This window comes from Camellia sinensis, chromosome 4, assembly GCF_055761805.1.
Source record: "Camellia sinensis isolate YWXY chromosome 4, ASM5576180v1, whole genome shotgun sequence".
Lineage (NCBI taxonomy): Eukaryota > Viridiplantae > Streptophyta > Magnoliopsida > Ericales > Theaceae > Camellia > Camellia sinensis.
In genome coordinates, this window is record NC_138964.1 from 221270766 (window position 1) to 221339167 (window position 68402).

Sequence of the window (68402 nt, forward strand, 5' to 3'; positions counted from 1 at the left end):
ATTTGAAATTCTTTTCCCATAGTTTTCGGGATTTTGAAATTTTGCCGAAAGGTTAATCTATCTTTTTTATTTCTTTCTAATTAATTCTAATTAAAAAATGTTAATTATTAATACTAATTTTTTTAAAAATTTCAACAGATACGGTTCATCCACAACTAGTCTCATCATGGCAGACTCCGGCGATGAACCTTGTCTCCGGCGAGTCTCCGGCGATATCTGTTAAAGAAACGGTTATCTTTCCAGACCAGGCTCTAATTTTCCTAAAATACCCTCCTTCTACTCCACTATTCACCAAAGACGCCATCGACTGTGTTTACTTCTCTCCCAACTCATCCACACCACAAACAAAACTCTCGCCGATGTCCATCGACGGTGATTATCTCGGTCAGCAGATCGTACGGTGTCCGCTTCATCCACGTGGCTTCACTGTCTCCGTTGATGTGAGATCCAACGGCCACCTTTCGGTTGGGCCCACTCACCGCTGGGACTGGCTGGCTTATGAGGCAATCATCGACCGCGACAACACCACCATAGTTTTCGTGAAGGGCCTCAATCTACGGAGCGGACGAGCCTCGGACCCATCAAAGTTCGAGTGCGTGTTCGGCTGGGATTTCACGAGACCAAAGTTTTTGTTCCGATCAGAGGTTATATCCGTAGCTCAAGAGATCGTACGGTGCAAAACCCCTTTGAGTATATTGAGTGGGTCACAGATGGTTAATGACTCAATTAAGGTCTCGGTTCGGGTTACCCGGAGAGGCATATTGGATTCAGTGGCCTGGCCTGATAATCGGGTGCCCCACCCACCAGCTAGGAAACAACATGAGGTGTGTGTATGTACGATGTTACGAAATCAAGCTCGATTCTTGCGTGAATGGGTCATGTACCATGCCCGACTTGGCGTCCAACGTTGGTTCATTTATGACAACAATAGTGATGATGATATCAGTAATTTGATCGAGTCATTAGAGGATGTTGATTTCAATATTACCCGACATGTGTGGCCTTGGATGAAAACCCAAGAGGCTGGGTTCGCCCATTGTGCGCTACGGGCTAGGGATTCGTGTGAGTGGGTCGCGTTTATTGATGTCGATGAGTTCTTACACTTGCCTTCAGGCTTGTCATTGCATAATGTCCTTGAAAATCAATCTAGGCCTAGTGAAGTAGCTGAATTGCGGGTCCAGTGCCATAGTTTTGGTCCATCCGGCCTCAAACAGGTCCCGGTAAAAGGGGTGATGGTCGGGTATACATGCCGGTTGCTTGCCCCGGAAAGGCACAAGAGTATAGTCAAGCCAGAAGCACTAAATTCCACACTAATCAATTTGGTTCACCATTTTCACTTGAAGAGTGGGTTTAGGTACTCAAATATGGATAGAAATGTGATGGTGATCAATCACTACAAATATCAAGTGTGGGAAGTGTTCAAGGAGAAGTTTTATAGAAGGGTGGCAACTTATGTGACTGATTGGCAACAAGAAGAGAATGTTGGGTCCAAGGATCGAGTCCCGGGTTTGGGGACTAAAGCCGTTGAACCACCCGATTGGTCTAGACAATTTTGTGAGCTTGCTGATACGAGTCTAAAGCATCGGGTTCTAGAAATGTTTAGTGACCCGCAAACCCAGATGTTACCTTGGCAAGAGAAGCAACAAGATGAGGAAGAAGAGCAACAAGTTTCAATTTTGGTTGAGCAGAACAAGAAAAGGAGAGTAAAGAGACTTGCAACAGTGCTCTTGTGACCCATGAGAGACTTTCTTTTTTTAATTTAAATTGTTTTTTTTTTATCAAGAAAAAAAGATGTTCGGAAGTGGTATCACTGTATCCGTGAGCCTAGGTTTCAGGGTAATCGGTTATCGATCTGATTTAATTCAATCCATAAAAAGAGACCCACCACCCGGTAACAATGGGCCTAATTTAAATTGTTTGATGCTGTGATATAGCATGCAGAGAGACGCAGGGATTAGTTGATCATTCTTTTGTAGGTAAGATTAAGAACACAAAAATGAAATGGTTGCGGTGTGCATTTTATGATTAATGTCTCTATCTAGACAAAAATGTTGCTACAATCATTTGATTATTTTAATATTAATATTGTGAGGGGCACCTGCTACATGTTTTGACAAAGGACACAACAACAACCTGTGCAACAATGGATATGGTTTTTTTTTTTCTGTTTTTTTTGCTATATGGGCTTGTCCAGTACTAACAACCCAAAGAAGCCCACTAATATCCTTATCCTAGTAAAAGCCAGTTTTGGAAAGTATTTTTTTTATAGTGATTTTTTAATTAAAATATGGAGTGGAAAAAAAAAAATTTGAAGAATTTTTCATTTTTTACAACAAGAAAAAAGAAAGTGTAAAGAGTAGAGTGAATAAAAGAAATTTTTATTTTTTTTTGTATAAATTAAAATTTATTTTAAAAATATTTTTAATAACTTTTTAATTAAAATATGATATGATCAACGGTCAGTAAGTGGGTGCAATTCTAGGGATCACGGGAAAAATTCACAAAATTTGTTATGAAGCCATGTCTCAACCAGCACAACGTAGGATAGACCAGTTCCTTGACTAACACGACTTTGAGGCTGATTTCGTGGAATAATTTTCATCAAGCCTAATATTATTGAAACAAATAAGTTATTAGAAATCAATTCATATAAAATTTATTTTAAGATTAATTTCAAATATAAATAAGTCAAATTTAAAATAATTTTTCAACTAAAAAAAATTTAACTTGAATTAATTTGATAAAGTAAATTGCCCAATAAAAGTTAAAAATATAACTAAGCAAACCTATCAAATTTGGCAAATAATAGACTCAATTAAGAGAAATTTTAATATACATGTTTTCAAAAATGATGTACTATATGCACTCTTAATTATGTCATTTTTTTTAGTTATGATTAATTTTCTTCTTTAGTTATAACATTATTTTAATTTTGATTTATGAATTCTTTGATTATATCTCATCTTGTGTTTAGTTATGAATTTTTTTTTTATAGTTATAACTCAAAAAATTGAAATTTATATATATTTTAATTATAAGGTGTATATGAAGGTCTGCAACCATAGTGTTTCCCATCAATTAAAACTTATGGAGAATTCTATTATACATATCCTAATATCATATGCACCCTTAATTAAGTCATTTGCTTCTTTAGTTATGATTATTTTATTTTATTTTTTAAATTATGACATTATTTTGAAATTTTAGTTAAGGTTTTTTTGTAGTTGGTTATGACTTTTTTAATTTTTTTAGTTATGACTTAAAAGGTATGAAATTATATTATTTTCTTTTATAATTATAAGGTGCATATGGTATATATCCTTTGAAAGATACCTACCATATTCAGGCCTATTATGGCAATTAAAAAAAAAAAGTCAACTTATTAACTTATTGACTTATTTAGGTCCCATCACATACTCTTTTATACATTTTTTTGAAGAAAAAAAAAAAAAAAAAACCTAAAAAAGGTCCCAAAAAAATTATTTTCTTACTTACCAAAAAGTAAAAAAGTTAATTTTTTTTCTTACTTTCCAAACGAAACATAAGTTATTATTTGATCATCATCATCACCACCGCGACAAATCACAATCATTATTTGATCGACGGTTATGCAAACTAGGACCCAACCTAAAGTTGTTTGCCTAGTACACAACCACTTCTTTACAATCCCCGAAATCATAGCCGTTGTATCCGAAACATTCAAAAAATTCGACCGTTGTAACCATAACCATTTTACAGAAAAAGAAGGCCTTTTCTTCAAAGAAAAACCTAAACAGAACAGAACTCAAAAATGGTGAGTGAAGAACCAAAACAAACCCCCCAAAACCCAAAACATATACTTTCAAAAGAACCAGAGGGAGTCGAAAATTGCGAGAAAGCTGAGAGTATGTTGAGCCCTGGATTTAGATCAGTGGTTGCAATGGCCGGTTGGGACGAGGAGGCGCTTGTGATCGCAAGTCTCGTCGTCGAAGACACGCCCGATAGGGATTCGAAACACCAGAAGCGATCCGATCCCCTGTTTAAGTCTCCACTCACAAATTCAAGAAGGTAAAATCATTACTCTGTACATTTAAATCCAATTCAAATTCAGTTCTTGTTTTTGTTTGTACAAGTTTTTATTTGGGTGTTTCAGGAAACGGAGGGCTCAGAGGAGGAGTCCAATTTCAATGGCCGTGCCTGTTCTTGACCTTGATGAAGAACAAACATCAAGAGAAGGTATTGGGGTTTTTGGGTTTGATTTGATTTGTTTTATTGGATGCTCTGTTTCTTGAATTCATATTGGACTAACAATGGACAGAGGCAGAGAGCGAGAAGAATAAGGCGAGATCGAAAACTAAATCAAAAGAAGAGAAGAAGAAAATGGGAGAGGATGAATTGCCTGAAAAGGGCATTGGTGTTTCTTGCTCAAGCTCGAGTCTGCCGTGTATGGATCGACTTAGGGAAGAGCTTTCTTGTGCGGTATATAAGTGTTCTAGCTACTCTGTATCTCACAATTTTAAAGTTTTACACTATGTTTGGTAATCTAGAACAGAAAAGAAAAGAAATGATTAGGTTTGGTAATCAAAACCTACTGGGTTTGCTATAATTTTGATTGGGTCTGGTTGATTTGACAGATCTGTTTGGAGATCTGCTTCGAACCCAGCACCACTCCTTGTGGACACAGGTAAAAGACAATTTCAGACACCTTTTTTTTTTAGTCAAATATATGTTGTTTTAAAACAAATTCTCAAACCTAACTAGTTTTTAACTTATTTCCTAAGCTCAAGTTGTTTTATGAAGGCGTTTTTTTATGACACAAAAACGATTTAGGATAAAAAAAAAACACTTAATGAAACAACTGGACTTGGGAAATAAGTTTAAAAACTGACTTGGGTTTAAGAATTTTGTTTTAATACAATCTGTACTTCATAATAAAAACTTGATCTTTTTCAATCTTACGTCTTTTAAAATTGAGTACTTGTCCTCTATTCTGTAGTTTTTGTAAGAAATGTTTGCGATCAGCCGCTGACAAATGCGGGAAACGATGCCCAAAGTGCAGGCAGCTAATCGGGTATGTTATATATAGCTGTAATTTTAATCTAACTATCTGATGATCCAATAAAAAAAGGCTTATTATATGTACTTTTTCAGCAATGGAAGATCGTGCACGGTGAACACAGTCCTTTGGAACACTATACAGCTTCTGTTTCCACAAGAAGTCGAAGCAAGGAAGGCAGCAGGAGGCCTCAATCACCGAGAATCTGAGCATCAAAGCTCTGAAAGACGAAGCTATTATAATGTGAGGAACCGGAGTATTCAAGCCTTAAATAGTCCAGAACCCGAAAATTCACATGGTTTGAGGATTCAAAGTGTTCGATCTTTGGGGACATCAAGCAGAGGAAATGACAGAGGGAGACGGATAAGGGGAGGGCCGAGCCAAGATGAGGATGCTGCATTGGCTCTGAGGTTGCAGAGAGAAGAGTTCATGGAGGCTTTTAGGGGATCTGATGAGCAATTTAGTAGAAGCTCTTTTAACTCAGCTAGAGCAAACTTGAGGGCCATGGCATCTAGGGCTGTTGACATTAGGATTAGACGAGGCCGGCCAACATAGATAGACTCTTCTTGTCTTGCTTATTATGTTTTGAATCTTTATTTGACTGGATATTGTTTTACATTCACCCGTGATGGTGACGATACATGAGAGAAATATTTGTAGCTTATAAGAAGTTAAGTTACACATTAGGTTTCCCATTTCATGATTTTGTTGTGTCTTTCTGGTTCTAGTTGATTCTTTTACCCTTGCGTTTGAATTTCTTATTGCCTTAGTTGATTCTTATTGTATTGGGATACGTATCAATATTGATGAATAATATCGGCAATGGAAGACCAAAATTTTGATTTGTAAGTATTGGCCGATATTTAAAACACTAGATTTATCTTTACTAACGCTTTTTGTGCCGACTTGAACTAATTATAGAGGCATCTTTGAGCTTGGGGCAATGACTCAGCTAGTGAGGGTTCTAACTGAGGCGAGTTAATTTTCTAAATGGAAACTTCCTAGTGATTTACAGAGTTGCATGATGGGGTTCTAACTGAGGCGCTTCTTGTCAGTCTTGTAACCTATTGATTCAAACAACTGATTACAGAGTTGATCATTCGGGCCTTTCAATTCATAGTTCTCAGACCTATGAATGGGGATATTCCCAAAATTCACAAAGAAGAAAGGAAAGGAATTAGACAAAAAGAAAAACAGCTTGGACAAAAAAAAGAAGTGCATATGTGAAAATTCATAATATTTGACATATCATATGCTTTAAAAAGATTGGACAATTACAGATTTTGATCCATTTAAAATTTGAGCATTTTGATCTTGTCAAAACAGGCTAGCACAGTTATTATAAATATGGATTGTCACTATCAGCAGAAATCAATGTTCATTGCACATCACATTGGACATGGTGAGGGCTTAACTTCATCAGCATGTCTCCTTTCCACTTCAAGCGACTTTCTTGTCCTTTTGTGTGTAATTTGCTTGGCAGTTTTCATATGATCACACCTATGTCACTTTAGCAGTCTTAGACACGCCTGGTCTCAAGATTGAGAGTGTTGAATTCGCGTGAATTCGCCCTATGTTTCATTTCTTAGACCTTATTGTGGACGCAGAGGTGGTGTTAATGAAGTTTCTGCACTAATAAACTAGTGATATATCAATTTTTAAGTGAGCGGTACATACATATGCACAATGCATAATGCAAACAGAATCAATTCAATCAATTATAAAATAATGAGTGTGCTGTTGAATTAAAGTCTGTTCTCATGTGAATTCTTAGTTTACAGGTTGGTCCTTTGATTAATTTATGTTTCAAAAAATGATAAGCCATTCTCAGCTTTACCTAACATGTTCTAGACAACATGTTCCCAATCTCACTTGCCAAAACCCAAAAAACAAAAAAAAAATGCAGATAATATATTTACAGAAAATCCATTAAGATTACAGTTCTAAAAAGAGTGTAGGTGAAATTTTCTGATGGATTATAATTACTCATTAACGCGTCTTGACTCCTTTAGTGTTCTTTCAATTGGAAAAAATTTCATGGAAATAAAAAATCTGTGTGGGGTTAACTGCTCAGTTGACTTGATCAGCCGCTCTCACCCATTGCCATGTGTAGTAAGTAAAGTGTATAATTAACAGAGATTTGGCCAGTTCACATCCATGATCACTACTACCTGGGTTCTTCACCTTCCTCCTCAATGAAATGCTTGCTATAAATCCAACAGTTCTCCACACACAATGCACCAGTTGCTCTCTCTACTACTTTATTTTTATTGGCTGCTTTCTCTCCTCTTGAAAATGGCAACTGCAAGGCCCTTGGCTCCATTTGCTGCTGTTTGTGTGATTTTCGCAATGTTGGTATTGGCGGGCTTATCCGATGGGACCCACTCGCCCACAGCGGCCCCAGCTCCCTCTCCTCATATTAGCCCCTCTGGTGGGACCACCCATTCTTCTGCCACTGCTGGCTTCCCCCCTCATTTGTTCGTGTCTACACTATTCGCTTCCTTCTGTATCTGTTTGTTCTACTAGTTTTTGGTTTTTTTTTTTTTGGAATTGTTTGCTCGGATTCTGTTGTGTTTATGCCTTTGTCGCTGTGCTCTCTGTGGGTGATGGCTGTGATTTGATTTTCTTGGTCTGATTCTGATATTGTTTTGTTTCATAAAAAATTTGATATATTGTGGAATTGATCGAGTTTATTTTGATTTTTTTTGTTCTCATCAATTCTTATTTCTTCTGAATTTCCTAGAATCCATACCATAAACTTGCTTTCAAAAACTAAAAAATGAAATACTGTTTCATCTAAACTGGAAAAACACTTCATAGATTCAAAAGAAGCAAATACACATCAGTTCATAAACCATTCATTAGGAATCGAGTCGATTCAAATTCAAAGAAATGTAAAATAAAAATAAAATAAAATAAAAATTGCATGATGGTACGATGGAACATGAAAATATTATTTACTCTTCTTAACTGTAAATCCAACTACCGGTTACATGGCCTCGTCGAGTTGTGGAATTTCAGAGTAATGCATTGCTTTTTCGGTACCCATAATGAAACAAAGTTCCATACTCACAAATTCTGATACATCAGAACTATCAAGAACCATCTTTATCTATACCTTGAGCTTTATGTTGCAATCTTTATGGTCTTGAGAAGAAGAAGCTCGTTGAAGGAATATGGTACTTTCAAAAATTTCAGCTTTGAATTTTGCTTACTACAAATAGGTTCAAAGCAGAGCACACCTTGATGCCAAGATGACAAGGCAGTTGAACATTCTTGAGTCATTTTAGTGGCCAAGTTGGAGCTCCACAAACCCCCTCAAGATCACTACAAGAAAAAACTCACTCCCTCAAAGTGCTTCCAATATTGAGGTGTACTAGCCAATCCAATGCATTCAAGAGACAAAGGTCTCTTTTCCTCTCTTCAGAAACAACCCCTCAATATAATTCGGTCAAAGATCCCTTGTTTCCAAAACCCTTATCTCATGTCTTCAATGCACTCTTAATTGTACGATGTGTTACAATCATACGACTAAAACTACAGTAAAGACAGGAAAATAGTAATTTTGGGACAAAGGATCCCCGTGCTACACAATTCATGAATCATGATGAGGGCTCAAAATTGGCTTTCCATCCTCATGACAAGGTCCTTCCAAGTGCTCTTTATATAAGGAGAAGGAACCAAGTGTGAGGATCATTCTTTTGACAAAAATAAAATAAAAAGGGTTTTTTTGAGACACATTTCACACATGACATGACGTGTTCAAGTGTCTCTCTTTGGTGTTGAAATTTACGAAGAAAACTAAAAAATGTTTTTGATTGTTGCATCCATGAGAAAAACGTAGGGGAATTTGACGAAGCCTATGAAATGGAGAATATATCTACAAAAAAAAAAAGGGTTTTTTTTTTTTTTTTTCTTTGCCAAACAAGATTATAAAGAGAAGTTAGTGCTGGTGTTGTTTTCATAAGAAGGTCATAAGTGACTCATCATCATCTTCCCTCACAACTCTTTGTATCATACGGCCACTAATTTTATGCCATTTGATAAAAAAAAAAAACTCCATCTGCTTTGGACGGTGCAAGGCTTGCCTGCCTCGTCGATGTTTTTTGGTCTTTTGTTACTTGTTTTCTTTCTCTATCTCTTTCTTCCTATGGAATAGATATGGATTTCGAGAATGGATTTGAGAGTTTTAGATTAGTGGATTTGAAATAATTAGTTCAACATTGTTGTTTGAAATTCTTGTAAATTATAGGCTCTGTTTGATTACTATTAATCATAGTGAGAGGATTAATAATTAAGTTGGATTAGTGAGATAAAAAATTATCTTGTCAATGTTTGTTTTTCAATGAATATGAAAATATATTATTGCAAACATATGTCTGTTTTACTTTATTAGTGTAGAGGGATAACGCATAGGCCCGAAATCCAAGTCCAGCAAGCAGGATAGCCCAAGGAAAAAGTCAGGACCATCAAAAGATCCGTCAGATAAAGGGAAAACATCACATGACCATAGCCTGAGTAGAATCGCCTTCTAAAAGGAGATCTGCAGAATACATGGAAACCCTTAGATCCATCCTTAATCGACGGTAAGGACAATGGTCCTAGCCTACCCAAACAACACAACCATCCAATGATCTAAATCCAACATATGAAACATTTGGCAAGTTGACCACAGACATCTGAACTAATCTAAGCCACCAACAGCAAGGTGATCCGACGGTAAAGGATCAAAACAACCTGGCCACTTGCCCAACCAAAGTCTAGTAGCAAGCAGAGCCCTTAGATTAATATGCTAATCCAACGGCCGAGGCCAAAGACGATAGCACTATATAAGGAGGAACAAGGAAAAGCAAAGGAGGTAACAAAAAACAAGTCTAACTTCTTTACATTCTAACTTGACCGTCAGAGGATCCTCCTGATCAGGTGATCACTAACGAGTTGTTTTCTCTTTGTAGAGTAAAGGAATGAGCACTTTATCTCGCTTTCCCAGTGAAGAAAATCTCTACCTTCCACAATTAGTCGCAGAACTCAAAAATTCATTAATTTTGTTAGATGGAATGTTCATCATAATCTAATTTTGTTAACAAAAATTGTGACCAAACAATAAAATATTAGTTCTATAGATTAATAATTTCAATCATATACTATAATCGCCTAATCAAACAAGTTCTATGACAGTGGTATAAATTATGTCGACAATGATGGGACCTTTGGTTTTAAATGGAAGGATCACAATTAGTCATAAATTTATATAATATTTCGGTATATATAAATAGGAAACATTATGGTGCACATCCTTTAAAAGGTATATACCATATATATCTTATAACTAAAAAAAAAATGACATAACTTCAATTTTCTAGATTATAACTAAAAAATATATATATATAACTAAACATAACATGAGACATAACTAAATAACTCATGAGTCATAACTAAAATATGTTATAATTAAAGAAGAAAATAACATAAGTAGGTGTATGGGTGTATATTAAAATTCTCTATATAAATAACACTACCCATAATAAATTTCTTATATTGGCCTATTTTGACAATTTAGTTAAAAACCAGCTTTTTGACTTTTTTTTAGTGCTGAGTAAGGAATCCATGAAATTCGTAATCCAATCCAGTCTAGTCCAATCCGATAGGTTTCGATTGGTTTTTTGAATCCGTGGTTCGGTTCCGGATTGAAGAATAAAAATTCGTAGTCCATGGATTGGTTCCGGATTGAACCTCACAATTCTGGATTGGAACCGATCCGAACTGTATACAAATAGTCTATATTTTTATTACACATCCTCCCCCATAATATCTTCTCTTATTCCATATAAAACATAAACTCAAACCTAAACCCGCATCATATCTTCTTTTATTACTTTTGTTTGTTAGTTTTTAGTTTTAATTTGTAATTGAAAATTCTAAGTGATTCGTGATTAGATCAAGATTAAAATATTCCAAATCCCAATTATTCAAAACACGCAATCTAAATCGTCAAGCACTTACGAAAGTGATTTAGATTGTTATTTTTCTGAATAAATAATAAATCAACACAAACGATTTTTACGTGGAAAGACCACAATTGAAGAACCTTCAATTGCAATTAAAAACCACGGGCGAAACGCCACTAATCAATCCACTACTGAAGAAAGAAAGATTACAAGGATAATACACAAATTACTCAACTCGGTCAATTTGTCTTCACACCTTCTGTAATTCTTTCACCAAGCCTTCATCTCGGAACTGATCAACCTAAAGTTGAATCCACAACTTCGCTTGTCGAATCAACGACTACGTACAGAATCAAACTCCTTTGAAACTCCACATTTGAATCCTCGAAATCCACCGAGGAATAACACTCTCTTGAATATAAAGTAACAACCTCCTTGATGTATGTATCTTCGATCATAGGTTACAAACCCTCTCAAATATATCAAGGAAAACTCACCAAAAACTTCAGATAAACACCTCAAACAAAACCCTAAAATCCTTAAACAAGATCTAGGAGAAGAAATCCTAAAATTGACCCAACATGCGAATATATAGAACCTGAGATCGCGTGGTCCGCTCGAGCGTGGGAATTTCCGCACGAGTGAAGACTGCATAATTCGTGATTCATACAAGGTCCACGCTCGAGCGTAGAATCACAACATCCATTATTTTTGCAGGCGTGGCAGAGATGCTGTGAGATGGCAAACCCCGCTCGAGTGTCACTTTCCCCGCTCGAGCGGGAAGACAAAAACCTAGAAAAAAATAGGAAACTTACAAGTTGATTACAACCTTGGTTTTTCCATGGAATTTGACAACAAAGGGTCCTAACAGTAATGATCTAAATACTTATGATGAAACCAATTTTCTTATGGTTGTTTAAATTTTAGATCAGTATGTTGCTATTATAGAAAGACATGTTGCTATTGTAGAACTAATATAACGCTATGTTTATGTTTTTATAAAATTAAAGTGTTATATATATATATATATATATTTATTATTTAATTATGTGAATTCGTGGTTCTAAACCGATTCAATCCGTGTTTAAATTGGTTGGTTCGGATTGATTCCATGATTTAAACGGATTGAATTGGTTCTAATTTTTCAAAAACCGTAGATAACGGATTGGTCTTGGTTTTACTCCAATCCGGTCCAATCCGGACCATGCTCACCCCTACTTTTTTTGGTCACATCATCTCTCTATTTTTTTACATATTTTTTTTTCAAAAAAGTTCGACAAAAAAAAAAGGGTCAAATTTTAATCTACTTCTCAAAATAGGCCATTACTATAGTAGGGATTACATGGATGGGTTAGTAGAAAATAAAAAGGTTCTACCTGATACTATTTCTGGTATTTAGTTGGTCAATAACAATACATAGATTGGTGTCACTATTACACTCAATATTTATTATTCTGTAAGATAAATTAACCCAACCGTCAAATGAAGAAAAAAAGAAATCAAAAATAAAAAGAGAATTGGATTTCATCTTGCTTTTTTTTAATATTGTGACAGTGTTCTTAGGATAAATTACAAATAGTTTAAAATAATTATACTTTTATGAAAATATAAATATATACAAATTAAAATTGTGTATCACGTCACAATTTTCATTTACACCAAACACAAATTCACTCATTACACTTCCATGAATTGCCCTACTAAAATTTAATTTCCCTTGTTTTTTAAGCAAAGTGGTGAAAGGGGGAGTAGAAGAGTTGGATTTCATGATCAATCCAGTATAAGTACCACAGAACATCAGAGGTTGGCTGTAACAGTGATCATCATCATCTAGCTTGTGTTTCTCAATAATCATCCATCACATCATATGCATATGCAACTTCACAACTCACAACCACCTAGCTGGAACCAAACAATAATCTCTCAGCCAAAGCATATTTGGGGATCTTCCATCAGAAAGCGTAGTTTTGTTTGATAAAAAAAATTAATTAATTAATGACCAATATTTCCAAACTATTACACCATCATACATATTACAACAATAAAATACACATAATAAAAAGAATTTTCTATTTTTTTTCTAGAAAATTTCTTTGAGAAACAAATAAGAAGTCAACCTGTTGTTCTCTCTCACACTCTCAGCCTTTTCTTCAATTGATTTTACCTGTAAAATAAGAGATATGATTAAAACATGAAAGCAAAGGAAATATATTCCTTCTCTCTATAATAAGAGGTTCTCTCTATCTCTCTCTCTCTCCAGATTCCTTCTCTCTATAATCCTGAAAGCAAAGGAAATAACCCCAATCGCAGATTCGCAGCCATGGCATAAAATGCTCTGCAAGGAGCCAAAGCCAACACAGAAAAATCGGAACTAGCATCCAGCAAAGCATATATGCGGAGCTCAATTTCACTTCCCAAACAGGGATCCCCAGCAAGAAGAAATTAGATTCAGGCTTGGAATCACAGATACCATGGAGGATGACACCGATACAAAGAGCTGAATCCACAAACCATGGAAACCTGCGATCCATACCTACTCTCTGTAAGCACGAAGAATTCAATACATGATGCCTGTCGGATACTACGGCAGACTGAACAATGCCACTAAAAATTAAAACCCCCTCTGTGCAAATGTTTAAAACCATTTAAGATGGTTTCCATCCCAGAGATCACTTGCTTTCTTGACTCAGGCCTTTCTTATTTAAAAAACAAAAAACAAAAAACAAAAATGGAGCAAGAAGAAGAAGAAGAAGAAAGACAAACATTCATTTCAATTCAACTCTATTAACGGGAAATAGTACATCTTGAATCGATACACTGGATAAAAATGTTAACGTGGATTGCATTACTCGAAACAGGATGTAGGTTCATCTCACAATTCAACTAAATCCTACTCTCTCAGACAAGTTCTCTATCTTACAAAGAGGGACATCGACACTAAATGGGGAAATGTTTGAACAACCCAGAAGCCGAATCAGCCAGATACAGACAACTACTAACTTGGATCCCCAACCCAAGTAACGGTTAAGAACAAGATGTTCCCTTGCTCATCCTTCAATAGATTAGATGTGCTGGTGTGTTTTTTATTAAGGCATTTCTGCATTTGTTCTCCAATTCAATAAGAGAACTCGTGCCCCCGAAGTGAGATGTACTTCTTAACCCAGATGGCAATGTCCTCAGCACAGGCCTGGGCCTGAGGGGTTGTGAGGAGCATGTCAAGGGTTGCAAATTCATGAACCGCATCCTTGTACTCCAGAACAGGTGCATCAACATTTACTTTCCGGAGTTCCTCAGAGTAAGCAATGCCTCTGTCTCTCATCCAGTCATGTTCTGCTACGATTGTGAGTGTTGGAGGCATGAGCTTTAGAGGTGGTCCTCTACCAGGTATGAGGGGGTTGGCAGCAGGGTGGTCCAGGTTGAACTCTTCCTCAGGTAAGAAGAGTTTCCACGCTAGTAAGCACATGGCCTTGTCATAAAAGTATGAGTTTGCCAGTTTTATCTCAGAATGCGTTGGAACACTTCCAATCAAGAATGGATACATCAAAACCTGTGCCACCACCTTGACTGGATCCAGACGTTTGCCTGCCTCAACAGCTTTTTGTGCCACATAGTTTGCAATGTTTGCACCACAGCTAACCCCAAGAAGAACACATCTGTTTCAACAAATATCAATAATATCAGAGGCTTGACAACATAGTACCACATAATAATAGCTTATGCCTTGTAATGTAACCAACTGTCATGTAACACAAGCCTCCAATACAACCGTCTTAGAACATTGTTATTGTTTTTTTCGTCAGATCACACTACAGGTCTCCAATGATTTCCTCAAAATGTCTACCAGAGAACGAACTCATCTGTGTAATTAAAAAGCAACATAGTGGACAATACAGAAACAACTTTACAACAGAAATCCTAGAGAATGTACCCTGGTCAATGGGATCTCTTCACAAAAGAAATCAATGAACACTAGGAATTGTATGCTAATCCAAAACTTCCTCAAAATATCTATTAGATAATGAACTTGTCTGTAAAACTACAAGGTGACAGAGGACATTACAGAACAACTTTACCAGAGGAACCCTAAAGAATGTTCCCCGGCAATTGTCAATGGACCATTATCTCTTCACAAATGATATCAATGAACGCTCAAAACAATTTATCTGCTAATCCAACCCCTTAATATAAGATTTTGGTTGCAATGAAGAGTGCCTTTAAACAAATATCTCAAGTATCAATATCACATTCCATGGCAGAAAACCAAATTCAATTAGAAAAGCTTCTCCATAAAAACAAATATATTAAAGATGGTAGGTTGTTTTTCAAAATATGATTCCAAAATTTCCATAAGATAAAAATGTCCCCAACCAAGACCCGGAAGGATCAGTTCAATCAGTGTCATATCTTGAAGTAGCTGTACTTTATCCTGAAGTTCAGATGGGCTATAAAGGAATGCAATTTTACTAAATACTATTCGAATAAAAGCACAAAGAGGAAGCAGGTGGAGAAAACAGTACTCCAAAAGGTTGAGCGTGAAACAACCATTGAGTGCTAGGAAAAAGCAGCATGAGAACTTAAGGCTCAGGATGTTTGAACCAAAAATATTCTTCCCAAAAATATTTTCCTAATTTTTTGATGTTTGGTTGCACATAACTCAAGGAAAACATTTTACATGTAAAATCTTTTCCACCAAATCAAGAAAAATGACTTACAGAGTTAATTTCTAAGTCATTTTACGAGTCACCGCATGCTATGACATTCACATTGGTATTGGTGTTGTGTGTGCAGAGGTCGTGAGAGTTGAGTTAGGGACTGGCGGGGTTTGACACTTTTACACTCTGTTAGCACAACTTTGAGTCAAAAGTTTAATTGTTCTTTGAAAAAAATATTTTACATGCCAAACACCGAAAAATGATAAAAGCATGATTTTCTTGTAAAATGTTTTACATGAAAAATACTTTTAGAAGGTAAAACATTTTACAACGAAATTAATGGAGCATATAAGCTCCGTTTGGAAAGTTGGTTTAGAGGCTTTTTTGGCTAAAATAACCACAAAAAACAAAATAGGCTTTTTAGCCCAATAAGACAAAACATCACATTCAACCCATAATCATTAAATTATTTCTCTCACAAAAAAGTCAAAAAAGCCAAAAGCCCTTTCCAAACCAGGCTTTTTAACCCCAGGCTAAAATAGTCAAAAAAGTCAAAAAACCAACCCACTTCTCAAACGGAGCTATAGATTCTAAAATATTAAAGAGTAATACAAAGGGATTAGGAAACTACAGTACAAGGAATGTAGACCTTCCTTCTATATTTCATTTTCTAGAACTTGAGCAACCTACAACTATTTCCATTTCTAGAATTTCATGGTAATTTGTCTTTTATAACGTTTCTTTCTGTTGTCCCTTTTCCTACAGATAAACTATTTTGTATACAAAAAATTCAAGTTCTTGAGAAACAAAATTTGCCTTGATCTAATCTGAGAGACCATGAAAAATAGGGTTCCAAAGTGGAAATATCAACCAACATAGACGATTTCATACATGTTGTAAATCACAGAATGTAGTAAACCCTTAATATAGATCAATGTTAAAACATAATACAATATATAATTTTAAAACATATATAATAAATCATACTCCTTGCACTTTTGTGAAAGAACATTACCATTGTGTTTAGTTGAGAGATTTAGAAAGGAAAAACGAAATCGTGTGTAAAATTAAGAGAAATGTATATATATATATATATATATATTATTCATATCAAATCTCAACCAAATCCAGCCTATGCCTTTTGGCAACATCATATTCATTCTACCCATTTGAACATACCAATAACTTGTAATTCAGGCAAATTCAAGTCATGAAGAATATTAAACTAAAATGCAAAATTTATCAAATTCAGAGTGGGATAAAAAAGTAACCTTGATGGATCTCCATGAGCTGCCAACCAAGGCTCCACCATGGAAGCCCCAAATGCATCTGCAACATTCCGGTTGATATCCGATTTCCTCAAATCGGCTCCACCGCCACCACGCGCATTCACCAACGACTTACTACATTCAGCCAAATTCACCTGTTTGGCCAACCAATGCAACACCTTCAAACCATCCTCAAACGCAGCCGGGTACTGATTCTCCGGCGCAAGCCTATACCCAACCGCAAGCACAATCACATCGCACAGCTTCGCAATCCGCCGACAAAAGAAATCGTTCGCCACCGAATCGTTGCTCCCACTCACAAACCCTCCGCCGTGAAACTGCAACATCACGGGCAGTCTCCGGCAGTTTCCAATCGCCGGCGAATAACCTCTGTAATTCAAATCAAGAGTATTGCAACCATAACTATTCCTTCTGCGATTCTCCATAGGAGTAGTAGCCACATTGCCTGTACCGGACGAAGCATAGCTGTTGCGACGGAGAACATCGAGATCTGACGTAACCCTAGCTCTCAATTGGGACTTAAAATCGGAATCGAGCGAGACTAAGCAGGTCTCGGGAATGAAGATTCGGAGGGAGAGAGAGGTGAGGGGGTCGATGTGAATGTCTTTGGTGGCGACGCCGTCGGAGAAGGAAGGGTTGGCGGCGGCGACGGACTCTTCTGGCCGAGATGTGATGCCGAAGGAGGAGGAGTTGTTGGTTTCATGGCGAGGGGTTTGAATGTGGTTGTGTAAACGGTGTTTGAGAAGGAATTTGAAGAACAAGCTGTAGAGCTTGACTGTAACGCTTGGCATTTGTGTTGTTCCTCTCTCTCTCTCTCTCTCTCTCTCTCTCTCTCTCTCTGTACCAGTTACTCTTTGAAAAATTGTGTGAATTTGTATGGTGTTGGTGTTTATAATGATGATAATAAGTTCATGGTGTGTTACGTTTTAGATTTGGTTTTGAAGATTGAGATTAGGGCTTTGTAATGGAGACGAATTGAGATTACTTCGACTCGGTGCTTCAATGGCGTGTTCAGATAGAAAGAGACCCAAAAAAGTGAGTGAGAGCGAGAGAGAGAGATACACGCCCATACAAATACAATGCGCAGTTCGCACTGTGTGTTTTTTTGGCTTTTCGGTACCGTGTCGGTATTCTTTTCGTCTCCAACATCAGTGCAGTACAAAAACTCAAAGTGGGTGCTGCTTCATGCACCCAGTGCGGTCGCGCCCAGTGACGTGGCGCGTCCCACCGGTCGAAAATAAAAAGAATAAAAGAAAAAAAAAATTGTTTTTTTCAGACTAATTCTCATCTGACATCTCACTGGGTGTCACTCTCAACTGCGAGCGGATCCTCTAGAGTAACCCTCTAGAGTGATCTCCTAAAGTGAGCGGATCGGACGGCTCAGAATACTCCTCACCAAAACGACGTCGTTTTGGTGAGGAATATTATAAAAAAAAAAAAAAAAAAAAGAGAGATTTAGGATTTCAAACTTCCCCCCATATGAACAACTATACAGACGGCGGGAAGAAGCGAGCGAAACGAGAGCGAAGAAGAGTTTGTTTGAGGCCGATACCTGCATCCCCGTCGTCGTGTCGATCCCCTGCTCTGCTCCAACCGATTGAAACGTATATAGGTATAGTTCGATTTTGTTTTTTTTGGTCTCTGCTGAATCGAAGTTTCTGAATCTGTGGGTTTGTGTCTGAATCGAAGTTTCTCTTATACATACATGAACAAGCATTGTTTTTAAATTTACAGATTCATGTTTTAGAAGAGACCAAACCCACAGATTCATGTATGAAGCTCTAAATTTTAGTCTGAATCAGAAATTTACATGAAACAGAAATTTACAGATTCATGTTTTAGTATAAAGCAAACCCACAGATTCATGTATGAAGCTCTAAATTTTAGTCTGAATCAGAAATTTACACGAATCAGAAAGTTACAGATTCATGTTTTAGAAGAGACCAAACCCACAAATTTTAGTATTCAGAAATTTCTGAATACACGAATCAGAAATTTACAGATTGAGACAGCAATTTTAGTATCTGAAGCTGAAGATGGTAATATATTTTTAATTGTAATAAATATCTACCAAAATTAATAATTGAACCCTGAAAGAATGATTAGTGTGTGAAATTTAAACTTTGAAGCCCAAAACAAACACAACTGAACTCTCAAACTTATTTTAATTGTAATAAATATCAGAATTTTATTGAAAGTATTAGTGAAGTACTTATCAAAAAAAAAAAAAAAAAAGGGAACCAAACTACAAAAGAATTTAAACTGTAAGTTAAAATTGAATCCATTAGTAGAATTTAAACTGTAAGTCAAAAATGAATCCACCAGGAGTATGCAGCACTGCTTATTGACTGAAGCAACATACATAGTTTAGGTAACACACACACACACACACATATATATATATATATATATATTTAAATTCGATTCTCTTTCTGCTTCATTATTATTGAATTAATTGAAGTATGATTTTGTGCTTATCATTTACGGTGTCACATTAGTATGTTTACTGGAAGTAGGTATCTGGTTGATTGTAATGTATGTGTGCGCACATGTAGGTATCCAGTACAGACCAATATGGTTAGAATTGGATGCTTCAAATTATTTTGAAAAATACTTGCTTCAAAAATAATTATTTCATACCCTAATTTTTCTTTTACAGTTCCTTGTTTGATATGGAACCTAACAATCATGAGAATGAGGGGGGTGAGTGTGATTGGAAGCCTAGAGTTCGCATGACATTTGATACAGAACAAGAAGCATATGATTTCTATAATACTTATGGAGGAAGGTTGGGCTTTAGTATTAGAAGGGGTTATATAAACAAGAGCAAAGACGGGCAAATCACTTCAAGGCAATTTGTCTGTAATAAGGAAGGATTTCGGGTTGTCGACAAGCGAGATCCATTAACAAAAAATCCTAGGCAGGAAGTGAGGACTGGTTGTCAAGCCCGACTTGTCATTAAGTGGGATAGGAATATTCAGAAATTTTTTGTTAGTGATTTTCTTGAACAACATAATCATATCTTCGTACCAACAGAATGTACGCATATGTTACCATCCCAAAGGAAGATATCTTCATCACAGGCAACCGAAATAGATTTAGCCGAAAAATCTGGAATCCGTCTTAATACTGCATTTGAGCTCATGGGTAATGAAGTTGGTGGAAGGGAGTCGCTTGGGTTTACAAAACTTGACCAAAAAAATTATTTGAGAACGAAGAGGCAAAACAGTTTAGCATATGGGGAGGCAGGTAGCATTTTGCAATATTTTCGTGACAAATCATTGGAGAATCCATCTTTTTTTTACTCCGTCCAATTAGATAACGAGGAGCAGATTACGAACATTTTTTGGGCCGATGCTCAGATGATCATGGATTATGGGCAATTTGGTGATGTTGTCACTTTCGACACTACTTACAAGTTAAATAGTGCACATAGACCCTTTGCGTCTTTTGTTGGATTGAACCATCATAGGGAAACTGTGGTATTTGGTGCAGCTTTGATGTATGATGAGACCGCCGATTCTTTCGTATGGCTTTTTAGAAGATTCTTGGAGGCAATGTCAAGTAAGGCTCCAAAAACAATTTTTACGGATCAGGATGCTGCAATGGCTAAGGCCATACCTATTGTCATGCCTAACACAACCCACCGCCTTTGCACTTGGCATTTGATGCAAAATGCATTAAGGCATGCAAATTCTATCTTCAAGGATAAGTCGATGAAGGATAAGGGGGTGAAGAGTGTTTTGTACACGTTTATGTACGACATTGAGGATGAGGAAGAGTTTATGTTAAAATGGGAGGAAATGCTTGACAAGTATGAAGTAAGAGATAATTATTGGTTGAAGTTAACATTTGGGGTCAAGGAAAAATGGGGTTGGCCATATGTTAGAAATGCATGGGGTGCGGGCATGAGTAGCACCCAACTTAGTGAATCCTTTAATGCTTTCTTGAAGGATTTCATTCAGTCTGATCATAACTTAATGCAATTTTTCATGCATTTTGATCGAGTTCTGTCTGAGAAAAGGTACAAAGAGTTACAAGCCGAATATGCTCTATGCCAAAAGTTGCCCAGGGTGAATATTAAAGTGAAGATTATAGAGCAAGCTGCAGATGTTTACACAAATAAAATTTTTGAAGAATTTCAGGATGAGTATGTCAAGTCCCTTGAAGTCAACATTGAAGAAATTGAAAATGATGGTGAGAGTACCGTTTATACGGTTCTTGATAGTGATGGTATAAGGGTGAGGAAGGTGAGGCAGGAGTGTGATGATTCGGTCACTTGCAATTGTAGGAAGTTTGAAATGAAGGGCATTTTGTGTAGTCATTGTTTGAAGATCCTTAGAGAAAGACTCAAATTGAAAGAGATTCCTTCACAGTATATTCTGAAGAGATGGACTAAAAAAGCAAGATCTGAAAATGTGAAAGATAGGTGTGGGCATGATATTTAGGTTGATGTAAGATTGCATCAAACTTCACGTTATAGGTCATTGATGGCAATATTCAGATCAGTAGCGTGTAGAGCTTCTGAAAGTGAGGAAACATATAATTTGACGGTCGAGAAAGCGGATGAATTAATTGCAGACATTGAAACCATGTTAAGCGCAAAATTCAATATGCCTTGTTCAGATACTATTCAACAAGAAAGCCCTCCCAACACATGCCCCGAAAGCTTTGAAGTGGATGGTGTAGCGGATAAAAATGTAGTCCAAGCAAAAGGACTGAAGAGAAAAGAGTGCACTAGCAAGGGACGAAGGCGGACAAAAGGTGGTTTGGAGCTTGCGTTGGCAAAGAAAAATAAAACAAGTTCACATAATGCTTCTCAAACTTCCATATCTGTTACTCCTCAAACTCCTCCCTTATTTTCGGCAAGTGCACCTGAAGCACCTCTCTTAATTCCTCAGTCTGCACCTTTATTTTCAAGTGTTCCTCAACTTCCTCCATTCTCGCCGAGTGTTCCTCAAGTTAGAGCTTCTTCGTCTCAATTTATGTATTCCGCCTATGATGTAAGTTAGTTTAATAAAAAGTTTTAGTACGAATTTGTAGCTGACTATTATCATTTTAGATTGATATGTGTTTGTTATTGTTGCAGCCAAGTTTTCTTCATCACAATATGCATTTTTCAATGCCATCGATGTATTCCGGCCATGGAACCTATCAAGCATTGCTTAACAATGCACGTAGTTATCACTCGCAAGCTTCAAATAGTCCCGCATGTAGTGAAGTAATTTTTTTTTCACCTTTTCTCTTTTATTTTGTCATTCATTCATTTAAAGTTCCATTTTATTTTATGGTTTCTTTGATGTAATATATATATTTTTTTTGTAGGTACTATATGGTCGTGGGCGCGGCCGTGGGCATGGGGATGTGGATCACACTTAGCGTTATTTTGTTTTGGGAATTTGTGTAAATTTTTTGTTGGATATGTAATATTCAAAACCTTTCATCAAACTGTTGCTAACAATTTTCTGTTCAAATTACTCAGTAAATGTTGTTGAAACTAATGTTAAAATTTTGATTAATTTTTGAAATGTTGAAATGTTGAAATTTTCTGTTCAAATGTTCAAATGTTCCTGCTGACAGCATTCCTTGGGTTCTTCTGCTGAAATGTTCAAAATTTTCTGTTGAAATGAAAAAATTTTCTGTTGAAATGTTCAAATTTTCTGTTAAAATGTTCAAATTTTCTGTTCTTCTGCTGTGGGCAGTCTATCTGCTGGGGTTCTTGTTGCTGTCACTCATTGTTGTTGATGGATGTATATTAAAGGTGTAAAAAGGTTGCTGCTGGATTTAGTAGTCTGTAGAATTCTTGTAGTCTGTAAAAATGTTCAAAGATTTCTATCTGCTGGAATTCTTGTCCTGATATACATATAGTGTGGGAGTTCTTCTTGACCCTATGTGTTTTTTTTCCCCATCCTGCTCCAAATAGCTCCCATCATTTATTTTTATATGCTGAAGTTTAATGTGCAAGTGCCTAGAGTTAGATTTAAACTTTGTATTTAGAGCTCATCAATTTGGCAGCATACCTGTTCAAGGTGTATTTGTTCATCAATTAAACATATTTGGCAGCATACTTGGCAGCATACATCAATTTGGCAGCATACCTGTTCAAGGTGTATTTGTACATCAATTAAACATATTTGGCAGCATACTTGGCAGCATACCTGTTCATGGAACACATTGAACCTGTCCATTACAAATACACCTTGAACCTGTTCTTGATGAAATCTTTGGCAGCATACATCAATTAAACATATTTGGCATCATACATCAATTTGGCAGCAAACACCTTGAACCTGTTCATTGAACACATTGAACCTATCCATTACAAATACACCTTGAACCTGTTCTTGATGAAATATTTGGCAGCATACATCAATAGATTTCAGAAACCTGTTATACAACATTCAACATTTTCAACAGTTCAACATGCAACATTATTCAACATTTCAGAAACCTATTATACACATTGTTAAGCAACCAACATAATTCAATAGATTTAACAAACTGTTCATTCAACATTTCATCTGAAATAAACCTGTTACACACTTGTTTTTGCAAACCTTCAGAATTTGAAGCACCAAAAAAAAATTACAAAACAAGTAGAAAAGTAGATTACATTCATAGGATGTTCGAAAACCTAAGAACTGAGTCATTTACATGAAAAAGTACAAAAACACACAAAATACAATGACATAAGTCACTGCCTTCAAGATGTTCTCAATCCTTTGAAGCCTTCTATCATGCTTACCAAGCCTTGAAGTAATGTCGTCGTCGTCAGCATTGGCACGGATTGATGAGGTAATGTCGTCGTCGTCATCATCTGCGAACCACCTGAAGTAATTGCAGTGGTCGTTCGAATCCTACAATGGACAAGAATCAATTAATCAATAAAGGACAAATGAAATTTGTAAAAAGTAACAGATTCATTTATATAACAGGTACTTACATATTTTCTTGGGCAAACAAAATAGACACGTCCTTTATTTCCATTTGCATTGGTTCGTACAATACGCATGGAAGCAATTCTTCCACAAGTACAAAACCTTTGCTTTAATCTTAAGTTCGTATTATCAATAGAAGATGAAGCCATTTTTTTTTCCTGCATAAAAAACAAGTTATTAACAAGTGTGTTAGGAAAGTCAAGTTATCACAGTATAACAGCTCAATCCTAATGAAGTTTATATTTTTATTCAACAAAATTATCATAAATTATATATTGTTCCCCATTTATATAGCATCATATCAATCCCTCCATTCCGTATAGTCACTGTTACCTATGTTATGATCCTCTATGATTGAGGCTTTCTTTGAGCTAACAAGTCAATTTATTAATTTCAAATAAGTCTATGCACCCAGAAAATATGAGACACATAATGCTTAGATGTGTGACAATATTGGCAACTACAAATGAGAACATTTTATTCACAACTATTTTGAAGTCAAGTTATTTGAAAATGCTTTCCAAAATTTTCCTCTACAATTTTACTTTTTAAAAATTTTCAGTGGAACCGTATTAAATTCGGATTCAGCTTTTTGTATTCAGAACTACCACTTATTTTGATCTGTTTTGCTTGAAGCTTTGTTATTGTTGACTGATTTGTATGGCTGATATATAGTGGTGACTGATCTGTTTGCTTGAAGCTTTGTTGTTAGAGGTGTTGCTATGGGTTGATTATGCTACTCTACTGAGTCAGATCAGTCCAGTTGATATACTTCTATGTGTTGATTACTATAAACTGAATCAGAACATAGATGGTGTTTTCTGTTCTGTTTTTTAAACCATTTCACATCCAATGGTTAAATTTTGTGAAAAACTTGAGAGTTGAGATCAATTAACAACTTGTCTAATCATAAGCATGCCATCCCTCCATGATGCATGAACATGAAGGACTACACCCAGAAAAAGTATTGGAATAGGATTTACAAGTAGATCAAATTACACAATTTTGTTTGGCCAGAAAGTATTTTTCAGCATTTATTTACGCTCCATCGGGTTGGTTTTTGCATTTTCTTACATTTGGTACAATGAAAAATGATAGTCAACAAAAGAGATTTTTCGTGATCATTAGAATACAAGATAAATGGAAAATATTTTTTAGACTGACGTCATACCAATGCCACTACCGCTACGAACTGCTACTATCACCTGTACCACCCCTCCACCACCGATTCAACAACCATGTGACATGGTTTCTCGAGGTTCAATAATTTTAGGAATGCATAATCAACTACAAAATTGTCATACATGTGAATTATTATGGTCTATTCATTCAGCAATACAAGGCTCATTACAAGCCTACAACAGCCATATCATTCTAGAAGTAAATTTTGCATACAAATTCTGATGAAATAGTTTTTTTTTTTTTCCACAGAATTGATCATATAACAAATGTAGTTGGATTGGAACAACTTAAGTGAAACAATAAAAGGCGGTTTCATTGATTGATATGTATATTTTAAATTATTTTTTGTGATTATTTTTGTGTCGGCAGAATTATTGTTCAGAATTTAGGACCATCAAATGATGCATCTCGCACCAAATGCTGGCGAAGGACTACTGCAAACAAACTTAGCAGTAAAATGTCCTTGTTACATTAAATAAGAACAACAACTTTTCTTTTCCATTTCTAGTATTGCTGTCAATGCTATGTTTCAATTTTGATTTATTAGCTCATCCACTAAAATGTCCTTGTTACATCAAATTGTGTAATTTGATCTACTTTCAGGTCAATTACCTTTTAACAACCTCTGGTATCACACTTATGTCATTACAAATTTATCTCTTCATCACCGAATTGATTCCACAAATGTTCCATTAGATCAATTCTAAGCATTGCATTTGTTCATCTATTTCGAATTCTTTTAAGACAAGGTGAGATGTGTGCCACCAAAAGTGTGTATAAGTGCTTGATAGCATCACATTCAAAAATCAACCATGAAGATAAGCCAGCATACTCAAACATGTAGGACCTAGCACATGATCCTTACAAGATAAAATAATTTTTCATATCATATCATATCATGGCCAAATATGCATTCATTTATGTCAATATTTCACATCAATTTGACATTTAGGCCACATACCAACAATTAACAAAGGCTTTGTTTGAGTATACATCACCTTGACATTTAGGAACAACCATCTACGTACTTATCTTCTACTACATAGGCTTTCATGTTAATCAATATGTAAATAAGTCCATCTGCAGGTTTAAACTTTGGTAAAGTTCGAAGGAGCAAATTATCAAACACTTGGTGTGTGAGCATTCCAACTGAGTGAGTACTGGAACAAATGCTCATAACAATGGATCAGATCAAGAAAAAACTGATTCATTAGATAAGATGAAGATTGATTTGGAATGCAGGGTCTGTTTTTTTTTTTTTTTTTTTTAGATCATTGTTTAGATATTCACAAAATATGCACTTTAATTTTAAAAAAGCCTAACTTGCATTGTTAAGCAAAGGTTAGGCTTCAGCAATACATGAAATAAAAAAATGCAAGTCAAGCATTGCGTGTAATGCACTTTGCTGAAATAAAAAAGCCTAACAGATTAGTGCAGGCTTCAGCAAAGTGCATTTTTTAGATCATTTTTTTTTAGTGCAGACTTGGAAAGGTTAGGCTTCAGCAATACATGAAATAAAAAAGCCTAACTTGTTGGTAGACAAGAATAGAACAGAGAGAGAGAGAGAGGGAGGGGGAGAGAGAGGGAGGGGGAGGAATAGGGAATGAGATGAGAGACCGAAGCTTACGGCAGGACAGTGGCGACTGCGACGGTGGGGCGACGGGGCGACTGCGACGGTGGGCCGACGGGATGCACGACGGAGCAGACGGAGCAGCCTCTCTAACTCTTCTTCCCTCTCTCCTTCTTTCGCAGCTTTGGTTCTTCCCGCTCATCTGATAAACCTCTTCAGCCTGGGGGAATTTTGAAATCGGAAAAAATGGTTTTTTTTTTTTTTTTTTTTTTTTTTGAAAATCCTCACCAAAACGACGTCGTTTTGGTGAGGATTATTCTGAGCCGTCCGATCATCCACTTTAGGAGATCACTCTAGAGAGTTACTCTAGAGGATTCGGATTCCCCTCAACTGGGGTAAAATGCATTTTTCAAACTGAAAAAGCCTTGTGCATTAAATTTTTAATGTTTAGTTGTTTTAATTTGGGATTAAAAAATCACGTTTGAAATAATTTTTTTAATTTTTATGGAAAAAAAATAAAATAATAATAAGTTGAATATGATATTTTATCCTTTTTAATTAAAATATCTAATATTATCTTATAAAATTATTTTAGTCAAAATAATATCCCCAACATAGGGTTGTTTTGGGAAGTTGGTAAAAAGCTAGTTTTTGGCTTTTTACTAAGCTTTTTAACTTTTTTGGAAGTGATTTAGGAAGTTGGTAAAAAGTTGACTTTTTGCTTTTTAGTTGAATATTTATTTATGGTGTCAAATCAAATTAAAATGATCAAAATACCTTTACCAACATATTGTAATTTTACGGCTGCGTTTTTGGCACTTGCCAAAATGACTTTTCTGGCGTTTTTGGCAGCCATGTTTTTAGACAAATGTCCAAAAACGTGACTTTTTACCATGTTCCCAAAATGGCACATACTCAAAATATAATTTTGTCATTAGTTTATTGGTAAATAATAAAAGTGTAAAATAAAATATCACCAATGCTTGATAAGTAACACACTGAATTTTTATCAAAAAATTTATTAAATATTCACATGGACAATTTGATAGATTTATTGATAATTTTATTGGTATAATTAACATTTTTCATTAAATATTTTTAAATGTTGATTTTATTGATAAACATGAAACATAATTCTCTTGAACAATTGAATTCGCCGTCCAGTCCAAACTTTAATGCTGTGTTTGGTTGGGGGATTTGAGAAAGGATTTGAAAAGAGAAAGAGAAAAAGGTGTGTGAAACTAAGGCCAAGTTTGGCAATTGCAAAATAATTCATCTTTTTATCTTTTTTCCATCACATCACCTCTCTATTTTTCTGCACATCTTTTCGTAAAAAGATAAAAAGTACACTTATTTAGGTCATCCCAAACAACCCCTAAGTGAAATGTAGGTATATTTTATTCACATTTCACCTAATTTTTCTCTTTTCCTTTCCAAATCTCTCCTCAAATTCTCCAATCAAATACAACGCAAGGGTTATTAAATTTATAAAGGGTTGAGTTTTTGTGGGCCTACTATGGGTTTAGTTTTGGGAATCTAAATCATCCATTTGGTTCAACATTGTGTGTATGACATTTATAAAAAGAATTAGATCAATTTGATATTTGTATTCTTTTATTTTATTGAATTTGTCTTTAAAAAAATTAACAGTCCATATATTTTTAAAAAAAGTCATCCATTATTTTTAGATGCAAAAAGCAATAAAATGAATAAATTACAAATATTATATTGATCTAATTTTTTTTATAAATGATATATACACACAAAAATTAACAAAATAAGCCATTCAGATTAAAGAACTAATACCAATGATAGATTTCACGGAGCCACCCTTCAATCTAAATGATAAACGAGAGAGAAACTGTGAACAAAATCTAAATTACTAATTTAAAAAATAATATCTATATATCAAATCCGCAATTGGTGATTTTTTTATTTTTATTTTTATTTTTTTAGAGAAAATAACAACAGAATGGCAGCAGGAAAAAAAAGTCCCACAATCAAGAAAAATATATAATATTTTAATTATTAAAGTGTATAAATTTTAATATTCATTTATATTTCTTCCATCTCAAAATAGTAGTTCTTCTTGGAGAATTTAACTTTTTTTTTAATAGTACAATTATTACATTTTAAAAATATTAGCTTTTCAAAATTATCCTTTAATAATATATATTTTTTTGAAATATTAATTATCATAATTGTACTTTTATATTATTAATGAATTTAAAAGAATGATAAAATAATAAATTTATATTATTTTTGTGTGGGTAATTTTCTGACCACACTGCCCGCCTAGTAATCAGCTAGAGAGCACCGGCAGAATAGATGGCTTCAGTGAACCTGTAACAGAAAGAAAAGGCTCCGGCGGTGGCTCTTCCACCCGGGGCACTCCGACGATCAAGTCAGTATATCTCTCAAAGATAATCAAGTGCTAAACTCACAAGCTTGAGTATAAAACTGTGTACCTTACACCCACGGAGGTGCCTCTCTTTTATAGTTTACTCAATCCAAGTCCCACTATAAGCCTGACTTCTATGGACTCCAATTTACTACTTACTTTGGATTCCTCAAGAGATAAAGATAAATTCCCTAAGAGCTTTATCCTTATCTTAGCAGAAGTCTTCTCTTTTCTCTAGGACTCTTGTCCATATCCAAGTTGACTTCCCTCTTCATTCTAGGACTCTTATCCCTTATCCACTTATCTCGGATTCCAATATCTTCGGAGTCAACCTCGGCCTATCCATGATAATCTCGGCATAACTACCACGACACGTGGCACGTCGGCTGACACGTCGGCGTCACCATGCCATGTGTTGATACTCAGAAAATATATCCCCACAATTTTATTTCTTAATTAAAAAAAACTAATATTTTAAAATAATAAAAATAAAATAAAATATTAATATTAATATTTTGAACACAGGAATAATTTTTTCTCCCATACCACTTTTGTAGTTATTTCCTATTTTTTTAAGGATAAATTACAAATACACCCTTGAGGTCTATTTAAAATACGAATTACCCTTTGTGGTTTAGAAAATTACAAATATCTCATTGTCAAAATTTTTTATTTAACAGAATTAATTGACAAGATGAAATTTCTAACTGTTTACCTGTACAATAATAAAATTATCTGAATTATTAATTGAAATAAAATTTTAACATTATTAAATACCGTTAATTAACTTAATGATTTATTAATAAAATGACCCATTTATTATGAAATTAAAAACGTTAAGAGACATAATGTAATTTTTAAAATCACAAATGATAATATCTGTAGTTTTTTTTTCCGGCAGTGCTACGTCGCTCGAATTCACGCCCCCCCGAATCCACCGAATCAAAAACGACGTCGTTTCGTCGTTTTTGGATTTTTTTTTTTTTTTTCGTTTAATCAGAGATGAAGCAGAGGCAGAAATGAAGAAAGAAAAAGGGAAGAAAGAAAGAAGAGAAGAAGAAGGGAAGAAGAAGAGAAGAAGAAGCAGAGGCAGACGACGGCGGCACGGCGGACGAGCTGCGATGATCGGCGATCTGCGACGATGGCGGAGCTGCAACGATGGCGGAGCTGCGACGATCGGCCGATCGGCCGGAATGCAGGGGCCCATGTATGTGTGTGTCTCCCTCTCTTTCCCTCTCTCCTCTCCGCTCTCCCTCTCTCTCTCCCTCTCCCTCTTCCCCTGTGTGTTTGAGCTCGAAAATGGAAGAAAATGGAAGAAAAAAAAAAAAAAAAAAAAGCCTAATACTCAAAACGACGTCATTTTGAGTATTAAGAAAATTAGGGAGGGACAAATTTTTGAGTTCTGAAACATTATTTTTTTTTTTTTTATTTGTTTTATAGTAGTAGTATTTGGTGCCAGTGAACGTGTGATTGGCCGTAAAGGGGGTGGGTTATTTTCTTCTACGGCTGCAGGCTCTGTGTTCCTTCAAAGCTATGCTTTATTAGTTGTACCTTTTTCATGGAAGAATGACCGATGAAACCATAATGCAGTCTCATTGTACAATCTAGAACTGCATTGATTTTTTATATTTGCATAGGAGATTGTAGTACTAATGAAACACACGCTAATACACATGTCGGTCGGGGGTACAGTCTGATTGAAATGAAATGCGTAAAGCGAGAAACCAATGTCTGTGTTGGGATCATGGAAAGTACTCTTCCAGTAGTGGTAGGAAAATTATTTGGGAAGTATCAAATCAGTGATTTTTATAAATAAAAAAAAATGATAAATTGAATAAATATTAATAAATATAAGTAATTATTTTTTAAAAAAGTAAATTGATTTGTATTTTTTTCAAATTATAATACAATTAGTATTTATATTTAAATTGCTTGCAAAATTGCATTTCAATAATACAGTGAAAAAATATTTTTATTTTCACGATGATATAAGTTTTTTGTGTATGTGATGTGAGTCTATCTTGTGTGTCATAATTATATCACAAAATATTCTATATATAATGCAATTACGTTTTTACTATCCGACTTATTTATTATTTTTCCTAAATTATTTATCTAATTATAGCCTAAGAATGATATGATTCGAGCCAATTTAATTTAGAAAAGCTATTTGGTGATCCTAAGACAAGACCATGCGGTGTGTTGTAACTTATAATTGATATAGAGAATAAGATCTACAATTTCATATTAAAGTCTCGTTTGACAATCTTCTATTTTAATTAAAAAGTTAAAAAATTAATATAAATTGTCACATCACTTTCTTTATTTTTTTACATATTTTTTCATAAAAAATTAAAAAATTATTAAAATAATATGTTTTCAAACGAAGTCTAAATAATTAAAAAAATATAAACGAATATAATAATTTATGATTGATCAAAAACATGGTCATGAGTGTTCTTATTACACCAAAAAAAATAATTTTTTTACAGCAATGATTCATAACTCTAAATTTAGAGCTCTAACAATGGCTCTAATGATATGGTGGTGCTACATGCACCAATTAGTACACACACTAGTGTATTAACTAATGTTATAATATCATTAATGACCTTATTTATTATACAAATTACAAATACCCAAAACCTTTAAAATTATGCCACATCATCTGTTGGTACACTAGTGTGTACATTAATTAGTGCATATAACAACAACAAAAAAAAAAATACATACATTAAATTATTCATAAATGAGATCCACTGTCAGATAAATAAAACTCTCATTTAGATATGACAATTTGAATCCGGCTCAACGGGGACCCGACTCCCCGACCTCGATTTGAGCAATTTTTTTCGAAAAATACCCCTAATGAGACGGGGATGGTATTTAAAAATCAATCCCTAATCAGTTAGGGGTGAGCATGGTCCGGATTGGACCAGATTGGGGTAAAACTATGACCAATCCGTTAACTACGATTCTTGAAAAATTGGAACCAATCCAATCCGTTTAAATCATGGAACCAATCCAAACCAATCCATTTAAATACGGATTGGATCGGTTTAGGACCATGGATTCACATAATTAAATAACAAAAATATATATATAACACTTTAATTTCATAAAAATATAAACATAGCGCTATATTAGTTCCACAATAGCAACATCTATTTCTATAATAGTGACATATTGTTCTAAAATTTAAACAACCATAAGAAAATTAGTTTCACCATAAGTATTTAAACTATTACAAATTAAAACTAAAAACTAACAAACAAAAGTAATAAAAGAAGATATTATACGATTTTAGGTTTAAGTTTAGATTTTATATAAAATAAGAGAAGATACTATGGGAGATGATGTATAATAAAAATATATACTATTTGTATACGGTCCGCATCGGTTCCAATCCGGAACCGTGGGGTTCAATCCAGAACCAATCCGTGTACTACGGATTTTTAATTCTTCAATCCAGAACCGAACCGTGGATTTAAAAAATCAATCCAAACCTATCGGATTGGACTGGACTGGATCGGATTACGGATTTTACGGATTTTACGGATTCCTTGCTCAGCCCTATAATCAGTTTTGGGGCAGGGACGGGTATAAGTGTCCCAGCCCCGTACCCGGCCCGTTCCCGTTCCCATTAGTCCCCGAAGTGAAATTACCATTTTACCTCTCTCTATATATATACATAAAAACCAAACCCTTCCCTCACACTCACCGCGTTTCTCATCTCCCTCCCTCTCACTCTCTTTCTCCCTCACTCACTCACTCAAACTTCTCTCTCTCATTCTCTCACTTCTCATCATCATCATCATCATCCAGATCCACCATCGTGAAGCCACTGATCTAAACCGTAAAGCCATCAACATGAAGCCACCGACGTGAAGCCACCGATTTAAACCATGAAGCCACTGATCTGAGCCGTCAAGCCATTGATCTGAACAACTCTATATATATATGTGTGTGTGTGTGTGTGTGTGTGGATGTGCGTAGAATGAACAAATTTGTTGTTATTGATGAACAAATTTTTTTTTTTTTTAAGTTGATGATTGTTGTTCATATATAGATTACATTTTTTTAATGATTGTTGTTGATGAAAAAATCTGTCCATACACACAAATCTGTCCATACACAGATTATTTATTTTTGTTTTTGTATGTGTGTGTTGTTGTCACGACCCAAACTCGCCCATATGGGTTTAGCACCGTAACCGGCCAGTAATCCGAGATTACCGAAGGCCTGCTTAAAAGTAATACAGTAATACAGAGTATAGGGGCTAGCGGAAGCCAAAACAGTAATTAAAAGATGTCTAATGAGCTGTGACAGTCTGTATGCAAAAAGACTTTTCATGTATATATATATATATATACAATCAGTACCAAAACAGTATGTACAATATATACAATCATTCAGGACAGGGACTTAATCCTTATTAGAACAGTACAGTACAACATCATTCAGTCTATACAGAACATAAACAAAAAGGAGGAAAACTAAAACACCCCAAAAGCCCTAGCTTGAAGGACTTGGAACCTCTCAGTGAGGCACGTTGGTTGGCTTGACAAAACTGGAGTTTACCTTGACGCTTCTAGCAACGGACCGGTGCCTGTACATCTACATATATATATGAGCAATAAGTTAAAGCCCAGTGAATAACATATGCGTAAAGAGGTTAAGAATGAATGTCCTTTCAGTATTGAAAACAATCATTTAAACAGTATATCAGTCATTCAGTTTGTGGCTCATAAATCATGCCACACAGTAATTTAGAAACTACAATAGTCATATGTGGTACACCCAATAGCAAAACAGTACAGTAGGTCTTAACAAACCGAGCAGTCAATGATGCCCATCAGTAATGGTTCCGAACGTGGGAACCGACAGAGATCTCTGTAACAGTAGCAGTAACAGTTCAGCAATAGTATATTGCTATGGATGCCACGAATACAGTTCACAAATAGGACAAACATTCATTCAGTAAACAATGTCATTTCATAAAGCAGTACAGTCATTTGTTCAGAAAGTAATCTCAATTGAACATTTCTTTACAACATTGTTACTCACAGAGTTCTGGCCTACAGATAAGCTAGTACGCGTCCCCGGATGCCAACCCTACACAGTTACAGAGTGAACACATGCTAAGCCACACAGTTGGGAAAAAAATAACTTAATCCCTATCTTGACTCGGTGTGGTTCTACATCAATATCCTCATTAAGATGCCTTAAACTAGGCCTAAGAATGCCTAGAATGGAATGAGGATGCAAAGATGCACTTTAAAAACATTTTCAGAGTTTTCAGAAAACAGAGTTCTCGCTCGAGCGTAGGTTTCCCCGCTCGAGTGGACATGCAAACAAAAGGCTCCGCTCGAGCATAAACTTTCCCGCTCGAGCGTATTACAAAAGTACTGGATGTGTGAAAATCACGCTCGATGGGCGCTCGACACCCGCTCGAGCGTGTGACACAAGTCCTCGCTCGAGCGTGCAAAACCCCGCTCGAGCGTACTGTAAACACAACAAAAGTGCTGGATACACTAATTTCCTGCTCGAGCAGGAGTCCAAAATCTGGAATTTTCAGATTTGAACCTCAAGTTCAAAATCAAGTTTTAATGTATCAAATTCGATCCTTTTAGGCCAATTTTCTGGAAAACACTTCAAAACTCATAATATAACATGATTCAAAGCTCAATTTGAAAAATCAAGGCCCAAAGGTGAGTCAATTAAACACAATTCAAACAAATTCCATGAACATAATGTAAAACATAACATGTATGAATTAAATCAACTTAAAGCTTCCAAAACATGAACAAATGAGCCAATTCTTTCTATAACAAGATGAATTCATGGACTATAACAATTATAAGGACATGCATGCAAGAATTTCTTTGAAAACAACCTCAAACTTCAAGAGATGCACATGCATGCATGAGATAAGCTTCAATTCAACATTTTTAGACCAAAACTTGACTTAGATCACTAAACTCCCAAGAACCATGCAAGATAATACATAAATACATCGATGAGAGGTTGAAATCCTTACTTAGGTTCCTCAATTACAAGTCTAGAGGCTCAATTTGCTAATTCTCTCTTCAATTCTACCAAGTTTCCAAGCAATTTGGTTGAAATGAAGTTCTTTCCTCCCTTTCACTCTCTCTCTAGTCGGCTAAGTCTAAGAAAAATAGGCTGAAGAAGTGTTGTAATGCTAGCATTAGAGATCAACTAAAAGGCTCATGAAAGTCCACTAAGTGGCATTCCCGTAAATAAGTTCAACTTTTATAATTTATCAATATTTAATCTAATTTAATCATACTAAATCACATTTCAATTAAATATACCATAAAATCACATAAATCTTAATTAGCACAAAACATCAAACAATTTCAGATTCGGCCGCCGATAAGGCCTTCAATTTGCAATTTAAAGCATAAAACATGAACAGATAATTTAACAGTCAACATATAAGATTGCATTCAAACTAGCACATTCAATCAATTAGTTTAGTAATTCAGTCAACCAGTCAGTTAACATGCTTAATCATGGATTAGTACTAATCAGTGGTGAGGGTTGTGACAGTTGTGAACAGATCTGTCGGGGATTTTTCAAGGTCGGGAAAACTCGATCCCCGTTAGGGAACGGGATCGGGGAAAGTGATGCGTTTCTCGCCGGGGATCAAGGCTGGGGACGGGAATTTTTTTATCTTCAAAAATCCGAAACAAGAAGTGTCATCCCCGGTCTCGTCCCAGCCTGTTACCATTCCTACTCTCATTAAGGGGTTGTTTGGGATGATCTAAATAATTTTTTTTTAATCTTTTTATAAAAAGATGTACAAAAAAATAAAAAGATGATGTAATAAAAAAAAATAAAAAATAAATTATTTAAGCGATCATGCTACGTAGCTCGAATGTCGCGGCTCGAAACGCGGCTCGACACCAAAACGACGTCGTTTTGGTGTCGATTTTGTCTTCTTTTTTTTTTTTTTTTTTTTCTCCTGGTTTTGCAGAACGAAGAAGAAGAAGAAGGGAGAAGAAGAGAAGGGAGGAGGAGGAGGAGGAGGAGGAGGAGGAGGAGGAGGAGGGAGGGGAGGGGGCCATAAAAATCGGTTTGAGGAAGAGGGAAGGCTAGGGCGACATCGGCGGGGCTGCGACGGAGGAGGAAGCAGAGGCGGCGGCAGGAGCTACGACGACGGCAGGAGCTGCGATGACGGCGGGGCAGGGAGCTGCGACGCCGACCTTCTTTCTCTCCCTCCCTTCTCTTTCTCCTCTCCCTCTCTTTCTCTCCATCTCCCTCTCCCTCTCTCTCTCTTTCTCTCGAGCCATTCTCGAACCTGATAGTTTCGAGCTACCAGACATTTTCTTTATTTAAGAGATACCAAACCACTCTTAAAATTTTATTTTTAATGCTTTTAAATATTTTTCTTTTCTTTAATCTGACTCAATCAATCTTTCTATCTCTTCGAACACTAGACTGGCCCATCTGATCCGTCCAATCAAGCCACGTACCACGGTCCCATCCAGACTTTGTTGTATTGCTGCTGTGAAAAAATTATTGGTTGGTTACATGTTGACATGTATTGAAACCATCACAAACTTCTAGTGTGCCCTTCAATCACCCATAAAGACAAGATGGTGGGCCGTACTCCTTTCACCACTCAAAACATACTTGAGTCACCTAGGACCAACGAATAACTGCTCACTGCTGTGGTTGAGTTACGCCAGCAACTATCGTGAGTTTCCATGGATATTATTTTGGCAAAAACACTTGGGATCATGATCTCTAAAATAATATGGATTAATCATATTTTTTTCTCTTCTTCTTAGACTAATACAAGAAAATAAAATTTATATAATTTGTGTTTTTTTTAGAATTATGTAACACTGTTGGCCAAGGTAAATTTTTTAATTTAATTCAGGCTTGTGTTTAGACTTGGGCAAAAAATTCAATCAAAAGACATACCCTTCCATATTGCAGTCTGGGTATAGACAAATCTCTCTACCTTAGGCAAAATTATTTGGTATTCCTCTGACACTATGAGTGTTTGGAAAGTGAATTTTTATGTAATTTTTTTTTAATTGTAGGATATTATTGGAGAAATTTTTTTTTGTGTTTGGGAAGATAATTGGATTTTTTTGTGGTTAGATGTGATGTTTATGAGAAAAAAAGTGAAATGATTATGGGATTGAATATGATATTTTATTTTGATGTGTTTTTTTTGGTTTTGTAAAAAGTTTGTCTTTTTGTGAAAAAAATCAAAAAAAATCCAAGTTCAAGACATCCCAAACACCACCATGTGATAGTATTCTTCATAAATTACAATATGTTATGTTGTTTTTTATTTTTTAATTACTCAACATAAAAACGTAGATCCTACCTCTTTCACTAATTATAATATTATTAGAGCATCATCTCACAGTCCTCTATGATCAACCAATAACTTCTCCAACTTTACCTAAACGTGTTAGAGTTACAGCCTTATTTTAAAGTAAAATGACTATCACATAGGAGAAAAGTTTATATTAATAGAGTATTACTATCTTCTACCAATCACAAATGTATGTCTTTGACTTTTTCTCAAACATCCAGCATAAATGATAATATCTTCTATCAATTACAAATATATTTGTCTTTTATTTTTTCTCAAACACCTAGCACAAATGTAATAGATTTTACTGTCAATTTAATCACAATAATAACACCTGACATAAACATAATGGATTTTACTGTCAAATCTAATCACAATAATAAAAAATATCACGCGACATCCACCTTTCGATATACAAAAATTCCTTATCAAATGGACTTCTAATCCAACGACATCTCTCCACCTCGCATCTCCCCACCTCACATGACATCTACCTTTCGAAATACAAAAATTCCTTATCAAATGGACTTCTAATCCAACGACATCTCTCCACCTCGCATCTCCCCACCACACATGTAAGAGAGGTAGGAAGTTCACTCTTAGCAACGGGTAAGCTGATGAGTCGCAATGGTCACCAAGAAATTGTTTTATTTTAATTATTCAAATTATTGATGTTATGTAACTCATTTATCCAAAAAAAAAAAAAATGATTCAATAATCTATCAAAATTTTAAACAATAAATCACAATTAAAAAAACCCAATCAAAAACAAAATAATGTTTACCTCCCTGTCAAGTGAATAAAAACATAATCGCAACTGTCAAGTAAATTCAGACACAAGAAATATAAGGCAACTATCTTTTCCTCTGCCATTGAATCGATGGCTGCCTTGTTTGGTACAGTGAAAAAGTTGATAACATCTATCGTTCTGTTTTTCAATAATTAAATTTTAAAATTTATTTAAAGTATATATATAAGCAGTTCTGTTTTTCAATAGTCAAATTTTAAAATTTATTTAAACTATATATATACATAAACAGTTCTATAAGTTACATCAAACAATGGCAATGTAGAGAGTTTGTGCCACACAAGAGATCCCATTCCCAAAAGCAACAAAGTACAAAGACACATATATATAATTGAAGATAGTGTACATTAATTGAAAAACCAAATTCAAAAATATGTAAACAGAAGAGACCTGCAAAATGAACCTCTTTCAATGTTGTTTACCCCTTTCAAACAATACAACAGAAAAAAAAGAAGCCCAAAGTCACTACCCAAATTCCCTCCATACAATTCTGCAATGCAGTGCAGCACTATGAAACCCCCATTGTCTTTGTTAATCCAAGCCCATATATATACAGTCCTCGGGCACGGATCATCAGAACGCGGTCCGCTTATATCTTGCACTGCGGTGCTCTTCACCCTGCATGACCTGACAAATCCAAAATTCTCAAGTAAAACCCATTTCTTGCTCTGTATACCAATCAGAAACATGAACACAACTCGAAAGTAAGAACCAACACGAATTTCTAATCTCTCTAGCCTGATGATGCGTGAGCGATTATCTTTCTGGGGACAAGCACTGCTTCATTACTACTCGCAGCTGTCATCGCAGCAATCTCCTCTAAGCGTTTCCATGTGGCTTCACGTTTCTCCTTCATCTCTTCCTCTCGGGCTTCGTCTTCCTGAAATTTGAGCGAGCACTCCTCAAAGAGCTCCGGATCAATGTCGGAGAAGATCTTGCGGACATTTAATGTCAAGCTCTGTACTGCCTGGTTCCAGTGGTTTCTTGAATTTTTTTCCAAGGCGGGGAAGATAATAGGCAAAATAACCTTGCGATTTTGTTTGATTAGGTTTTCGATGTGATCATTGTTCCACAAGAACAAAGACCTCTCTGCCACCTACAAATACACCACCATCATCAAACACAATCTACTAAAACATCAAAAATGTTTAAGACCTCTAAATGAGGAGATCTAGAGGGAGCTCTAGAGGTGGGCTCCACCTTATGATTTGATGTTTTGGCTTGTGATGTTACATTTTTTTCTTTTTTTTTCTATTTTTATGTATTGCCACATCACTAGAGTTGGCATTAAAACTCTAACTTTAGTGCTCTCTATCATCACTCCTAAAACATAGCACACAATCAAACACGATAAGAATAGTTTGTGTTAAGAGGCTCAAGTAGTGACAATGGAGATTTTGTGTTTGATGTCGACAATAATCCAAACAGATGGAAAGAGGATGTCTCTTATAAGACCAAAATTGCATAAAAGATCAAAGGATAAGAGGAACCGAGAAAATGCTGGACTACTGATTATAGTTTGCTATATATCATACAATCATTTATATCATCACCATCACACCAAACAAATAACGCACATGATGCAAGTGTGTTCTATAAAACAAATATATAAATGAGATACTTGATTAGCAATGTAGAACCGGCAGTTAATAATAACCTGTCATCCTATAAACACCCTAAGAAATTGATCTAGGAAACACAAGCTTTGGAGTTTCAACATGAAACAGTGAAAAGTGGCAAGCATTGAAAACAAAAAATAGAGCAGTGGAAAAGAGGACGCTTTCAGATATTTGGGAAACTAAAGGCATTTAGAATATATGTTCGAGTCCATTGCTACAGTCAAGGGTTAGAATTAGAACAGTTTTTTGATGGATTTCATAAGATTTGTAACCAGTTACAGTAGACTTAATATAATTAATCATGGCACTCTTTATCTGGTTTCCAAATATTCTATTTAACTCCACAAATTATGCTAATCATTATCACATTTTAAAAAATTGTTTTTTTTTTAGTTTTGATATTTGGTTCATGAATTTCCTAATTTTTACACACTAAGGGTTGTTTGGGAATAGGTTATTTTAGCAATTTTTGGACTTTTTGACTAAAATATGAGGTAAAAAAACATTAGTATGTTTGGATGATTTTTTTAGCTTTTTACAAAAAAAAAAAAAAATTGTGCAAACAGTAGAGAAGAAAGGGAATATTTGACTTTTGTGTATAGTTCTTTGGCTTTTTTATTTTTTTAGTGACTTTTGACTACTAGTTGATGTTATATAACTACTTTTAAATGTTTAAATTGAGCATAGTTTCTTCTTTTTCTTTCCCTGTAAAATGAAAAACTTATTAAAGACAAATTACACACAGTTACATGCTCTTCAACTAGCATATGCAGGCCCAAAAGGCAACAACAGCACCGAAGACCCCAACTCACAAGACAACAAAAGAACAAATGAGACAGTTAACCACACTGTTCCTGCAAAATTCCCTCCATTTAGACCAAGAACTTCATTAGATCATTGTAATTGAACACTAAAATTTCAATTTTTACATAAATCTTAAATGAGGATCCTACACATTATAAAGCCTTGAAAACATATATCATGCCCTTGATAAGGCCTTATCTCCACAGTTCTCAAACTTTCTACAATTTCTCTCCATCCAAAAATGGTACACCAGAGCTGCAATGGCCATATTCCAAACCATATTTTGGGAAAGATTTTCCTTACACTTCAAATCTAATCAATCAATAATTAGATCCCATTTTCCTTGATAAGGCATTGAGCAACATTTGTCCCTTCTCCAGAACATGTATGGAGCTCCACAAAGTTTTCCCTTTGCAATCAATCAAGTGCAGTGCAGCTAATCTATGTTTAATAGCCAGCCAAAACATAAATACATATTTCAAAACTCACATTTATCTCTATGGAGTTTTACTTTGCAATCAATCTATCTAGTGACCTACCCAAAAGAAAAAGAAAGAACATCTATCTGGTGCAGAAAACTTATGTTTAATAGCCAACCACAACATAAATGCATGCTTTGGAAAGATCTCCGCAACCACAGCAAAAGCACCCACTTGGCTGAATTTTCTTTTTTCTTTTATTAGCAAAAGATCATACATAAAAGGTGTCAGAAGGGGCATAACATTTATACATCACACATAGAAAAAACAAAACTTTAGCCATCTCCCAAATTGAGATAAAGTCAACAACAGAAAAAAGAAAATTAACTAAATTTTAGTTTAAATCAAAAAATTGAAAGTATGCAGTAAAGACATTTTCATCTTTGCACCGTCATACCTACATCCTTGAAAGTCCACCAATTCCACTTCCTTTAAAAGCACCACATCAATCATAAATGAGCCACCAACCAAGGTTTCCTCACCCTCTTTAGGCCACAGCCCCCTCCTAACACTCAAATAATTGCAGAGCAAATACCTTAAAAATTCCCTAGCTAGGATTGCAACTTGAGCAAGTTGAACCCGAGTACAATACTTCGAGTCAAACTTGAGCTGAATTTGGTCAACCAAATTTAAATTTGGTCCAGTCCTTGGTGGAAGCATCAGACAGCCTGATCCAACCTAAATATATATATAATACATATTAGAGTTTCATAGAACTTTCTCTCGCTAGACACCTCACGCATTCTTTCTCCTTTCTCTAAACAATGCATGCTACTCTCTCTGTATCAGCACGTTCGCCCCTTCTCTACTACAACCATTTCTTGGTCAAAGTTTCTCTCTCGATGGAGAGTAGCTGCCTACATTGCCCTCTACAGCTGCCGCACCAAGATCACTCACCTCCTCTTCATCACTGATCACTGCTAATGGCCTCTCTCTCTCTCTCTCAATATAAAAACTTCAAATGCAACCAAGTCTGATAGGGATCTGGACACCGTGGGATCCAAAAGGGTTTGAGAAGTGTGTTAAAAATTACAATTTAATACTACGTTAGAAAAAAATTAAGAGTGGGATTTAGAAGACTTGAAATCTCATTATTACAAAATTAGACTTGAAATCTCATTATTACAAAATTACCTTTAAAGACATTATTAGATTTTCATATTTATGAATCAATAAAATATGGTTTCTGTTTTAATCTTCCCAGTAAAATATAAGAAGTTGCCATGTTACACAATTTCAGACACTCAATTACCATGTCAAGAAAAGGCAAGGGAATTTTTAGCCAGACTTCATATTAGGTCTTGATGCACTGGTGGCCTAAAAAGGAATGCCATAGTAAATGCACAACGTCACAGTTCCATTTGGTATATGGCAAAAGTATGAACCCAAGAGTGCTTGGTGCAGTTGGTTTTTTAAGTTAAAAGAGCACTGATTGTGATTACCATTGTCAGGTGGAAAGTAAACATTCTTAACTTCACCAGTATAACTAAAAACATTATTTAAATGAAGGACAAAGATGACATTAAGAGAACATTGATGAAATTAGTAAAACTACCAACCTGAAAGTGTGAACTGCTCAAGCAATGAGCAATTTGGCGGAACAAGGGTACCATACAGCGCTGGAATTCTGGAGGTTGAGTCGCTTCTAAAACCTCCTCCAGCTCACCTAAGAACATGACCTCCTTCGAACTATTTGTGATTGGCCAATACTTTAATAAGCCCCTTATAACAGTGTCAGCAAGCTTGCAGTCTTTTTCAACAAATTGAGTGATGCAGTAACATAACTGCTGATGGTACATCGGTATACATTTTGGTTTGTGAAGCGGAATCAGTGCCCGAACAAGAAAGAGTTTGTGCTCTTCTTTCAGGGGCAAAGCAAACCCATTAATTATACTGCCCAATATTTCTAACAGTTCTGCGATTCCATTATGCTTCTCAGTTTCAAAAATAAAACGATAAAATATGTTGTTAATCGCTTTCCTAATGTATGGGCGGTGCACCATAAACTTCCCATATATGCGGTGTAGAACAGTTTTCAAGTACTCCCTTTCTCTAGGATCCTCAGAATCAAAGAGATCTAACAACCTTAGGACAAAAGAGTGATCAATGTACCGCTTGGCCAACTTTGCATCCATTTCAGGTGATGCCACAAATCTAAGAAAGAACTCATACACAATTTGCAAGTGAGGCCATGCTGGGTCCATCATGGGCTCCTCCTCTTCCAAGTCAAAGGCTTCTAAAACTTTGTTCTCACGAGGTTGAGGAGTGAGTGTCCTGAACAAGTTTATGGACACCATCTTCACAATTTCTTGCATAACAGGTTCTGCGAATTTCCCATTTGTCGAAGTAACATAATCAACAAGCTCTACCAAAGTCTGTCGCTTGATGTCCTTTTCTTTCAAATTCTTTGTTGGGTCAGTAAAGTCAAACACAACACAGCATAAGTTCAGTTTTTTGACAAACAAGTTCGGCTTCTCGGAGTTTGGAACATCTCTAAAACTAGGCAATGCCTCATATGGTGAAACTGTTGAATTGCCATTCAACTTTGAGTTTAAACCTTGAGGGATCTTATTTCCATGACTTAATCCCGAATTTGAAGTAGAATTAACACCTGGAAGAGAAGTGGCATTCAAGTTCCCAAACCGATTTAGATCACTGCTTCGTAAAATGGCAGAAGCATTTGAAGAGGAGGTAGAGGTTCCCCCATCACGATTTTCTCCTGACTTAGATGGTTTCCGTGGGAGCCTATTAAGTATATGTCTAATCATAACTTTGACGACAAACCACAAAGTCTTCCACGTGAAACAACGAAACCAATACTGCCCACGATACTCTCAGAATAGAAGACTCATCATCATCAATGACCAAGGATGGACATACTATCAGATAAAAATAAAGGAACCCATTTGAATCAAACCAATTTTAAGCCAATATTAACAATCCACAGAGGATTCAGTCCACCATGAGAGCCTCTTATCATCTCCGCGGTCAAGAACCAGCATGCATGCTCTATGTAATTGACAATAGAGCCAGTCTAACTGAATCCATTTCTCATCTGAAAAAATGAATCAGACCCAATTCAAATAAAGAAAATTTCTCAATGCCTAAAGCCTTTTAAACAAACATTTTAATTTCCCCAAGGATGAACAGAAATAAAAACCCTAGTTTGTCATTCCACTTTTTCAAGGAAAGGAAAGTGTTCACTTAACACAAATAAAATGTCCTAACTTAATATGGAAACCCAGATGCAAATATGAAGTGCAAATCACATAAAGCCAACAATTGTCCAACAATGTTAAAAATTGAACTCAAGAATCTTTGACTTAAATATGTTCTTTAGCATATAATTGGAAAAAGTTAGATTTAAACTCACCTCCTTTTTAGCAAATATCGACAAGCTATTCGGATAGATCAAAAGCTAACGAGATCTGGGCATGATCTACAAGACCCAGATAGCATTCTTGATCATGTGTCACCTACAAGAAGAATCAGAAGTAGAAATCGAAAACAAAGGTAATAAACATAATACTAAGATTCATAGAAATATATATACATAGAGTTCTTGTTACCAAAATGAATGAGAAATAAGGGAAAAGAAAAGCAAAGAAAAAGGAAGAAAAGAAAAGGAAAGTTTTTATGTATCAGTGATCGAAATCTGAAAAAGAAAAAACTGAGAAGAAGAGACAGAAAATGGGTGTGAAGAAAAGCAAATCTTGCTCTGGTTATTGATGCTGGTGGCTATGTGTTTGGTTCGCTAGAATTATTGTTAGTTTTATTTTCTTTCTCATTTTCTTTTATGATGACTCTTTCTGTTTTTCTTTAGGAATTTCAACCTCAAAGCACACCCACCCTCTCTTTATTGTTTTAACTTTTTTTGGGGTTTTTCCAGATAGTGATGATTCCTATACTTTGACCAAAATACCCCTTGAAATCCATACAAAACCCACCTATGTTTTTGGATAAAAGCATAAGGTTAGCAGTGGAAATTAGGTTTCTAAAATAAAGAAATCACGCCCCTTAAAAATATATATATATATATATATATATATACATTTATACTAAAAATCTTTCAACTACTAGTAAATATCACTTTATTTCATTATTTATGAACATATACATTTTAACTCCTTCGACTATAAAAATATATCACTCTTAACTCTGTAAAACCCTTTCTTCTAAAAAATGTGTATAAGTACAATTTTCATTATTGAACTCATAAACAAAAGAAGAAAAGTGATATTAATCTTAGTCTAATTAATCCAAAAATTAATCCATTTTCTTTAGTTTCATCAACTTTTTGGGACTTTCTCTTTATAAACTTAGACTTACAAAAAAAATTAAAAATATATATAATTAATAAAAAAATGTTTAGTTAAAATCTATATGAAAAAAATCATAAATTTTGAATATTGTCGGTCATAAATTTTATTTGAAGAATGTGACATTATTATAGAGATTACACGGGTAAAATTCCTTCTTAGTTTAAAAAATAACAAATAATACTTTATACTCATTAAAAAAAGGCTTTTGTCACCGGACTTTACTGAATTAAAAATTGTTACATTTTACTCTGTAATTTATGATTTGTTTCAATCTCAACTTTGATTAACATTTTGACACGAAAATAGGATGAAAAACAAGCATATCAATTGTAAATGCATATATTGAAAAACATTTTGCATGTGCATATATTTTCTAATATATTTCTTCGTATGTGAGAAACATATATATACATATCTCACATGTATAAATAAATCAGCACTTAAATTGACATTTTGATCATTAAAATGGCATATACATCAACTCTTTTTTTTTTTTTTTTGTGTGTGTCTTTTTTCATAAAAGAATAAACAAAAGTTTTAAGGTTGTAACAAATCAAAAGATTAGGAGACAAAATGAAGATATTTTAAATTTAACAGCATAAAGTAACAACGCATAATTAAGTGAGTAAAATGTAAATTTTCTTTAAAAAAAATAGAGAAAAAATTAAACCTTAAAATTTCTTCAATGATACGGTAAAGCGGTTGCTATTATAAAAAAACAATAGTATAAAGTTCAATTTTGAGCTCTGCAATGACTAACTAGACATTGCACTCTATCTTAGCATTGTTAAATTTTATGCTAAATATGACACAACTTAATTACATCTAAAATTTAACAATCTTCTTTGTTTAAACATTTCTCATTATGAGACTTACGTATAATATTTTTGTTTGATATTTTATAAATTAAAAAAATAAAAGAAAAAGAAGAAATAATATTTATACTGTGGAAATAATATTATTAAAATATAATATCTTGACATTATTATTATTATTCAAATATGATAAAATTGTTATTTAATTTTATCATCGAAGGCGTGTAGACATCTTGTATGTGATGAAAAATGGATACAAAGATGGTAACCGTAAATAATAGGGTAAATTACACTTTGCTCTTTTTAAGTTCGACGACTTTTTGGTCTTTTAATTTTTTTTTTTTATTTTGATTATATTTTAAAGGTTTTATACTTTATTCTTAAAGTTAATTTTTGTAAAAAATTAAACAGAAAATGATACATTGACAATTACATGACATAAAAATATTTTATTATATATAACTCCTACCTTTCACATTAAACTTTAATATAATAATATTTTTTATATATATATTATGTAACAGTTATTGTGATATTTTATGTCTAATTTTGAATAGAAATTAACCTTAGAAGTAAAGTAAAAAAAACTTGAAACATAAAAAGTCAAAATGAAAAAACAAACAAACTTGAGAGGTCAGAGTAAAAAAGTGACAAAATATAAAAGAGACAAAGCGTAATTTATCCTAAATAATAAGTCGTATTCCTTAATTTTAAAGTCTTGATTAACTTGAGTGGTAAATGAAAAATGGTTAATAATCCTTGAATACCTTTTTTTAATGATGTGAAATGTTACATTTGAATTATTAATTTATTTAAAAACAACAAATTAAGACTTAATACTCTGCCAATGGGTCTTATTTTTTGGTGTAATGCTAGAAATATTAAATTTTCTACCAAATAAATGGCCAAATGTCTCACAGGTCCGCAATTTTATGAACCTAACACTCATGTGAAACATTTGGTCATTTGTTTGGTAAAAAAATTAGAACCTATAATATTTTCTTATTTTTTTTGTGTATTTGTTTAGAATATTTTTATCACTCTAAGAATTATTAATTATATATTGTATTTAATATTCATTAGGTGGTAATTTTTTGAGTTTCATTGTAATATCAGATACTAATAATAAAATTTAAAAAAAAAAAAATTATGAATGGAAGATTAGGTAATTTGGTGATCAGAGTTGGTAAGACAATCCTTCATTCAGGTAAGATTACAAATCATTGTTAAGATTTGATCATTTCTAAATTGATACGGACAACATAAACATACTTAGCACCCAAAATATTCTTAATTATACCATTTTTTTTTCTTTCTATTTCAAATATTCCACTATACCTTAAACAATCAAACTCTTTATAATTGGGTGAAGATTCCTATAATCACCTCCTATGCAATTAAAATATTTCAAACTGTCTCTAACAGATCCAATCTAACATACTAAAAATAAATTAAAATAAACAATTCCAATCACATGTTATCAAAAGATTAACTTTATTGTGATATAAGAAGAAATCAAACCACCAATTTTGTCCAAAGCCATCAAGCCTACACGACTCTTTTTTATTTATTATTAAACATTTATCATATACTTGGCCAAAACGGTAAAAAGTTATTGTGCAATGCACATCCATAGAAGTTGGTGTTCCATCAAGATCGTTCATCAATTCGGCGTCCCCATGGAGAGAATTTTCCCTTCTTCAGTGGGGCCATTGCCCAATATGGTCAATCCAAAATGCTGCAATCCAATTACTGCCCACTCTCTGACGTTTTAGAAATTACATTTCCACCTCTGTGATCAATAGTCTCATTTCACAAACCCCTGTTTATATAAAAGGTACAACTCCTAGTAAAAAACAGAGAAAATTATATTTTTTTAAAAAAAAAGTAAAAGGAAAGAGAAAAAAAAAAGAAAAAGTAAAGCAAAGTAAAAAAAAAAAAGAATGTATGAGTTCAATGTCTTTATTCTGTCTACATAATTACAATAACATAGGGGTTAATGTAATTTCTCAAACGTTATAGGTAATATGTATTAAATTCAAATATCAGGGGGTGTGAGTGTAATTTACCCTAAAAATAATAATAACAAATATCACAAATTTAATATAATTATATTAAGGAAAATTTACCCATAAGTCCTAATTTCTGAAAAGTTGAACCATTTAGTCTTAAAAGTTTTCTTATGCTCCATTTAGTCCCATTTGCACATGTTCGAAACATTAATCTGATGTTCGAAATCTAATGTTCCAAACATTAATCTGATGTTCAAAATCAAATGTTCGAAACATTAATCTGATGTTTGAAACATTGTAATGGGACCTTTCAGTCTATAAGAAAACTTTTAGGACCAAACAGTGGATAAGTTATTAATTTGAGATTTATTGGTGCTTTCCCCTTATATTAATGTCTATTTTAGTAAAATTAAAATAATTGAAATTAATACAAATGGTATATAGACATATAGATAAACAAAGGTAAAAAATATATACCGAATTATTGATTAAAAAAAAGTTAAATGTCATATGAGTTACAACCGTAAGAAAACCAGTATAAATTATGTAAAACGTATGAAACTAGCTTATAATTTTTTCAAATTTCAGAAGAAGTCACAAATGGCTACCTTCCTCCAAGAAAAATTATATATCACCAAAATGTGGCAATTATCACAAACAGATCAAACAATCATGAAAATCATAAGATTGCATCAATGCAGGAAAAATCTCTCTTCAAAATACGATACCAACAGACAGAAAAATTATGGTTGCGTCAGTTCTGAAGTTATTTATTCTCTTTCTGCGACTTCTGAACAATGAGTACACATATAATGATATAACAAACTGTAATAGACTCAATATCACTGAAAATAATCCTAGAACATATTAGCTAAGTGATGAGAAGGTGATATTTAAAAAAATATATATTGTAACAACAAAGGTTGTAAATACTCACATTTCATCTAATTGCAACCGGTATATTGATCAAATACATATAAACTGGTTTATTGACAACCAACCTTGAGAGTCGACATACAGGATAATTCAGGGAAAGAAAGCTTCACCATCCGGCACCAAGGGGCAAACCATGGGTCTATATTACTTCAACCATCAGATTTAACACTTCTTTCTGGGCAAGCCATTCGTTGTCAAATAACTTAAGAGCCAAAGTAGAATTTCTTACCAGACTGATGATCTGGTTGGGCAGTGGTTTCTATCCTCCAAGACTCGAAGCAGTTGGCACACGATCATTTCATGGTCTGAGCATCCACAGTTTGATTTTAGCGCTCCATCAAGGCAGTTTCAGTTTCTGATAATGGTGCTGCAACAGAGTGAGACAAAGGTCTAGGCATCATATATGTAGCACAGGTAGACAAAAGTATTTAGAGACAGAAGCAAGCCATACAAAGATCAGAAACCCAACACATTATGGATGCTAAGAAAATCAGATAGATTGTTGCCACACCAACATACCGAGCAAATCTTCACAAGGATCTCCGAGAAATGAGGAGTCCATTAGCAAAGGAGGTGAGAATACTTGATCCTGAGCTTCCTCCCCGTCACAATATGACTTCTGTGAATCGGAAACTGTGAAATTTGACCCAGCAGCTGAGAGAAAACCATTTACCCTGTCATACTCATGAAATGAGTCCAAATCATTTAACATGTATGATAGTTCCTCGTAATCTCTGTGAGCATGATCATTGGGAGCAAAATTCTCAATTGAAGGGGCTTGAGATGCAAACAACAGTTTACTCCTCACTGAACCTAGTTTTTTATCTGGACCCAAGCGAGAAAACCCAGTTCCAGAAAGCGGAACAAAGAAGTGCTCAGAGCTATCGTCAGATCGATTGTCCTGAGACGATTCCGAATTGCAAGATTGCATTGATAGAGCTGCCTCTCTAACAGACCGCTTTAAGTTCTGGACATAAGAACTGTCACTGTCTGGAAGCACAAAACATAAGAACTAAACATCATAAGTAAGCTAATGAAGACAACATTACACAAACGTTAAATGCCTCCCACAAGCTTACGGGAAGTGGGAGAAGAAAAAGAAAACTTCAAACCTTGTGGGGCAGTATCAATACGATTGTTTGACAGCAGCTGGTCCACAGACTTCCTTTCTGACATATTTTCTATTTGACTAGTTTGAGCTAAGGTCTGTCGCTTTTGCATGTTCCCACCTTTCCCGAAAGAATTTGGTGTCGCACTAAACAGAGGAGGGAGTTTTAAAGCAGAAGGACTAGCTGACACTTTCTCAAGCTGTACTGTTGACAATCTCGAAGTCACATCAGCAATCCCATCATTGCTACTTTCCTGAACAACTCAAAAAGATCATTTACTTTTATAGATGCAAATAGAAAAGGCTAGGCAAATGTTGCAACATTATACACGAAAAAAGTATCATTCCAGAATAATCACCATAGTTCTTCCGCTGCTCTGAGCTTGAATAGATGAGGTTGATCTGCCATCATGCTGGGTAACCGGAGGAAGATTGGAGGAAATACTGTTCACTTCCTCTGTAACCTCTGTAATTGAATTTTGTATTGCTGGGGCAACATCCTTCATTTGATTAATGAGCACCTGCAAGTCACAAGTTTTCATGTGAATAAAATCTCACACAGAGTAATGGGTCAGTAATTTAGTAAGCATGCCATCAATGACAAACCTATAGTAGAAAGTGCCTTGGAGGCATTCAGGATGCAACTAAAAACTGTAAGAATAACTATGAGACAAATAAATATATATTATAAAAAATGCATAGAGCAGTTACTTCAAACCAAGTGAATCAGTTACCTATTAGCAAAGTCAAGTAATTGGGTAAAGCCAGTAAATTTTGATGAAATTTCCACTACATTTTAATTTTATGATTAACTGACTTCTCTGAAAGGCTATACAATACACTCTGTTGTAAATGGATTGGGAATAGAATAATTGCACTGAAAAACCTAATTTATTTTCTCCTAGAAGTAACAAGTCAAACTTGTGTTCTAATGATAAGTAGATAGCTTGAATTAAGAGGATAGTTTGGGTGAGTAATTTTGTTATTTCATTTCTCAAAAATGAGAGAGTACGCGGTAGAGATAGAAATGGGGATACTTCTGTCATTTTTCGATAGAAGAGTTCATTTTGTAGAGATACAAAATTCAATGTGTCATCAAAGGCCCATGTCCATCCCATGGCCTCATGAACAAAGATAAACTAAACAGAGCAAAGCTATTTCCAACCACTTGAGCTCAAGAAACAAATCCTCATTCAGTAATCTGCTCTGTGTAGATAATGGAGATGACCTATGGACAAATCAACAAAAGATTTCTCCTTTATTACCGACTGAACCCACATTAAACACAAACCTGCTCTTATTCTTATAACACCCTAATATGAACCATCTGGTCATTCGTGTTGTCATTGGCATTTTTCTACACATCCACCCCATTAGCCGACTTGACCTCAATCAGAGCAAATTCAAACTCTCCACAAATTATTCATATTCTGTTACATTATTTATTGCCATTCCAGTTGTCCATGTGAACATCCCCATCGAACTATGCTCATGGATAGAGAACTTCTTGATTGCACATAATTTTGTTCTATTAAGCATGTGAACATCCCCACCTCTACCCATCCTCAAATTCTATGCACATTCACACTCATGATCCAAACATACCACAGTCAGCAACTTATAGAGTTGATGCAAATGAGAAGCACATAAAGCATCCAATTCTTCCAATATAAAATTGCAGCAGCAGAAAATATTTGCTCTTTACTTGCTAAGTAAAAGGATGTATCACACAGCAGCACCAAATCCCAAAAAACAATAGTAGAACATAACAACAGAGAAATAAAATTCATCAATATGAGACATTTTATTCCATAAACGTAGTAGTGGAACATAAAGAAATGTGTATTGAGGTAACAATGAAGTCAGGCATCCAATAAAACAGAATAACAGAAACAATGAGAGCAAATGCCCTAGCTGTTTGCAGGTTTTTTTTTCTCCCCCAGTATCAAGCAGTAACTGAAATTTTAAACTGCTCGAAGTTAGACCTGTTTGCCAAGTAAAGTTGGGGTTTAAACTGGAGGAATACTACCACCCCAGCTAGAAGTTCAATGTGTAAATCTGAAATAGAAGTTCATTACCTGTATGCTAGTTAAGTGTTGCTGATGTTCAGAAAGAGTGGCTGCCAATGATTCAGTATGGCCACTAGTACTGCAATCGTGTGCACTACGTAGAAGCTCAGGACCCTCTCCGTCATTGGCTTTTGTCTACAACGGAAGTAGTGCAAAATAACATGTTAAGGGCACAGAGATTATTCCCAAATAATACATTCCCAATATTTTACCCAAAAAAAAAAATTGTAAAAAAACAACAAAATAATTGGAAAGCAGCAGAAACCTCAAACACAAAAACTTTTCAGCATTATCAGACAAAGTTTAGCTCCCTAGATGAAAATGCCATACCAGCTGAAGTGACTGTTTATGAATTCGTTGCAAGGCATGTGTCCAACGCCTGAGAATTTCTGCTATATCAACAGTGGGGTGGACTCTTCCCCTTTTGTCATCCACTCGAGAAAATTTTTCATCATTTTGCATAGAAGAATCAAAACCATTGTTTGGCTTTTCTCTATTTCCATATGATCCATCTGTTTGTTCTTTGTCATCTAACAGATTACCAGGATGGACAGACAGCACATCTGAATAAGGTACCTGAGAACTTTGATCCATAGCTGCAAGCAAAGACGATCCAGAGATGCGGTACCTGAATAGGGAACATTACACACTACAGATGAACACAACATGACCATCTGCAGAAACCCAAATGATACAAGGCATAAAATTACCTATGCTCCCGATGAGCTATCAGGTCCTCAATAGGGCCTGAGGCAAGAACTTCATGTTGACCTGTATGGAGTGGTAGTATATATAAAGATCCATGAACAAAACAATGCAAAATAAAATAATAAGTTGGATCTTCCAATCCTGATAGTTGAATCTTATTGGATCATGGAATCTCACTCTAGGACCAATCCTACCAATCTAATTTTAAGCCTTGTTTTGCTGTATATGTGCTTCTTTCTTGTTAATTTTTATACGTGGGGCCTAAATACCAATTTTTTGAAATCCAAATGAAACAAAATAAACCATGTTGAATCGAATAGGCTAAAAAAACAAACTAGATGCTGCGCAATAGACGTTCAAATATTGCCGTAATTTAGGAAAACATCACTACAATTCAAGTACATCTTCCTCTCTCCCTAACCAAAACCTCACAAGAACAAAGAATTCCAAAAAATAAAATGTGCATTTCATATTCATGTAACTGGATTATTATTATTTAATAAAAAATAAGTTGATATTCCCAGTAATAAGCAGTTATTCAAGGAACACACATGTATTTATAATTTTATATACACAGAGTGAGAAAGAGATGAAGATTGAGGAAGAGAATAAAGGAGGGAAAGAATGATGCAGTTCACCTTTGAAGATTGAACAATGAATTCGATTCTATGGAGTGAGCCAAAAATCTCACCAATGCCCGAAACAATATGACTCAACTCAAGAAAGCCTATCCCAACCGTGGTCTGAAACAGTGATTTCTAGCCAAGCTGCATGCATATTCCAAGAAATATACATGCAAGAAACTTCAAAGGGAGTACAGAAAATATAAAGCAATCAATAAGATGTTTGCACTTACTCTTTCGAGCTAATAAAGAATCCCATATACAAGTTGCTCTTTGAACTAAATGAGAATTCTGACTGGAGCTAGATACAAGTTCATCCCACAGTTCCCCATCTAACTTCACTTTATTCCTCAAATCATATAGTTTTTCCAGTTCTTGCTGCAAATAAGCCTGAGTTCCAGGATTTCCGGAGCAAAGTGTCAGAAAAACTAAAGCCCCATAAAAAGATAAGACATCTAAGTAAGCATGGGCCCCAAAAAATAATATGGTGGATTTCCGTCTACCTCTTCAGCACAGAGACCACGAAACTCTGCTGTCTTTTCATGAGCCAAATTTGACCACATAGCCTGTCTTTGTACTGCTGTCTCAGCATTTTTCAGAAACCTCCTTCGTTCAAGTGCTATTCTACCCTGTAAAGTCATGGAAGCCTCAAGTCAAAAGAACTGAAAGTCAAGTCAAGCCAATTTTCACCACATGCTGAAAACAAGATATGGACATATGTCCCTATGAATCAACAACAGTAAAAGAAAAAACAGCATATAGTAAGTTTCTTCTGAAATCTTTTAATGTTAAAATAACATGCAAACCTTTGAGGGAAAGCATCAAATGCTCTATATAAAGGGTTGCAAAGTACACCAAATCTTGGAGTTGAATCACTTTTTTTTCCCAGTAGCACAAGAAAACCCTCTAGATTAAACTAATCCGTGACTCATTTACTCCACATGCTTGATACTAATAGCCCAACATGCATACAGCAAGCAAAACCAATATTGACACACAAAATAAAATTGAGACTGAAACTTCCATATATTTTGCATACAGCAAGCAAAATCAATATTGACTTAGATAATGTTTGGCCAATAGAGAAATATCGCGTTGTGTATGTGAAACGTGTCCGTATCCATGCTTCTTAGTCTCTTATCCATGTCAATCAAATGAGTTGCAATTTTTTTTATTTACAATATCATTGAAGTTGACCATGTCAGAAAAGTTATCCAATAAAATACATGTCCTTTAATTGTTACATTTGCAAAAGGATTTAATAATCAGAATTACCTTTGTTACAGGAAATAGTGTAGCTGCATGCGAAAAAGATACATCTGTCAATGAAGCCGGCAATGGGTTAGAAGCTACATCAACTGGAAATGTTCGTCTATGAACCTCCCGCAAAGCATGCAAAGAAAGTTGCCACAAGAGCTCCACAAATCTGTAGTGAGCATATGAAACTTATTAACAACTTTGAGCGCAATGCATTATACAATGCATGTTGAAGGACACATTTAAAATTATGTTTCGCGAGCATTTCAACGAAAATTTGCATCCAAAAATGCATGTGAACTAGTTTTTGCTAACACACGTCCTACATATCACAATTCCAAATTTGACCTGTGCAACAAACAACAACGTCATTGAGACAAACCTTAATTCTAATAGCATACTACCACTACTACTACTACTAACACTACTAATAATAATGTTAATACATCTCAAAAAATCATCAAGAGATCGCAGGTAAAGAAGTAATGCTCTATTTGGTTCACTAGAATGAGATGGAATGGAATGGAATGGAATAGTCATTCCTCAGACTCTCATATGGAATGATCATTACAATTGTAATGGTGAATGATAATTCTATTTGCAATCTGTTATTCATTATTTTTTGGTAAACCATAAATGAATATTTTAATGGAATGATCACTCCATTCCAGTGAAACAAACATGCATTGGAATTGTCATTCCTTAGACTCTCATGTGGAATAATCATTACCCTGTAATGGTGAACCATACTTCCATTTGCCATGCATTTTTCATTTATTTATTTATTTATTTTTGGTAAAATAAACATGAATATTTTAATGGTATGTTCATTCCACTCCACTCCATTCCATTCCTTAATGTTGTGTTTGGTTGGAGATTTAAAAAGGAATTTGGAAAGGAAAAAGAAAAAGTTAGGTAAAATATAAATAAAATATATATATTTCACCTAATTTCACACACATTTTTCCTTTCTATTTCCAAATCACTACTCAAATTCTCCAACCAAACACAGACACAGCGTAAAGGTTCCAACAAAACAATGGTACAACTGATTGAAGTGAAACTTTTTAAGCAACCCACCTTGGTCCACAGCAAGTAGCAAGGGACGAAATCCTCGAATTGCTCCTCGGTAGCGCCCCTTGCGATTCAAGCTCACTTATTATACTTTGCACAACCTAACAAACACAAAACAAACAAATCAATCCACATCAAAACAAGTAAACAAAGATAATTATGAACAAAATTACCTTCCGAAAGTCGCGGGACTGTGCGGAATCAAAAATTGGCCAAACTCTATCGAAGTCCTGGAAGATCTCAGAGTTAGAAAAAGCAACAAAACAGATCGAAATCAAATCAAATGGAATTGCAATTGAGAGATTACTTTTGCGGATTGAACAGGGCCTCTTAGAGAAGACAGTATGAAGTAAAGAAGCTGTTCGCCTAATTTGGGGTTGGAGTGGCGGAAGAGTCCAAAGCGAGGAGAGACATTTTTGGCTCTGATGCCGATGATTGAAGGCTCGAGCCCTAATAACAAACAGTTTGTGTACATTACACTCTCTAGCTCTGATGCCGATGATTGAAGGCTCGAGCCCTAATAACAAACAGTTTGTCTGAAAGTAAATTAATATCTGTGGGACAAGCTACTGAAGAATTCAATTGTTGTGCACTAATATATCCCAAGTTTTGTTTTCTTCAGAATATTCTCACCAAGGAGATCATTGGTCGTGGTACTAAGAGGGGGGGCTATATGTTATGGATGATTTCAGTCCCGGCCAAGCTCATCATGTACAACAAGTGCCCAATGTGAAACGTCAACAGATTTGGCTTTGGCATCGTCGCTTGGGGCATCCATCCTTTAGCTACTTAAAGCATTTGTTACCCGATTTATTTTCTGCCATTAGTGAGTCTGATTTTAAATGTGACACTTGCATTTTGGCCAAGAGTCACCGTGTGCCTTATCCTTTGAGTTTGAATAAAAGTAATGTACCATTTACTTTGGTACACTCCGATGTTTGGGGACCTTCTCCAGTTTTAACTCCTTCTGGGATTCGTTGGTTTGTGACCTTTGTGGATGACTGTACTCGCATGACTTGGGTTTATTTGTTGAAACATAAGAGTGACGTATTTCCTCTTTTCCAGTCCTTCCATGCCATGATTCAGACTCAATTCTCTGCCAAGCTTCAGATTCTCCGCTCCGATAATGGTGGCGAATATATGAATGATGCATTCAAGAGTTATTTTAACACTCGTGGTCTCATTCATGAGACCAGTTGCTCTGCCACTCCTCAACAGAATGGTGTGGCGGAACGGAAAAACCGACATATCTTGGAGACTGCTCGGGCCCTTTTGATTGGTGCCCATGCCCCTCGTAGTTATTGGGCCGATGCCATTGTTACAGCAGTTTATTTGTTGAATCGCATGCCTTCCAAAGTCTTGGACTTTCAGACACCGCTTCAGGCTCTCTCATGCCATGGCTCTTTACCCTCTGTCCTGATGCTCCCACCTCGGATATTTGGGTGTGTTGCTTTCGTACATCTCCCGAAACCTCAACGTACTAAGCTTGATCCTTGTGCTCTACGTTGTTTTTTTCTGGGCTATGCAACGCATCAGAAAGGGTATCGATGTTATCATCCCCCCACCCGACGTACTTATGTTACCATGGATGTCACATTTCTCGAGTCTGAGTTCTTTTTCCCTAACCCCATGACCGATTCTCCTCTTCAGGGGGAGATACGACATAATGAAGCGCAGAATTGGGCTGTTTTCGATTTCCTAGCAATGGGGACAGAAGTAGCTTATCCCGAGCCTACCGCAGCTTCTACCACTACTACAACCGCCGCTCCTACTGATGTATCAGGAAGGACTGCTGACCCTAGAATGGAAATCATAACCACACCAGCTTGTATGGCTGACTGTAGAGAAGAACCTGGTAGAAGTCTCGACGATGAAGACCCCACTCATCAACCTCTAATACCCGAGACTGATCAATCTCTTGCGAATATTCGTAAGGTAACTACTCCTCCTCCTGATAATGCTTGTGATCCTTCTGTTGGTTATCAATTACCTTTCAGGCATAACCGTGGAAAACCACCAGACCGATACTCTCCAGATCATGTGAGTAAGAAGTCCATATATCCGATTGCCAATCATGTCTCATCTCAGAGGTTATCAGATTCACTCAAAACATTTGTACACCAGTTGTCTGTTGATCATATTCCTAACCAAGTACCCGAAGCCTTGAGTGATCCGAAATGGATGCATGCTATACAAGAGGAAATGACGGCTCTTCAGAAAAATCAGACATGGACACTTATTCCTCTGCCGAAAGGGAAGAAGACTGTCGGATGCAAATGGGTCTTTTCTATCAAACACAAGGCTGACGGATCTATTGAGAGGTATAAGGCAAGACTTGTGGCGAAGGGGTACACACAGACTTATGGCATAGATTATCATGAGACGTTCTCTCCAGTGGCGAAGCTAAACACAGTCAGGGTATTATTGTCTCTTGCAGCTAATCTAGATTGGCCACTGCATCAGTTTGACGTACGGAATGCCTTCCTTCATGGTGATCTCAAGGAGGAAGTATATATGGATGTTCCACCTGGATTTTCATCTTCTCAAAATGGAGTCGTATGTAAACTGAATAAGGCACTATACGGCTTGAAGCAATCTCCCCGTGCATGGTTTGGACGGTTTAGCATGGCTATGCGACAATATGGTTTCAAGCAGAGCAATTCAGATCATACACTATTCCTAAAACACTGCAAGGGAAAGATAACAGCGTTGATTATTTATGTTGATGATATGATAATTACTGGAGATGACGTTGGGGGGATTTCTAAACTCCAAGAATATTTGGCGACCGAATTTGAAATGAAAAATTTGGGTGGGTTGAAGTATTTTTTGGGAATTGAGGTGGCTCGGTCAAAGCAGGGCATCTTTCTATCCCAAAGAAAGTATGTGTTGGATTTACTCGCAGAAACTGGAATGCTTGATTGTAAGGCTGAGGACACTCCAATTGTTCAGAATCATCACCTAGGAGAGTATTCTGATCAGCTACCTGCGAATAAAGAGAGGTATCAAAGGATAGTTGGAAGACTAATCTATTTGGCACATACTCGACCGGATATCACATATGCTGTGAGCGTTGTAAGTCAATTCATGCACTGTCCTAGTAAAGATCATATGAATGCAGTTGTTCGAATACTTCGATACTTGAAATCAGCCCCAGGGAAAGGACTTATGTTCTCTAAGAATAATCATCTAAATATTGGTGGTTACACAGATGCAGATTGGGCAGGCAACAATACTGACAGAAGATCTACTTCGGGATATTTCACCTTTGTAGGAGGAAACCTTGTTACTTGGAGGAGTAAGAAACAAAAGGTCGTGGCTCTTTCTAGTGCAGAAGCTGAGTTCAGAGCGATGAATAAGGGACTTTGCGAACTCCTTTGGTTAAGGAAGTTACTTACAGAATTTGGTTTCCCACCTGCTTCAGCAATGGAATTATTTTGTGATAACAAAGCAGCCATTAGTATTGCTCACAATCCGGTCCAACATGATCGTACAAAGCATGTTGAAGTGGATCGACATTTCATCAAAGAAAAGCTCGAGACTGGGATAGTTCAGTTTCCGTTTGTTAAATCAGAAGATCAACTGGCAGACATGCTAACTAAAGGCGTGTCAAGTAAAGTGTTCTACAACTCACTCGACAAGTTGGGCATTAGCGACATCTTTGCACCAACTTGAGGGGGAGTGTTGGCATGAGTTGTAAAATGAGAGTGAGTGTGGCATGAGTTGTAAAGCAAGTGTGCATGTGGCATGAATTGTAAAGCAAGAGTGCATGTGGCATGAATTGTAAAGCAAGAGTGCATGTGGCATGAGTTGTAAAGAAAAGGGATTGTCTAGAATAAACTCTGTATGATAGTCTATATATATGGACTTGTATTTCATAGAAAAAAAATGAATAAGAGCTATACAGTTGTTCCATGTCTCTACAGTCATCACCTTCTCTCTCTCTCTCTCTCTCTCTCTCTAGATTTGCACTTTATTTTTGCTTCTCTCTCTATATCTGCATTTCGCTTCCTCCCTGGTCTTTCTCTGTGGTTGGTTTTTTTTAGCTAATTTGCTTAGCCTCGGTTTGGCAAGAGCTAAACGGGGCTTTTTTGGCTATTTTAGTCACAAAAAACAAAATAGGCTATTTTAGTCACAAAAAACAAAATATCACATCCAACCCATAATCATTACATTCTTCTCTCACAAAAAAAGCCAAAAAAGTCAAAAAGCCAAAAAGCCCTTCCCAAACCAAACTTTTTAGCCCAGGCTAAAATAGCCAAAAAAGCCAAAAAGCCAAAAAGCCAACCCACTTCCCAAACGGAGGCTTAAAATGTTTCGCTGTTTTTCCAAATACAGGTCCTGTGAAATAACTTAATTACAGAAATATGTTTGGTTTAATTTTTGAGTTTTTTTTGCTTGTTCATCAAATTTATTTATTTTTGGTGAATTTTTCCATTTTTTCATCAACTCTTTTTGACCTTTGAGTGCATCTAAAAATAAAAAAAATATTTAACTATTCATCGTTGTGGTTACTAGAATTAATACCTAAAGTCATCGACATTGCTTTGGTAAGAAGCAAGAAAGATGTCAATCGCATGGTGTTACAAATTTACATCGGCCAAACACGCATAAGTCGATAAGGAGTTGTCAGCATCAGCAAAATACATGCATGCCAAGATAAAACTTGTCAAGAGGTGATTACAAGAAAAGAGAATAAACCCCTATAAATAGAGGATTTACGCCTAAAGTACGGGGATGAAAAAAAAGAAGGATAAATAAAAGATTTATAATATTGAAAAAAAGCTAACTAAATCTTCGGAGGGTTCACTCGATGCACCACTCTGCTGGAACCTATTCTTTGGCCTCTTTTGACAAGAGGTTATAAACCAGTTTTTTAACTTTTAACCTCTTTTAAATTATATCACTTCTCTACTATTTTACACATTTAAAAACAAAAAAAAATCAAAAAAATTAATTTTTAACTTACATACCAAAACAAACCTTTGTTTACAGGAGTATGACGTGAAATTGGTAACAACGGGGCATAAATTCAAACTCACCACAATCCTTATCACCCTATCTCTTCTTCTTTTTTTTCACTCTTTATATTTGCTTTTTTTTTTATTTATATATTTATAATTTTGCTTATTATTTCTTATCTTTCTCTCTAATTATGATTGATTTTTTAACTTTAATTTGTTTTAAAATGTTTCGTTGTGGTTTTTAAATACATGTTCCCATAAAACAACTTAATCACAATATTTTTTGTAATTAGAGTAAATATTCGAGAGATTGAAATTTTTTTTGATAAGCCAATATAATTTTTATTTTTTATTTTTTATTTTGAGTTTGTATAGGAGCTCAAGAACCAAGGGCTCGTGTTTTGAAGGAAAATGTTTGGTAGTTCAAAATTTTGTGGCTCAAATGGCTCAAATCTGTCAAAACGACGTCGTTTTACACTCATTTACACTCAAAACGACGTCGTTTTGAATGATTTGAGCCATTTGAGTCACAAAATTTTAAGCTACCTAGCATTGTTGTGTTTTGAATCATAGGGAAATTTGAAATGTGAATATTTTAACGGCTCAGTTCAAATTAACTATTATTTCGTTTTTTTTTTTTTTTTTTGATAACGGCCTCTTTTGAGAAGTAGGTTATAATTCACTCTCTTACAAAAAAATTGTTTATAAGCAGCTTTTTATCAAAAAGATGATTATAACCATCTTTCCAAAATAGTCCAACATAGGGTGTCGCGCATCTCGACCAATCTCTGAGGAACCAATCTCAGATGGCCCAACACAAGAATTGATAGCACCAAGAGGTTTTGAACCTGAAACCTAAAAATGAGCAAACTCCTAAGACCCAAACGTACACCACTAGGCCAACCCTTTTAGATAGAGAGATTTGGTGCGAAAATAAAATAAATAATGAGAATAAGAAATTTCTTTACTTGTTTTGATGATATTTTTTTTTCTCCTCTCAGATAGCGTCAGTATATTAGTATAGTTAGATTACAACTGAAGGGTCACCGTTACTCCATTAACTCAAACCCTTGACCTTTCACTCACTACACCCGATGTAGTTACTAGACCATTACGCCACACCCCAATGTCTGTTTTGATGGTTAAATATGTGAAAAATGGTGAGAAATGATTTTCACCAAACTTATATTTTGTTTCTTACCAAAAGTGATGAGATTTGGAGAAAAATTAATTGGATTTAATGAAAATTTTCTAAAATATTAAAATTATCCTTATGAAAAAACCTAATTTATTAATATGGAATGTTATTTTGATAAAATGAAATATAACGTTTTTCTTTATTTTCTCTTATCTACTCTATCCAAACAATATAGGTGAGAAATCAACTTTTTTTATTTATTTATTTCATCCAAATATAATGATGAGAATCATAATCATTTATTTTCTTTTCTTATCTAAATGAGAAACCATAATCATTTATTTTCTCGCCTCACCTCACAATCATTATGGTGCTATTGTCGACCAATTTCAAGATCTTGGTAGCGCCGTTTGACAGCTTCAATATTTATAATGAGACCTCGTTTGGGGACCAAACATTTTAACTAAAAAGTCAAAAAGTCAGTGTAAGTTGTCACACCACTCTCTCTACTTTTCTGCACATCTTTTCGTAAAAAATTAAAAAATTACTAAAATAATTTGTTTCCGAACGAGGCCACATTACAACCCGTCACTACTTCTGTGAGGCCTATGAAAATTTTATTTTCTTAAGAATCCTTTACTTTTAAATTATTTCCTTGAAGTCCCTTAGTTTATTAATTAATTGCAACCTTATGATCAAAATACATGCTCCAACAAAACCTACAAACCCTAATCGATTTTGATAACTTAGAAATCATTTCTAATACCCTAATACTGATTAATTGACTTCCTAAATATGAAATTACCACTTGAAAACCCTAGGTTTTTCCAGTCTTTATCACGTTCGTCGGTTGATTGCGTTTTTATTTGAAATAAGAAATCCAAACCAAATTAGATTTTCTTACCCCAATTTAATTTAATTTGACACTAAAATAAATGTTCCAATTCATAGATTAAACCCAATGCCCTCACATTTTTCTTGAATCACATTTTGACTCAAACTAGTACCATTACACACATATATACATATATATACTTGTAATTTTCTTAAATAAATAATTTTGTACACAAATATCTTCATATATATATATATATATATATAATTAACAAAAATCTCCTCAAATCTAGCACATGGCCAGCCATGGCCCTCTCTGGGCTACAATCATAGGTACTTTGGAGACAAATTCCTTAAATTATGGAAAAAGTATCATTGGTATCCCCAAATCAAGGAAAGTTGTCTTGTGCTTGTAACTATCTTGGTTCTACTTAAGCCTAACCCTAACTAGATCATTCCTTAATACATGATTAGGCTCCCTAATGAGCCCTCATTTCATTACATTTCAACTAAACACATCTCAATTTCATTCCATTCCAACCAATGGGCGTTTTGGACCTTTTACACTAATTTTATTATAAAAACACCACCGCCTTCCACATGTTACACATCTCATACACTCACACACCTACACATTCAATTGAGAGAAAGAAAGAAGAGGAAGAGAGCGAACTTTGGTAGTGGAGGAGAGGAAAAGAGAAGGAAATTGTGCAAGCACTTCACTAGGCAATCAAGTAAGTCACAACACAACCCTATCTTTTACTTTCCTTTTTCAAATACATGTTATTAGAGGTTTAAAATCATATTTTCAAATGTGTTGTAATGGTGTTCATGTGTTCAAAGTGGATAAATTGGACTTCAATCCTTCTTCTATTCATATTTCCTCTTACTAAATGCAAAACTATTTTTTTCTTCCCATATCTCACATTTCTTTTTAAAGGCATACCACCACTATAAAAAACTAAGTTATTGATACATTATTTAGTATGTTTTCATCACAAAAAAAGTGGAAAATTTCCCTTAGTTGGCCTATTTTCTCACCAATCTTCTTATTTTGAGTGTTGTGCATGAAAAATATATTTTACAGCAAACTTTCAAAAATTATAAAAAAAATGTAGAAAAATCTTCTGGACCTCAGTTTTATGTAAAAATCTTCCTTAAAGAGTTAGTTTTCAAGGAAATTGGTTTCATTGAAAAATAGTGAGCAGCTTGTACGAAAATACCATTTTTGTAACAGTCAACGAATCTGGACAGCGCTGGAGCATTTCTTAAATAACTAAAAATCTAGAAAAGCTATCACATTTTCAAAAAATGTTCTGAAAACTGGATTAAATTCTCTACGAACCAAAGAAAAGTTGAGTTCATGAAAAATCTGAAATAGCCCTTTCGATTTTAATCTTTAAATGGTACTGAATCTATAAATTTGGTTTTGCATGGGTGTTTTATGCTCATGTTCATGAATATGCTTATTAGTTTATGATCATGTCTTGGCATGATATAGCATGTGTTATCGTTATGTTCCTTATCTTCTTCATTTTAATGATGCTCATGCTTATGTGGATATTACTATCTTGTTAAGTTTGTTCTAACTTGACTTAAAACATTGATCCAAACGGAAAACTTAATTGGGCGGCTAATGGGGTTTCAATCACTTTAATAGTGAAGGATGATAATGTGTTATATATGGATTGATGGGATATGCTTCCTAATTGAAGATTAAGTCTTGCGCAAGCATTTGTCGCGTAAACTCTATAATAGAACGGACGTATTCGGACTCTTTACGACGGTTTGATTGGTGAGATAAGGTTGGGCCTAGATGGGACATTCAGGAGGATAAAACTTTTTTTTTTTGAAGGATAAGGTTAGATTTAAGGTGATAAAACCTTTTTCTTTTTGTCATCCCTTTTGAGGCCCTGCGATTGGCGCTACGCAGTATATAACGTTGGTAGGCATCTGAGGTAAGTTCTGTAACAAAGCAGCAAAATGAGGAGTTTCGAATAGTCTAGTGTCCAATTCTTGCGGTTTGGGAGGATGAAATCTCTTCGGGGGATTTCTAGAATACTAACATCTAACCCTGTAATCCTTGTTATTGACTGTAATATCATGCTTTGTTACTTACTTATTTTAAATGAGATGGTGTATTGGATTGGGAAAATGGGATGGGGTGTGTATATGTTTACTGGACATTCAAAACTCATGGCATTTCATGCCAGGTATTGAAGACTATTAAATCGGTCGAAGGCAAAATTGAAGCATTTAAGTACGAACGACTACCCTGGGAGGATTAGAAGCTAATCCGTAAACGTGTTTGAGGTTGTAAGTGATAGATCTCATGTTGTATTTAAGACATGATTTGAAATTATTATATATCTACGCATATATTTTATATGACTTATTGTCTCGTCAACTCATGTAGACCTTGTGTTAATATCTTGTTAAGATCTGTCAAAAGGGTAGCTTTGCTATCTAAGGTGGTTGGACTTTAAAGATAGGTTCTATTGACTCCTCCGACCTTTCTGGGATCTTACTTGGTTATTAGCTAAATGACTCATTATTAATGTTTCCTACTCTTGTAACCTTAGATAAACCTTGTATTTAATTGTTAATATATTTTCTGATGTTTCCGATTTTTGGGGCGTCACAACTTCACCTTTATCGCTTGTCATTGGTAACCATTCAATGTCACCATCTCATCTCACCCAATCATAATTGCCTTTGTGGATTGACTAATTTTCTCAAAATTTAGATTTTAGGGCAAAATTTACTTTACCTCATGGTTTGAGTCATGGACAGTTTATCTCATAATTGTTGGCATCATAAATCTATAATTTTATTATTATTAATTATTTATATAATTGCAGGATATGTGGCACCCTCCTATGCATTTGGAAGTTATGAGAAGTTATGAGAAGTTATGAATTATTAAATATATGTAGAAAGATGATGGGGGACAAAGTAGAGAATATGGAGCATGAAGTGGAAGTTGAAGGAAGTTATGGAAGATCATAAAGTATGAAACGGAGAAGATGGAAGAATATGACAGGTACTAGGTAATTTTTTTTCTATAAGTCTTTGTCTATAAATAATCATTAATGGCTACATTATAATTGATCAAACTCAAATCATAGATAATGATTTATATTTTTCTTGTCATTTATATTTCATGCACTTCACTCCATGCACTTTCTTTTTGAAGCATAGGAGTAGAGGTACTTTGATTGTTTACTCAATCATCTTACTTTGATTGTTCATTCAATCTATTTCGACCCACCCCGATGCCTAGGGTTGGATTCGCATGATATTTCTTTCATAGTACATCTCCAGGTGTATTAGTGAAAACATCATACACTTAAAATGTATAAAATTACAATATATATATATAAAAGTGAGTAATTGCTCAAAACTAAAACTACTTTAAGAAAAAATAAAAAATAAAAACAAAAATGAAATTGTTTGAAATAAAAAATGATTTATTTATTTATTAATTAATTTTTAAAAATAAAATTTTAAAGAAAACAAAGAAAATTATATATAAAAAAATGTACAGAAACCAAATATAAAATATAATAAAAAAATAAATGAATTATAGGATTTTCAAAAAGTGAGACTCACAAACAAATTTTGTAAAATCCTGTCTATTCGTATACTTTTTGTGTATATTTTTTTGTACTTTTAATCTTGAGAATGACATTGAAATAGTTTGCACTTTTAGCATTAGGTTCATCTAATAGCTTTATCAAACACATATTGTGGCGAAGTATTTTGAGATGACGCGACATGACTAAGGTGATGTTGAGGTGTCAATCGAAGTGCCACATGGGCAAATCATGTTTTCCAAGATGTTTAGGGCACTGCCGAGGTATTCTGCAGGTGTCACGACCCAAACCCGCCCCTATAGGTTTAGCACCGTAACCGGCCAGTAATCCATGATTACCGAAGGCCTTCTTAACAGTAATGACAGTAATACAGAGTAAAGGAGCTGGCAGAAGCCAAACAGTAAATAAAAGGTGTCCAATGAGCTGTGACATGTCTGAATGCAAAAAGACTTTTATAAACAAGTCACATTCGTAACCAAAACACATTTACATATCAGATATACATACATACAAGTTAGGGATTCAATCCCTATGCCATAACTGTACAGTAGGAGTCTATAACATCTATTACAAAACAGAAACATAAGAGTGAATCCGAACACCCCAAAACAACCGTAGCTTGAACGGACTTGGAATCTCGAGGCGAGGCACAAAGGTTGGCTTGACAAAACAAGAGCTAACCCGACGTTCCTAGCTCCGGTCTGGTGCCTGGACAATTACATATATATATATATATGTAAACAGCGAGCTAAAGTCCAATGAATAATAGTTATGTAAAGAGGTTAAGAACGAGTGTCGTTTTAGTAATTAAACAATCATATCAGTCACTTAGAAACCATAGCAGTTATATGTGGTGCATCCCATAGCAAAACAGTACAGTAGGTCTTAACAGACCGAACAGTCAGTCGATGGCCATCATAACAGTAACAGTAGTGGTTCCAAACATAGGAACCGACAGAGATCTCTGTGTCAGTAGCAGTAACAGTACAGTAACAGTAAATTGCTATGGATGCCACGAATACAGTTTACAAATAGGACAAACATTCATTCATTAAACAATAACGTTTCAGTAAGCAGAACAGTTGATTATTCAGAAAATAATCATAATTGAACATATCTTTACAACATTGTTACTCACAGAGCACTGGGCTATAAGCAGCTAGTGGGCATCCTTGGGTGCGAACCCTACACAGTTACAGAACGAACACACACTAAGTTACACACTCGGGAATCAACAACTTAGTCCCTATCTTGACTCGGTGTGGTTTTACATCAATATTCTCATTAAGATGCCTTAAACATGGCCTAGGAATGCCTAGGATGGAAAGATGATGTAAAGATGCACTTTAAAACGCTTTTCAAAATTTGCTAAAACAGGGGTCCACGCTCCAACGTGGCTTCTACGCTCGAGCAGACATGCAGACAAAGGAGCTTCGCTCGAGCGTGACTTCCTATGCTCGAGCGGACTGCAAACTTCACGAAGAGTACTGGATGCATGCAATTCACGCTCGACGGACGCTCGACCCCTGCTCGAGCGTGAGACTCAGGTCCTCGCTCGAGCATGAACTTTCTCGCTCGAGCGGACTGTAAAACACATGAACTTCTGGGCATATGCATTTCACGCTCGAGCGTGACTTTCCACACTCGAGCGTAGGTGCATGTACTCAGAGTGCACGCTCGAGCGTGAAGTCCTACGCTCGACCGTGAGTCCAAAATCTGAAATTTCCAAATTGAACCTTAAGCATGAAATTCAACTTTTAAAGCTTCAAATTCGACCCCCTTGGGCTAATTTTCTAGTAAACACTTGAAAACTCATAATACAACATGTTTCAAAGATCAATTTATAAAATCAAAGCCCATAG

The 68402-nt window shown here is 35.1% G+C and overlaps 4 protein-coding genes and 1 pseudogene across 5 annotated transcripts in view; 2 read left to right on the forward strand and 3 right to left on the reverse strand.

The window, feature by feature from the left end:
• The window catches only part of LOC114274275 (zinc finger (C3HC4-type RING finger) family protein), a 6676-nt gene extending 792 nt beyond the window's left edge, over window positions 1-5884 (forward strand). The window contains exons 2-8 of the mRNA XM_028216157.2: window positions 139-1729; window positions 3772-4047; window positions 4133-4215; window positions 4298-4458; window positions 4614-4663; window positions 4976-5050; window positions 5131-5884. Coding sequence (XP_028071958.2) covers window positions 139-1729; window positions 3772-4047; window positions 4133-4215; window positions 4298-4458; window positions 4614-4663; window positions 4976-5050; window positions 5131-5590 — 2696 coding nt within the window. The 3' untranslated portion in view covers window positions 5591-5884. The remainder of the gene's footprint in view (window positions 1-138; window positions 1730-3771; window positions 4048-4132; window positions 4216-4297; window positions 4459-4613; window positions 4664-4975; window positions 5051-5130) is intronic.
• A 7852-nt stretch (window positions 5885-13736) lies between these two features.
• LOC114274295 (putative carboxylesterase 11) lies at window positions 13737-18072 on the reverse strand. The gene is made up of 2 exons (XM_082867621.1): window positions 16907-18072; window positions 13737-14636 (listed from the first exon to the last, which is right to left on the reverse strand). The coding sequence occupies exons 1-2, from the start codon at window positions 17713-17715 to the stop codon at window positions 14099-14101; spliced, it is 1347 nt and encodes a 448-aa protein (XP_082723747.1). The 5' UTR covers window positions 17716-18072; the 3' UTR covers window positions 13737-14098.
• Window positions 18073-19596: 1524 nt separating this feature from the next.
• Window positions 19597-21372, forward strand: LOC145824461 (protein FAR1-RELATED SEQUENCE 5 pseudogene; annotated as a pseudogene).
• A 17102-nt stretch (window positions 21373-38474) lies between these two features.
• On the reverse strand, window positions 38475-45423 carry LOC114273299 (serine/threonine protein phosphatase 2A 57 kDa regulatory subunit B' theta isoform). Its single transcript, XM_028215063.2, has 3 exons — window positions 44458-45423; window positions 42644-44139; window positions 38475-39278 (listed from the first exon to the last, which is right to left on the reverse strand). The coding sequence occupies exons 2-3, from the start codon at window positions 43850-43852 to the stop codon at window positions 38916-38918; spliced, it is 1572 nt and encodes a 523-aa protein (XP_028070864.1). The 5' UTR covers window positions 43853-44139; window positions 44458-45423; the 3' UTR covers window positions 38475-38915.
• Window positions 45424-47696: 2273 nt separating this feature from the next.
• On the reverse strand, window positions 47697-56585 carry LOC114273300 (AUGMIN subunit 6). Of its 2 annotated transcripts, XR_014328451.1 has the most exons (14): window positions 56316-56585; window positions 56182-56238; window positions 56015-56109; window positions 54953-55103; window positions 54181-54306; window positions 53911-54067; window positions 53057-53117; window positions 52677-52974; window positions 52356-52481; window positions 50637-50798; window positions 50282-50531; window positions 49689-50159; window positions 49235-49536; window positions 47697-48043 (listed from the first exon to the last, which is right to left on the reverse strand). XR_014328451.1 is itself a non-coding variant. In XM_028215064.2 (13 exons), the coding sequence occupies exons 1-13, from the start codon at window positions 56481-56483 to the stop codon at window positions 49496-49498; spliced, it is 2163 nt and encodes a 720-aa protein (XP_028070865.2). In that variant the 5' UTR covers window positions 56484-56585; the 3' UTR covers window positions 48977-49495. The 2 variants fall into 2 exon arrangements, 1 of the variants encoding a protein (XP_028070865.2); XM_028215064.2 differs by lacking the exon at window positions 47697-48043 and having other exon boundaries at window positions 48977-49536.
• Between the last annotated feature and the right edge of the window lie 11817 nt (window positions 56586-68402).

What these genes read in the sequence shown, in the direction of transcription:
- LOC114273300 (XM_028215064.2), bottom strand. Translation starts at nt 56,483, where the DNA reads ATGTACACAAACTGTTTGTTATTAGGGCTCGAGCCTTCAATCATCGGC. An exon ending in AGTCCCGCGACTTTCGGAAG is followed by an intron (nt 56,110 to 56,181) that starts GTAATTTTGTTC and finishes TGTGTTTGTTAG; the next exon opens with GTTGTGCAAAGTATAATAAG. An exon ending in CACTATTTCCTGTAACAAAG is followed by an intron (nt 54,307 to 54,952) that starts GTAATTCTGATT and finishes ATGACTTTACAG; the next exon opens with GGTAGAATAGCACTTGAACG.
- LOC114273299 (XM_028215063.2), bottom strand. Translation starts at nt 43,852, where the DNA reads ATGATTAGACATATACTTAATAGGCTCCCACGGAAACCATCTAAGTCA. An exon ending in TGAGCAGTTCACACTTTCAG is followed by an intron (nt 39,279 to 42,643) that starts GTTGGTAGTTTT and finishes GTGTATTTGTAG; the next exon opens with GTGGCAGAGAGGTCTTTGTT.
- LOC114274295 (XM_082867621.1), bottom strand. Translation starts at nt 17,715, where the DNA reads ATGCCAAGCGTTACAGTCAAGCTCTACAGCTTGTTCTTCAAATTCCTT. An exon ending in GCTCATGGAGATCCATCAAG is followed by an intron (nt 14,637 to 16,906) that starts GTTACTTTTTTA and finishes TTGTTGAAACAG; the next exon opens with ATGTGTTCTTCTTGGGGTTA.